This window comes from Chlorocebus sabaeus, chromosome 14 (genome assembly GCF_047675955.1).
Source record: "Chlorocebus sabaeus isolate Y175 chromosome 14, mChlSab1.0.hap1, whole genome shotgun sequence".
In the NCBI taxonomy this organism is placed as follows: Eukaryota; Metazoa; Chordata; class Mammalia; order Primates; family Cercopithecidae; genus Chlorocebus; species Chlorocebus sabaeus.
This window is the reverse complement of record NC_132917.1, coordinates 15841680-15913768: the sequence shown is the minus strand read 5'-3', so window position 1 is coordinate 15913768 and position 72089 is coordinate 15841680. Positions and strand designations below refer to the sequence as shown.

Below are 72089 nucleotides of genomic sequence, written 5' to 3'. Positions count from 1 at the left end.
GAAGAAGTTCAGACAGAGACACTTTCCTGCTTCTGCTGTTTTCTCAAATACCAAGGTGTTATATTTGGGGGTAGCATATCCTGAACCCATCACTTGTTAAAAGTGAAAAATCTGGAGGGTGGAGAAGACCCTCCCAGAGAATGGCTCTTCCTCCCACTCCTCGAGCTTGGCTGAGTGAATTCCTCCTCAGACCCTTTAACCACTGCTGTGCTTGAATAACTGTGGCATTGACAATGAAGATCTGTTTTCTCTCTACCTAATCAGGCATCAAAAATGAAACTGTACCATCAGCAGTACAGTCAGAGAACATCTGAGATAGAGGAAGGCTGACTTACAGATTATCTAGTTCACCGCCACATTTTAGAGATTTATGAATAGATAAATCAATAACTTGCCCAGGGGAGAAATGATTGTCCCAAAGGCCACCTTGATGTCAGCAGAGTGAAATTCGAACCCAGACATCCAGGCTTTTGGTGTGTTCTTCCAGTAGCTCAGAAGTTAGCACTTACTAAAGGAGTCACATCCCAAATGGAAGCTGAATTAAAGCAAGCAGAAACGCAACCGATGCACACAAGAAAGCCAAACTAAATAATTCTCGCCCACCAAAAAAAAAAAAAAAGAATAATAAGCGAAACAAAACGGCAAACCCATGACCTTGGGGCTTCATTCCAAATTTGTAAAGGCTTCCAATTAAAAGTTATTGAATAAAGACCTAGTTTTCATTAAGTTCAGCTTTGAAATGAAAAAGAGAATCTGCCATTATCATCCCTTGTTTTGCCATCCATTTATTCATTCATTCACCAAGTACATTCTGAGCACTCATCCTGCACCGGGTTCCCTGTCAGGCACAGAGGACTCAGAGAGGATGACACAAAGTCACTGCCTGGGGTGTCTCATGGCCCAAGAGGAACGTGACCCTTACCCGGAGAAATGGGAGACAAATCAGAGCATACCAAGTGCAGCAGAGCCTAGATATGTGCTCTGGGAATTCAGAGAAAGACAAACAAAAGATTGGCTGAGCAAGTGCCCATGCACTCAAGACCACTGCAGATTTAAGGATATAAAAGCCCCATCGGGCTTTGCAGCTGGGGCATGTCATTGAAGGTTGGTTCCAGTATTTGCACCTGATGCGGAGCTGTACCTACCTCCGCATCAGTGATGCAACAAAGGGGAAGTCGGATGCGGGAGAATCAAAGGCAGCCATAGGACCATATGTATTGAAATCTGCCCCCTGGCCAGTCAGTCTGACAGGGACCCCTTTCATAGGCTGAAATTAAAGACTCAGGGAAACATTGAGAGCTAGAGGCTAGAGCAGATGGCAGAAATGTGACCACTGGGACAAATTGAGGATTTACCAAAAAGATGCTCTGGTCAGTGTAGCTCCAAGACCTTGCGGCCGACGCCATGAGCATGTCAATCTTGTCTTCGTAAGCTGTACATATACAAGTAAGGGTGGCAGCATGAAACGTACAATTCTGCTGCACACAGTAACGAGCCTGACCTGAACACACAGAGCCCCCACGAGGTGGTGGCACCAATGGCAAGGCCAAGACCGACAGTGCCTCTGGCCAGCCTTCTGCTTCTAGTTTAGAGGAAATGCCCAACCTCCTGCTGAGGAAGAAGATCACATCCCAAGGACACATTGCAAGTATTTAACTGCTGCAGGTATCATCTCTACAAATAGGCATCAGCATCTTTGTCTCTTGAGTGAAGAGAGTTCGGTTCCTTTCCATGTACTCATTTGATTGAAAAGTTCAAGTTAAATGACCCATTCATGTATTATTTAAATCGAAGAAACAGAACTAAGATAAAAACCATCTGCTCCCAATCTTGGTGCCAGGAAAGGTCCCCCGCGATGGAGAGAACTGCCCTCTGTCACCTTGACACTTGTTACACGTCTCAGAGGTATAAAGAAGAGATAAGCTTTGGGGTTTTCTGTGCTAGAAAGTAGGAGTGATCCCAGAATTGAAGTATTTTAAATAGAAATTATAAGAGAAAATTAGAAAGTCTCACAAGAGGAGTGGTCTCTACAACATTTGTGGTCAGTGCCACATAATTTCATACTTAATTTTGCAGACAGTACAGTGAAGCAGCAAGAGAATCAACTTTGAAGTCAGACATTCCAGCTTGAATCCAGCTCCGTCACTCACTGCCCATGTGACCTGGGAAGAGGCAGCTTGCCATCGCGTTCATTTCCTCAGCTACAAAATGTGGTTTATACCGCACTCTAGGGCTGCTCACTGATCTAAGAGGCATCTAGAATACCTGTTACAGGAGGGAAAAAAGGATACCTTTCCTCACCCATCACAAGATTCATAGCTGAGGCACCTATAACAAAAGACTGATTGACAAGAGAAAAATGTACAAATTTATGTAAGTTTTACGTGACACAAAGCCTTCAGAAATGAAGACCCAAAGAAACCAGGAGAACTGTATTTTTATGGACAGTCATCCCGAAGTGTGATTGAAGGACAAAATGGTCTGATCTAATGTGAACAAGCCAGCCGGGCGTGGTGGCTCACGCCTGTAATCCCAGCACTTTGGGAGGCCAAGGTGGACAAATCACCTAAGGTCAGGAGCTTCAGACCAGCCTGCTCAAGAAGATGAAACCCTGTCTCTACAGAAAATATAAAAATCAGCCAGTGTAGTGGCACACGCCTGTAATCCCAGCACATTGGAAGGCCGAGGCAGGCGGATCACCTGAGGTCGGAAGTTTGAGACCAGCCTGGCCAACATGGTAAAACCCTGTCTCTACTGAGAATACAAAAATATTAGCCAGGTGTGGTGGTGCATGCCTGTAATCCCAACTTCTCGGTAGGCTGAGGCAAGAGAATTGCTTGAATCTGGGAGGTGTAGTGAGCTGAGATCACACCACTGCACTCCAGCCTGGGCAACAGGGGCAAAAACTCTGTCTCGAATAAAATAAAAATAAATAAAAAATAATGTGAATAAACTGCAATGGCAGGGATCTTAGTGAGACCCATTTACCCAGATTATTCTCTGTGTCTCTCCATTCCTTTCTTCTGGGTATGAGGAGGATCCCTCTGGACCCACTTTAGAGGAAGGTCAGAGAATTCTTTCTGGCCTGCTTCAGGGGAGAATGGCAGAAGGTCAGGAAGACTTCCCTTCTTCTGGTGTTTTCTAAAATGCCAAGGTGCCACATTTGGGGTAGCATATCCTGAACCCATAACTGTTAAAAGTGAAAAATATCTGGACACAAATCGCCAAAGTTTGAATCCTGGTTCCAATGCTGTCTAGCTAGGTGGTCTTTGGCAAGTTTCTTTGCTATCCCTCAGGTTCCTTCACAAACAATGTATTAACTATTAATGTATTAGCTCACTTAACATTCCCACTAATCTTAGGAGGTATCAACCGTCTAATATTAATATCACTTCATATTAAGTAACCTAATACATTAATATAATACCTGTGCTCAGTAGGTTCTCCGATGTTAACTGTTGAGATTATTGACTTCTTCAAACATTCAGTGTTTCCTCCAAGCTAGGTGCTGTCCTATGCACCAGAACTCTGAGGTGACTAGAACACAATCCCCACAGAGCTCCCAGTCCAGTAGACAAAATGGCACATGTGCAAATAATTGCACAGTGTGAGGGCTTCATAAGACAACTCGACCCAGACTAGAGAATTCCTGAAAAGGTGACACTTGAGGTGAGCTTTGAAGGCTAGCGAAAACTGTCCAAGAGGGTACGAAAGTGGAAATGCATTCCAAAGAGCGGGAGGTAGAATGTGCAAAGACACGGAGGTGAGAAAAGCAGGCTGCACGGGAGCTGCGAGTGCCTCAGAGTCTGGAGGCAGCTGTGCCTGGTCCAGCCTGGGAGGATTTCTTTTGGATTTTATCCCAAGTGACCACAAGTCCAGAGACTTTGGTTACAAACCCTCCCAAGAACCAAGTCTAACTCCAGAGAATTTGGATTAATTTCCCAATTTATAAAATGAGAGTTTTAAAAGAGATGACCTTTGCAGTCCCTCGAAGCGCTGAAGCAATTTAATTATCCCCAGATAGCTGGAAAGAGGCAGATTGCACGCTCCATTCCCCAATTCCCCTAGTACACCTCAGGGCAGCGAAAGGCTTGATGCCCAAGCAATACCTTTTCCTCTTTCTGAATTTTCTAAAGTCTTTGCTAGCTCAGAAACTTCTCATTTTAACAGTTTCCTCACAGTCAGGTTCCAGAAAGCATGCATTTATGAAATTTATCAACTCTGAATCTTTATTGTATGCGTTTTCTCATTAAAACAAATCAAAAATGCCTGTGCAGATGATGTCAAGGCTTTTAAAATTCCAAACCAAAATGTAGCTATCATCTGAATTGTCTCATGCGCAGGCTGCTGAGATCCGAGAGCCTCGTTTGACAGACAACCTGGGACTCTACAAAGTAGAGAACCTGGGAGACAGGAGAGAGCTGCTTCCAGCCTGGCTCCTGAGCCTGATAAAATTAGCCAAAAGATGATCTCCATGGCAACAGGAAATTTGTTTCTTAAAGAAGGTTAGAAATAATGCCTTTGGAAGAAACTCCACGGCAGATAGAATATTCTCAGATTACACATAAATGGTGTCTATGCCAACAAAATGACGGGCCAGGCGGCTCAATTATCTGGATAATTTAGGTCTGAACCAGTGATTTGTAAAAGAATAGGAGGCTTTTAAGACCTGAAGAATGGAATGTGGCAGGCCTGGGCCCAGACTCAGGGGAATGGGAAGCCCGGCCCCTCCCAGGAGCGTTCTCTGCTGGTGTCAGGACTCAGAACCGGACTCGCAGGCTCAGGGTGTGGGCCTCTGCCGGCTACTTTCCAAGAAGCAGTGAGACCTGCTTGGAATTCTTAGTGGGATTATCAGGAAGTTGCAGACAGAGGGGGTTGGGTGCTGGAGGAAGGAACAGGCAGAGAGATCGCGTGTCTCAGGTGCTACAAGGGAGGCGCCCCCGTTTCCCCTCCCTGTTCTGCATTTCTTTCTTCTCTCCCTCTGTCTTTAGCTCCTTCACTCTCTCCCTCCTTGGAAGATGAATAATCGCTTTGTAAACTGAATTCCATTTTGCTGGGGTCCGTTTTGCAGGGAGGCAGTATAGCATGGCACCGACGCTGCCGCCAGGCTGTGCAGAGTCAAATTCTTCACCACATGCTGGCTGTGTGGGCTTAAACTTCATGTCTCGGTTCCTTGACAGTAAAGGAGTGGAACTGAGGTGAGTATTAAATAAGTTAGTATGTGTGGACATACAGAACAGTGCCTTGCCCTGACAGCTATCTAAGCATTTGATCCAAAATACTCAAGCACCTACAAAGGCTAGGCTGAAATCCCAGATGCAGAGGGACCACGGTAGTTCCTGGATTGAGATCTCTCTCACTGTGAATCGTTCGAGAATTCTAGATGGTGGGAAATGCCACTTACCATCTAGCCTCCTTGTTATACGATAAGAAACTGATTCCCACCAACACACAGCACTAAAGATGTCCTACTTGTGACAAGCAGTGATTGGCAAATACGAAGTCCCTGGAGACAGGGAGGTGAGGCACCCTGTCCTAGAGCTCTGAGCTTCCTGCAGCTCCTGGCTCAGGCTGGGCTGGGTAAGTGCTCTGTAAGCATTAAGGATCTTACCTCCTTTTGGCTTCGTTTGTTTATTTATCTGTTTGTTATTTAATGAATGAAGGAATCCCTCAGACAAAGATAAGAATCCCAGTGGCCCATTTAACCCTTTCCAGCAGCTCAGCCTAAAAATTATGTCCCGTAAAGAGTTCCTTTCAGTAGTTCTGTCTAGTAATATATTCTGAGACCACGCGGAGTGGAGATTCCACAAACCACTCCTTGTGATGCCTCAACAGCTGCAGACCCAGGAGAACTGGTGTGAGCTTTAGAAGCAAAGTGGGAATCCGGCCACGTGCTTCTCAGATTTGTGAATCGGCCAAGCTACTTAACCTGTTACTCCATCGTGAAGCATACACAATATCCAACATGTATCGAGCACTTAGTATTTGCCAGTAACTGTGTAATGGGTTTACACTTATTATCTCATTTAATTCTCACCATTTTAGAGGAGAAGACAGGAGCACAAAGAACTTACTCACCCACTGAGCAAATAACTTGCCCAGAAGACAGATTTACTTATTGGTTAATAAGTAAATAGCAGAGCTTGGGCAATTATCCTCAGGGCCCTCCTGGTGGTTGTGAGAACTAAGTTTTCTAACATTTGGGCTCACAGCGGGAGGCGGCAAATGTTGCTTCTCCTTTCCTTCTCTTCCAAAAACTCCGGACTTTGTCCAGAGGAAAAGGGACCTTGTGTTCTTCCTTCCACCCTCTCTTCCTTCCACTCTTTCTTTCCTTCTTTTTTCTTGGTCTCCTGTTTTATTTATTCACCCAACATTTGTAGAAAACATTCTCAGAATTCTACACCAGCTTCCTACCTAATAACGAAGCCTACCAAAGTGAACCAGGCAGGGCTGTCCCTGCCCCTGGGCAGCTAGCAGTCGACTCTTTTGTTGTGCAAGGTTAGCTAATTCCATGGGAACAAAACGGAAAGAGGGCCAAGATCTCAAATTTCCATTTTGTTTTGTTGTCAATCGGAGGAGAAAGAAAATTTACTTGTCGAGCACCTCCCACTGGTGAGGGGTTCTATGTTCATCCCATTCGCTCATCATAGCCAACCTTTGAGAGCTGGTATCATGTTCATTCTTTATGTTAAAAAAAAAAAAAAAAAAAAAATCCTTGAGACCTGGGCTTCTCAGGAGCTAGTCCCGGATACACAGTGAGCAAGAAGCCACGATGGACTTCCGCTCACTCCTCTGCAGGCCACTCTAAGCCTCAGCTTCTCAATGTCCTTCTTTCTGGACTGACTTTACAAATGGAGACTCAAAGATGTCTAGAAATTTTCCTCTTTTTAAAAAATATTTTTTTGGATAGCTGGGTTCTGTGCCTCAAGTCTGTAATCCTAGCATTCAAGAGGCCAAAACGGGAAGACTGCTTGAGTCCAGGAGTTCGAGATAAGCCTGGGCAACAAAGTGAGATCCCTTCTCTTAAAAAAAAAAAAGGTGGAAAAGAAAAAGTTTGAAAAGTTTTATTTGCGAAGTCTAATTAGCCACTGATATTTTCCCTGGTAAACATCCTTCTTATAAATTCCCACACTCAGTGCCTCAGTGGAGCTAGGGGCTGGGTGTGGTGGGGATCCCTGGCCTGCAACCCCTTCTGCCCAGGGCATGCTTGGCATTTGCCAGGCCCGGCTGCAGCCTCGGAGCTCGCCCTAGATTTACGGCAGCGCACACAGCTGCTTCCAGCCAAGGTGAGGCCTTCCTCTTTAATGGTGCCGTTTACAAGTCAATAAAGCCCGGATAGAGCGCTGTTTCCGCCGCTGGTCCCACCTCTCCGGGCTCCGTTGTCTCACCGTGCAGTCTGGGTGCCAGGGGGCCGGCTCTGGGGACTCTTTTCTCCTGTAATGGTTCTGCTCCCACCTCGGCCCCAGAGCAGCCCCACCATAAAGGCTTCCCACCCCCGGGAGGGCAGAGTTCAAAGCCTGGCTCCCCGGGATCCTCAACTGCCAGCCCCTCCTTGCTTTATGGCTCCTGCAGCCACTAGAGTCTTATCTCCTGTGCTGAGATAAAGGCTCTCAGAAAGCCCCAGTCCCTCATGATGCCTTGGCCCCTGGGCTCAGGCTCCCCACTGTTCCCTGGGATCTGATCAATGAGCTGGAGGAAAGTGGCCTTTTCAACCCACTGAGACAATGCCCCTCTGCGTGTGGGGGTTTCCCTAAACATGACCTGCAGGGGCTCTGCCTAGGGGGAAGCTGGGACACCTCCGACCTCCCAGGACCTCCCAGCCGAGAACCCCCAAGCCCGGGCGATAACCAGGTGAGAGAAGATGGAAGCTTAATGGGCCCAGGCCTGTGGGAAAGGGGGAGCAATCCAAGGGACACAGCCCAGCAATGGCAGAGCAAAGTCAGGACTCATTCCCCTGACCACTAGTTCAGGGAGCAGGGCAGAGCGCCTACTGTGTGCCCAGGGCTGTGCTCCATGCTATGTGCTCAGCATGGGACAGAGGAAGCAGAACAGGAATCCGGCTGGGCAAAGAAAAGGCCAGGGACATTTACATAAGCCAGGCAGTGAGAAAGAGGTGGGTAAGGGCCCATCCCCAGAGTGGCTGCAGTGGGGGTGCACCATGGGTCCTTACAGGGCACAGAGCCGCTGGCTGCTCAATCCCTTCCTCCTAGTGTCTGCCTACACCAGAGACTGGTGGTCCCTGGAAGCCCTGTGGTGAGAGCCTGCTCACCAACCCATCACTGCAAAGTTCAGGTTGAGGCAGCCTGTATTGGGTGAACCCCAACCCAGGAACTGGGATGACCAGTAGAAGTACCGTGAGCGCAGGGAGACAGGAGTCTAAGCAGGGATTTGCACACACACACACCAGCCTACAAACATCTGCCAACATCTCACGGGTGCTGCAGCCCCAACACTCACTTTGTAAGTGAGAAAGCATCCTAAGAGCCTCACTTCTCAGGAGAAAAAAAATCAGACCCAGAGAAGTTCAATCGACAACAGCTAATATAAGGCCACCACTAGCCTATTTGGTCCCTTCGTGTGAACTAGAAAAAAGGTGCCCCTGTGGGGTGGGTGCAGCCCCAGGGGGCATGGCTTGTGGACAGACAGCACTTTTGTAGGAAGGAACAGGAGCCCTTTCCTCTGGTCAGATGCAGAAATGCACCCAGGCACTCAAGGTGCCAGGGAAAGTGAAGGGTGGACTTCAGCCTCCCTCGTTGGGCATCCCTGTGCAACTGTGACTACGCTGAGCTCATAAGAGACAGTGCCCACTCCACATAACAGCCGGGGCGGGCAGAGAGACCTGCGGGGCTTCTGAGTTGGGCCCAAGTACAAATTCAGTCCCAGCTCTGTGACACCACTGACCAGCACTGCAACTGTGGGTAACCCACCACTCCTGCGTCTACAGACTAAGGTGGAAAATACCTACCTCATGGGGCTTGGCAAAGATTGAAGAGTATATGGCTCTTCTTATCATTCCAATGCCGCAAGAGCAGAAGCTGAAGGATCCCCAGAGCCTTGGATGTTTTCCTTCCTTCCTCACTTAGAAAAATGTCTTCGTTATTTGTTTCCTGCCAGAGTATAATTACAGTGCAAGGACCTCATTCTCCAGACCTGTTTTAGTGAAGGAGGAAGGAAGTCCAGGCCTTTTTGCCTCAAACTCCCGGTTTGGAGATGCCATCTGGGAGTTTCACTAATCTGCGGTTGCAGCCAACAACTCCTCTGGGTTCCAGATCAAGGTGCTGTGCAGGCCACTCAGGATTGCCCTTGTCGTCATCAGCCAGCCACTGTTCTCAGCCCTGACCCGCAGGACACCCATCTTCTCCCATGGCCCTGTGAGTTCATGGCTGGAGGATGAAGGGAGGTCTATTCACACACTCTGAGAAGCACATCGGGGCCATTTCCGCCATGAGTGTGTCTGCGAAAGCAGCCATTGTGTGTCTCTCTCTGGAGGGCCAGTGCAGAGCCCTGCACCAGAAAAACACTTGCAAAAGCCTCGGAATGACTGCGAACCCATCAAAACAGGGGGCCCTGAACTTGTTCACCTGCTTCAGAGCCCAGCTTGGTGGCTCGCCGTATCCAAGGAGGACCACCGGCTTTGCTCCAGAGAAGTCCCGAGAGAGTTGATTTCATCAAGTTGAAGGAAGGAGACATAACTGTAAGACCAGCCCTGATCTATGACCTGGAGCAAGTTCCTCTGCACTCTGCAGCCCACTCATCTATAAAATAAAGAAATAAGAATATGTGACCTCCAAGGGCCCTTTCAGACCTGATAGTCCAGGATTCTGTGGTCCTGGGAATTACAAAGCATCCTTGCCTAATCTGCGGTGTGAATTGAAAGAGAATATTATTTGTGAAGACTCAGCTGTTAGGGAAGAAACTTTCTTTTCAGTGAGATGACCACTGGAGTCCTTCAGCTTTTACAGAAAGAGCCATAAAGTTATTTTGCAAACAAAGTTGACCTTTAATGAAGCATCTTCCGCACGTGCAAAGAAGGGAGCCCTGGTCAGTGCCACACGAGGTTGGATTCTTGTGTAAAGTGTGAACAGAGCAGGAAGATCCTGACAAACGTTGTATTTTGGCTAAGATTTGAGAGATTGATTCCCATACTCACAAGCGTCCACGTGCTCTCTGCCAGGCCTGTGCTGAAGACAGAGACACAGACACTCCTGCCCTCTGAAAGGGCCTACTCTAGGGAGAGCCATAATGAGGATTCTCCACACACCTGTTTACCCGGGATCTGGGAGAACATCACAGGCCCATGAGGTAGACTGAGCAAGAATGGTCACCTGTATCTCACCAAATAGTTAACTAAGGCTCAGAGATGCATCATTTGCCTAAGGCCACACAGCCAGGGAGTGGAAAGTTTGAGAATTCCAGTCTTCTGTGTCATAGGCCAACTCTCCTGCCCCCTCTCTCTCCACTGTGCCTTGGTGTCTATATGTAACAGAGGACTTAAGACTGAGGTTGGCCAAGCATGGTGGCTCACACCTGTAATCCCAGCACTTTGAGAGGCCAGGAGTTCCGGCAATAATCACTTGAGTCCAGGAGTTCAAGACCAGCCTGGTTAACATAGCGAGAACCCATCTCTGTTTAAAGGAAAAAAGAAAAGAGACTGAGAGGTTATCATCTCTCAGGGCCTCCTGCATAGAGTAGGTGCTCAATGAATACCTGTTGAGTAAAGCCACCAGGTTCTTGGCTCCATTAGTCTAGACAAAGACTTGATTGCATCTTTCCAAGCCTTTAATTTGCTTCTCTCTGGCTCTTTCATCTTGAGTTTTTGTTATGGGGTGTTTGTTACAGGATTGTGGCTTTTGCAAATGGAAAATTCTAAAAGGTATCGGTCCTGCAATTTCCTTAATCCTGCTGGTATTCTAAGCACAAACTACACAGCATAGTACTAATTTCCTCTAAAAATGACATGCACTTCTGTCCCTCCACAATGGCAGGAAGACAAAGCAGAGCCTTAGAATTAGGCAGGTCCGTGGTCTTGTCCCTATATCACTGGGGTCAAGTATTGGCCTTTCTGAGCCTCAGTGGTCTATTCTGTAGAATGGAGTGAATCTTTGAAAAGAAACTTTGAAAAGATATCAGAGGGACAAATGAAATTCCTAAAATCCGCAGTATACCATGGGTTGTGTTGGGTTTTTGGCAGTGTGAGCTCCCTTCTCTTTCCCACTCCCTAAGGATGACTTAGGCAAGTCCCATCTATGGCCTATTTTCTTCTCTGGAGGAGTTTTCCCACCATCAGGTCCTCTGCTTCATTGGTATTTCAAAGCCATGAGCCTCCAGAATTATTTGGTAATCATCCCTACCCAGTATGCTCCATGGGCTGAGCAGCAGCGGAGCAGTGTAAGTGACACACTTGAAAAGACAATTCGTTATGGGGAGTGATTGCTTTATGTGTCTTCCACTTTGCCACTTTGGAGACACAACTATAGAGACTTTGGGGCTCTTTTTTCAAGGAAATACCAGCACCACTATAATCAGAATCATCTTATCTGTTAGGCACTAGAGCTACAGGACTGAGTTATCAGCTCTTTAGAGTCCTGCAAAATTATTTGAGATCTGAAAACAAAAAATAATTGGCCCTGGGCTGGGCACGGTGGCTCACGCTTGTAATCCTAGCACTTTGGGAGGCCTAGGCAGGCAGATCACTTGAGGTCAGGAATTTGAGACCAGCCTGGCCAACATGGTGAAACCCCGTCTCTACTAAAGATATAAAAATTAGCTGGGTGTGGTGACAGGTGCCTGTAGTCCCAGCTACTCAGGAGGCTGAGGCAGGAGAATCACGTGAACCTGGGAGGTGGAGGTTGTAGTGAGCCAAGATGGTGCCATTGCACTCCAGCCTGGGTGACAAAGGAAGACTCTGCCAAAAAAAAAAAAAAAAAAGATTGACCCTACAATACAAAATGAAAACTGCAAGGTCAAAGCAGATGAATGGTAAGTCAAATGTCTGAGATATGTAAAGTTCTTTCATACGCCACTTCCCTAATTGATGAATTTGTCATTCATGAAAATTTCATTACATTCAAAAACAGTTTGTTGATTATATTTCATTACTTCACATGAGTACTCAAATAGACTGAGAAAAACTTCAAAACTTCCTGTGAAAGTAAAGTATCTATAGCCAAATAATTTCAAAGGTAAAATTACGAAATTTCTTTTCAACTTAAAAAAAAAAATAGAGATGATGTCTCTCTTGTCACCCAGGATGGAGCACAGTGGCACAATCACAGCTCACTGCAGCCTCCAACTCCTGGGCCCAAGTGACCCTCCCACTTTAGCCTCCTGAGTAACTGGGACTACAGGTATGTGCCAACACACCAGGCTTAAGCTTTTTCTTTTCTTTTCTTTTCTTTTTGAGACGGAGTCTCGCTGTGTCACCCAGGCTGGAGTGCAGTGGCCGCATCTCGGCTCACTGCAAGCTCCGCCTCCCGGCGGAGGAGTTCTCCAGCCTCAGCCTCCCGAGTAGCTGGGACTACAGGGGCCCGCCACCTCGCCCAGCTAGTTTTTTTGTATTTTTTAGTGGAGACGGGGTTTCACCCTGTTAGCCAGGATGGTCTCAGTCTCCTGACCTCGTGATCCACTCATCTCGGCCTCCCAAAGTGCTGGGATTACAGGCTTGAGCCACCGCGCCCAGCCTGGCTTAAGCTTTTTCTAAAGCAAAAATAAATAATTAACTTGATGTGCAATGTAAGTATATCATAACATATTTGTTGTGATGTTGGGCAGGGTCTCCAAAAATAAGAATGCTAGGCCGGGCATGGTGGCTCACGCCTGTAATCCCAGCACTTTGGGAGGCCAAGGCAGGTGGATCACCTGAGGTTGGGAGTTTGAGACCAGCCTGACCAACATGGAGAAACCCCGTCTCTACTAAACATACAAAATTATCCGGTGTGGTGGCGCATGCCTGTAATCCCAGCTACTTGGAAGGCTGAGGCAGGAGAATTGCTTGAACCCTGGAGGTGGAGGTTGCAGTGAGCCAAGATCACGTCATTGCACTCCAGCCCAGGCAACAAGAGCGAAACTCCATCTCAAAAAAAAACCAAAAACAAAAACAAAAAGAATGCTGAAGGCCTACAGAGGTTTTTAAAGAGTCCTGATATGGTTTGGCTGTTTCCCCACCCAAATCTCATCTTGAATTGTAGCTGTCATAATTGGGAGGGACCGGGTGGGCGATAACTGAATCATGGTGGCAGGTTCCCCCTGCTGTTCTCATGGTACTGATCACGATCAAGATCTGACGGTTTTCTAAGGGGCAACCCCTTTCACTTGGTTCTCTCAATCTCTCTTGCCGCTGTCATGTAAGACGTGCCTTTGCCTTCCATCATGATTGTGAGGCCTCCCCAACCACTTGGAACTATGAGTTCATTAAACCGCTTTTTCTTTATAAATTACCCAGTCTCAGATATGTCTCTATCAGCAGTGTGAAAATGGACTAATACAAGTCCCGGCCATCATCTGATCTATTCTGAGGGATCGGGGTTTCCTGAGGGACTGGGGGATTCCTGATGCTTTCACAGAGATAAGTTCCCACCTGGGCTGCCCAGCAAGCTGCAAAGCCTTTCAGACATTTGCTGACCCAAGCATCAGGTGCCATCTTCAAATGTGGGGCCAACCAATTCCTCTCTCCCCAGCCCCTGCTGTGGGGCATTCCACCAGCTCATAAAACACTGGCCATGGAGCCCTGGGTTAATATTTACTCAGTACAAACCATTCTAGAGTCAGAGGCAGAAGGCCAAGCTAAAGTTAAAACATTAAAAAGGAAATTTCACTCCCTGCATCTGTTTTACAATTTCCTAAGACTAGACTGTGGCTCCCAGGTGGATTTTGCGCACAAGTGGCATTACCTGGAGTAGAGGAGAGAATTCTGGGTTTGAAACAAGCTATTTAGATCTACCTCCAGCTCTATCAGTTGCTGACACTGAAGAAATCTTTGTTAATTCCCTTCTAGACTTGTTTCCATCACTGTAAAATGGGGTTGATGATCCCTACCAGGAAATTGTAAGCACTGAATGAAATGAGTTCTGCTAAGATTTTTGGAACCTGAGAAACACCACACAACGTAAGGTGCTTATACATCGTTTGGCCAAGAATTCTTTTTTGACTTCAGTGCAACAATAAAGGACTCAGGCCAGGCGCGGTGGTTCACGCCTGTAATCCCAGCACTTTGGGAGGCCAAGGCAGGCAGATCACAAAGTCAGGAGTTCAAGACCAGTGTGGCCAACATGGTGAAACCTTGTCTCTACTAAAAATACAAAAATTAGCCAGGCACAGTGGTGTGTACCCACAATCCCAGCTACTCAGGAGGCTAAGGCAGGAGAATCACTTGAAACCGGGAGGCAGAGGTTGCAGTGAGCTGAGATTGCACCATTACACTCTAGCCTGGGCAACAGAGCAAGACACCGTCTCAAAAAATAAATAAATAAATAAATAAATAAAGGACTCCTAATTGAAATAACATTGGCTTCAATTAACAGTGTAATAATAAACACTGAGATTTAATTGTGACAAGTCATCTTTTCCAAAGATGAGCACATCAATGTGTTTCATATCCCTTCTGGTAAACTCTCCTTATACTGGATTCATACACTCTCTCCTTGAACCTGGGTGGAGCTACCTAACTGCCTCCAGCAATGAAATCTGGCAAAAATGAGTCTGAGTGACTTCAGTTTCCACCTGGGTCTGTTTACTGGGACCTGGACATTTGGAGCCCTGAGCTGCCACGGGAGGAGTCTGGCTACCCTAAAGCCACGGTGCTGGAGAAACCATGTGGAGGGGCCACATGGAATCAAAGAAAGGTGCACAGGTGGCCCCAGCTACTAATGCACAATACCACTAGGTGGTGAGATAATCGTTTTGTCTATTTCAATGATTCTTGTTTTTCTTTTTGTTTTTTCTTTTTTTTGAGATGGAGTATTGGTCTGTTGCCCAGGCTGGAGTGCAGTGATGTGATCTCAGCTCACTGCAACCTCCACCTCCTGGGTTCAAGAGATTCTCCTGCCTCAGCCTCCCGAGTAGCTGGGATTACAGGTAGAAGCTACCATGCCCTGCTAATTTTTTGTATTTTTAGTAGAGACAGAGTTTCACCATGTTAGCCAGGTTGGTCTCAAATTCCTGGCCTCAACTGATCCTGCCTCAGCCTCCCAAAGTGCTGGGATACCAGGTGTGAGCCACCACACCCAGCCTAGTTATTTCATTCTTTGTGTATGCCCACATTTCTAAAATTTCCATAGCAAACACATATTACTTTTAAAAAATAGTTTTCTGAATTCCATTTTGTATTTCCATCTTCTCAAAGCATCACCAGGCTTTGGCTGAGATCTACATGGAATTCCAACAACCTGACTCTTTGCATAATTCAGCAAAATAACTGTTTGCCTCAGAACTCTGACAAGCTTATACTGGCAGGCAGATGCCAGGAGCCACTGCAAACCTCAGTTGAGTTCAAGGGATCCAACACTCAGATTTACCTGTAATTAAAGCCACCAGCCCAGCTGCCCCAGCCATGAAGAGAGCTTTCCTGAGCCCTAGGGTCTATTTTTCTGTCACTGGAGAATGAAATCTCTCATTTGTTCATTTCTTCCTTTGTTCATCCATCAAATATTCATTGAGCCTTACGTGTGCCAGGCACAACACTAGGTGCTAGGGACACATCTGAGGGCCCATGCGAGGTCTTTGTCTTCATGCGATGAAAAGTACAAATGAAGCCATGACCTGAGAGTGGCATAAGCACTGTGTTAGGGGTGTCCCAAGAGAAGTGAGCAGACAGAGTAGAGGCACGCAACCCAGCCCAGATGAGAGATTCAGGACATTTTGCAGATAACAAGATATGCTAGCTCATGCGTGAAGGGGCGAAGCCTCATGCATGGACAGAAGAGGAGCTTTCAGGAAGAAGGGACAGCATGGGTCCCAGTGTTTCTCCAGAACCCAGAGGCTCTCCACTCTTCAGCACTGTCAGTAGTAACTCCAGGACAGCTTCCAAGCACTGGATGAAGACATCCAACTCATTGTCCCTGTTTCATTCCCAGCCATTTGGTCCTCAGACCCCAGAATCAGCCCAGGATGCATTCAAGGTGCCCTACCTTAGGCGGCTATGCCCTCCTGGCATCAGGACTCAGGGAGATACTGGTGGGAAAGGGGACTCTGCCCACCAGCTCACGCTACACCAAGCTCTGAGACGCCTCCACATCTAGTCAATTCGAGAGAGCACTGAACTTGGAATCAGACTTTGGGTAAGTCCCTGCCCCTCCCTGGAACCTAGAGGGTTTCCTTGTCTGTAAAATGGGGATAACAAGGAATCCCAGAGTCACAGGGTATTGTGAAGTCAAATGAGATCATGCACACATGCACACTTAGCAGCATGCAAATGCAAGATGTGGAGCTGCCCGGCCCCAGCTCCGGCTCTGGCTCTGTGCGGCCTCCGACTGCTTATGTAAACCAGCCGCGATGCTGATGTAGCATGAGGCTTCTGTTTTCCACATTAGTGAGCACAGAAAACCTCGAACCATGACCCTGACCCAGGTCTTTGGTTGCCATAAGTCTCTTGTACTCCTGTACATTGTTCACTAAACAGGCAGGGCAGAGAGAGCTTTTCTTGCTCTGAGGCCAATGGCCAAGGTCCAAGATGCTGCTGGTGACACATTTCCCCTGCCAGCCGTCCCCACAACGCTGCCAGCCAGGTGGGGCTTGTGAGACAAGTGCCCTTAATTTGTTCTGACGTCCAGCCAGGGGGAGCACCACGCCTCCAGGGAGCACGAAGAGCTTGTCATGTTGCCCTATTATCCCACTGGAGCCAAGGGCCGGGGCTCTGCCGTGAGCCCCAAAGCTGCTGCCCTGGGTGGGTGCTTGTCACTGTGGATCACAGCCTCAGCCGGCGGCCGGCATGCATCCTTCCACACCACAGTCCATCATCGCCAAGAGGCTCTAACAGGAAAGTCCTGCCATGGCTCCCGGGGGTCCCTCGATGCCTTTCCTCAGGACCCTGGACAGGAAGCTCACACCGCCTCCTGCGGGGCTGGCTTCCTCCTGCTCCCCAGTCTCACCCTCTGCCCCACCATTTGTTCTACCCAGAGCCAATTCTGACCATTTGTTCCATCTAGGCCTCAAATGCAACCCCACACCTCCTCTTCCATATAGCTTGCGCCAATCCTTTAAATCTCTGTTAAAGTGTCAACTCCTCTCGGTAGCCTACCTACCTGGAAACACAGGGCTCTGTTTCTCCCAAGAGCTCAGAGATATCTGTATTTATCATGCTGCAATGCAATTGCCTGGTACCCGTGCGGTGGGACTACCCACCCCCACCCCAGAGCCCTTGGGTGCACTGGGAAGTCTTTGGTAAAATAGAAATGGTGGTTTGCTGGCATAGGTATTATGCAATGAGAGGGGATAAATATTAGAAATGAAAGATCCATTCATCTTGCGGGTGCTCAGTTTGGAAGGCTGTGCAAAGGCCCTGAGGTCTTGCTCTGTCTCTCCAGGGTGCAGGCGCCTCAGATCAGAGCCCAGCTGGCTTCTAGCATTCTGGCTGAGTGGAGTCCAGTCCCTGAGGGAGGCAGAGCATGGAAAAGGGCAAGGGAGTCTTAGGTGCACTGTAACTCTCCCAAAAAGATAGAACCTGTTTGGTATGTGTGTGTGGAAATTGGAACCAGAAAGGACGTGCCGCATTTCCCAGATAGTGTCCCGGGAAAACCAGTTTTGCCACATGAATTTAGAGATTTCTCCAAATTCTGGCTCTGTGATCAAAAGAGTTTGGAAAATGATTGTTTGAACAAAATTAAACAGGTCTTTTTTTTTCTGCAGACTTCTCAGAGTCCTCAGTAGACTACATTGCAAATCTTGGAGAGGGGACTACAGTGTCAGACTCGCCATGCATATCTGGCAACAGTGTCTGCTTTTGAGAAATACTTCTTAGTGTCTCACAGAATCAGTGTTTCAGAAAACACAATTTAGAAAATGTTTGGTCGGGCACGGTGGCTCACGTCTTTAATCTCAGCACTTTGGGAGGCTGAGGCCGGCGGATCACCTGAGGTCAGGAATTTGAGATCAGCCTAACATGGAGAAACCCCATCTCTACTAAAAATATGAAAAATTAGCCAGGCATGGTGGTGCATACCTGTAATTCCAGCTACTTGGGAGGCTGAGGCAAGAGAATCGCTTGAACTCGGGAGGTGGAGGTTGTGGTGAGCCAAGATCGCGCCATTGCACTCCAGCCAGGGCAACAAGAGCGAAACTCTGTCTCAAAAAAAAAGAAAAGAAAAAGAAAAAAAAAGAAAATGTTGTTCTAGGCCTATCATGGTGGCTTACACCGGTAATCTCTGAACTTTGGGAGGCCAAGGTGGGCAATTGCTTGAGGTCAGGAGTTCAAGACCAGCCTGGCCACCATGGTGAAACCTCGTCTCCATTAAAAATACAAAAAAATTGGCCAGGCATGGAGGCAGGCACCTGTAATCCCAGCTACTCAGGAGAATCATTTGAACCCAGGAGGTGGAGGTTGCAATGAGCCGAGATCGCACCACTGCACTCCAGCCTGGGCAACAGAGACAGAGCAAGACTCTGTCTCAAAAAAGAAACAGAAAAAGAAAAAAAAAACAAACAGAAAATGCCATTCTAGAGGTAGCTGGGAGTTCCCAAAGGGCAGTATCTTCTAATATTTAAATCTATAGAGGGATTTTATTGATAATACATATTTTTGATGCATCACACAGTGCTTTTACTGACACAGCTTGTTTCTTGCTGATGCTGTGAACCATGTGAGTGTTTCCCTCATTAATGTGGCTGCTAGGAAGCTCAGAACTGAGTCCTCGTCAACATCTAGTCATTCCCTGGGCCTTCAGAGGGGAAATGTTAACTTCTAACTTTTTACCTGTTATCTTAGTTCTTCTATCCTTATTTTCTCTTGACTATCATTCCTTTATTTAATCATTGTAAACCTGTTTTACTGGTATGTTAAAATCCTTTTGAAAAAGAGGTAAGAGGCACATAAAGAAATTTAGACAAGTATAATCATATTAATAGGGGCAATAACAACAAAATCACTTTCTTTCCAAAGAATAGGTGAATTTCCTGTAGGTTTGAGCATAAGCTCTTTTCTGACAAGGTAAAGAGGATCTCAGATGCATTTTTTTCCAGGGCTTAATTTTCCTGCTTAACCCTTTCATTCTACTCTTCAAAGTCAGAAGAAATGCCACCCTCTGTCCCCCTTACCCTTTGGAAGACTGAAACAAAACCACCCTCAAGATCAAATAGATTACGTTAATGACAAAGAGAAGAGAGGATGGTCTGTGTCCGCTCTCTGCACTCAGCCACACAAGAGGCTTTTGTGCTCAGGAGAGAGATGGGGGCCAGACACTTGATAAGCCGTATCCACTGGGCGTGGCCTGCCCCACTGCTGCTTCAGCTCTTGAAGGCCTGAAAGGCTGGGTGGAGAGAAGGCCCCCGAATCCTGGTCACAGCCCCCGTGGCTCACCTTGGTGGGGCCAGGACTGGCTGAGGACCCTGTCTGCTGATCAATACCTAGGTAGCCACTTCCGGGGCCCTCTAAAGACCCAAAGGAGAGGTTGAGAGTTCACCAGCCCTAGCCTGTTGGAGCCTCCTTTCTGTGACCCACACGTCATAAGAACTCTCCTACTTGCCTTTCTTCCCTGCACTGGAGTCCTATGTTGTCACCCACGAATGACTCTTGACCTGCTCTCTGGACAACTTTCATGTGCTTCCAGTAGTGGAAGGAGAGTGACTGCCATGTCCTATTCAATTTCTCCTTGGAGCCCTGGGTAGTCAGGGAACAGAGGATTAGTCTCTCTCTCTGTCTCTCTCTCTCTCTCTCTCTCTCTGGCTCTCTCTCCCTCTCTTTGTATACACACCCATTTCCCACCAAATGCCTGAAGGATATTTCTTGCAAGACAGACAATAGGTATGAATAAAACTGTAGACACAAAGCTAGGAAAGGAGTCACCTAGACCCAGAAGGACAGTGGGAACTGCCAGGTTAGTTGGTCCTCCTCCGAGCCCGTGGGCAGCCTGCGTACACCATCCTTCCATTCACTTGTGTGTTTGCCCCAGGAGATGTTCTCCTTGAGGACTGGAACCTCATGGAATTCAACACGATGCCCTCGTGTCTAGGGCCTTCCTCTGAGTATGACCTCAATGAATTAAGAAGCAAGAAAAAGGTAGGAAAGATAATTAAAAAGAGGAAAAGGGGGTGAAGGACGAGGTCATCAGTGTTTGGGGGTAAGAGACATTTTATTCATTATCTCTTTTAATCTTCACAATAACTTTAAGAGTTTAGATGTTAGCATTGGCCCCATCTCAGATATCAAAACCTTGAACCTCCAGGAAGTGGGGCAGCCTTCCTGGCTCACTGTTAGGATGTACCCGGTCAAGGTTGGGACCAAATTCCAGCCACCTCCACAGCCTGGCTCTTCTGCCTATGGCCACGCTATGCTGCTTTCACTCAGGCCCAGCCTAGGAGTTTCCATTTCATCCCAGAGGCAGCAGACCTTGAAATCTTTCTGAAAACATGTGAGTTGAGTTTGAAAAGTACTGTTAAAATTAAAATCAACTGCCGGGCATAGTGACTCATGCCTGTAATTCCAGCACTTCAGGAGGCCGAGGAGGGTAGATTACCTGAGGTCGGTAGTTCAAGACCAGCCTGACCAACATGGAGAAACTTTGTCTCTACTAAAAACACAAAATTAGCCAGGCGTGTTGGTGCATGCCTGTAATCCCAGCTACTCAGGAGCCTGAGGCAGGAGAATTGATTGAACCTGGGAGGCAGAGGTTGTGGTGAGCCAAGATCACGCCATTGCACTCCAGCCTGGGCAAGAAAAGTGAAACTCTCTCTCCGAAAAAGAAAAAAGAAAATTAAAATAGAAGCCGGCGCAGTGGCTAACACCTGTTATCCCAGCACTTTGGGAAGCTAAGGCGGGTGGATTGCTTTAGGCCAGGAGTTCAAGACCAGCCTGGGCAACATGGCAAAACCCCATCTGTACAAAAAATACAAAAAAAAAAAAAAAAAAAAAAAAAGCCAGACGTGGTAGTGCACGCCTACACTGGAGGCTGAGGTAAGAGGATCACCTGATCCTGCAAGGTGGAGGCTGCAGTGAGCCGAGATTGCACCACAGCACTCCAGCCTGGGTGACACGGCAAGACCTTGTCTTTTTTTTTTTTTTTTTTTGAGACAGAGTCTCACTCTGTCTTGTAGCCTCAAGATCTCAGCTCAGTGCAACCTCTGCCCCCTGGGTTCAAGCAATTCTCCTGCTTCAGCCTCCTGAGTAGCTGGGATTACAGGCGTGTGCCACCACACCCAGCTAATTTTTGTATTTTTAGTAGAGACAGGGTTTCGTCATGTTGGTCAGGCTGGGACCTTGTCTCTAAATAAAAACTAAAACTAAAACTAAAAATAAATCGAATAGGCTGGGCACGGTGACTCACGCCTGTAATCCCGCACTTTGGGAGGCCAAGGCGGGTGGATCATGAGGTCAGGAGATTGAGACCATCCTGGCTAATGCTGTGAAAACTCGTCTCTACTAAAAAAAATACAAAAAAATTAGCTGGGCGCCATTGCGGGCGCCTGTAGTCCCAGCTACTTGGGAGGCTGAGGCAGGAGAATGCGTAAATCCAGGAGGCAGAGCTTGCCGTGAGCTGAGATCGCGCCACTGCACTCCAGCCTGGGAGACAGAGTGAGACTCCGTCTCAAAATAAATAAATAAATAAATAAATAAATAAATAAATAAACCGAGTAGAGATTTTCTGCCAAGGAATTCCCAGTTTTCCACTGCAGTCCAAGCTGGTGTAAAGACCTCTTTCCTTAAAAAGATCATATATTGGCCACTTAAATTAGAAAAGTCACAGGTCTAGGAAACAAAGATCTTCCCCCATCATTCTCTGTGGACTACGTTTAGCTAAGCATCCTTCCAGCAAATCTAGATTCTCTGCAGACTATGTTTAGCTAAGCATCCTTCCAGCAAATCTAGATTCTCTGTGGACTACGTTTAGCTAAGCATCCTTCCAGCAAATCTAGACCCCACGCTTGAGGAATCTCACTTCTCCTGGAGAAAAAAAGAAAAGGGAACTTAGGCTTATCAGATCCAGCTTGATTCACTTCATTGTAACAAACAAGGCCTTATGTGGCAGCCACAGAGCAGGGGGGCCCTGCAGCCACAAACCCCTTCCCAGGCGCCCTGAATGCCAACATCCAGACAGGAAGTTGTGAGCAGAAATAAAGTGTTCATACGTTTCCCATGTGCAATGAAGAGCTTATGTGAGGTCTACGTAAGTGTGGCAAATCCTTGGCTTTAAAAATTGCAAGGAAACTTACTTGTGGCTGTCGGCTTGGTGGGTGTCTGCTCCAGAGAAAGAAGCAATCTTTGTAAGGATGCTCTTGGTTCCTGTGTGTGGCTTGGTTTGCTTATTTTTTATCTTTTTACATTTATTTTATTTTATTTTTACTAATTTCTGCTTTTATTATAGATTCTTAGGGTATATGTGCAGGTTTCTTACCTGGGAATATTGTGTGATGCTGAGGTTTGGCATACCTTTGATCCTTTCACCCAGGTACTAAGCATAGTCTCTAACACTTTTTCAGCCCTTGCCCCCTCCACCCCTCCTTTCCTCACTGCTGTAACAGTCCCCAGTGTCTACTGTTCCCATCTTTGTGTCCATGAGTGTCCAATGTTTAGCTCCCACTTGTAAGTGAGAACATGTGGTATTTGGTTTTCTGTTCAAAAAGATTTCATTTTAAGATTTAAGATATTTGATTGAACTAATTTGTGTTGTTAAAAATGAAACTTAGGCCAGATGCGGTGGCTCATGCCTATAATCCCACCACTCTGGGAGGCCGAGGCAGGCAGATCACTTGAGCTCAAGAGTTTGAGACCAGCCTGGGCAACATGGTGAAACCCTGTCTCTACTAACAGTACCAAAATTAGCCAGGCATGGTAGCGGGCACCTGAAACCCCAGCTATTCGGGGGCTGAGGCAGGAAAATCACCTGAACCTCAGAATCAGAGGTTGCAGTGAGCCGAGACAGCCACTACACTCCAGCCTGGGTGACAGAGTGAGACTCTGTCTTGAAAAAAAAAAAAGAAAGAAAGAAAGAAAGAAAGAAAGAAAGAAAGAAAGAAAGAAAGAAAGAGAAAAGACAATTTAAAAACTAAGATTTTATGGGTTGTGTTATGTTTTCAATGGACAAGTATCTCAGCCCCATACTTCTAATTGAAAAATGTCAAATATCTGATTGTTCCAGGCTTCAAAATATAAGTAATACCTAACATTTGCATGAGGTTCGTGATTTACAAAGTATTTTCTATCAGAGAACTTGCCTGCTGCTGTGTAAATCAAGGCTCATTTTGATGTATTATCTTTCCCATACTTTGTTCAAAAACAGATTTGAGATAGATAGTAAGTATATTACCAGAAGACACAGGTGTAGAACCTCTTAGAAACTGAGTTCTATTACAGATGAAACTGCTAAAAACTTGGAGCATTTCAATTTCTAAACATAGCACTTGTGTATTCATCCTGCAGTTATCTTTTATTTTTTATTTTATTTTATTTTTTGAGATGGAGTCTCGCTCTGTTGCCTAGGCTGGAGTGCAATGGCGCCATCTTGGCTCACGGCAACCTCCATCTCCTGGGTTCAAGTGTTTCTCCTGCCTCAGCCTCCTGAGTAGCTGGGATTACAGGCATCCACCACCACGCCTGGCTAATTTTTGTATTTTTAGTAGAGATGGGGTTTCACCATGTTGGCCAGGCTGGTCTTGAACTCCTGACCTCATGATCTGCCTGCTTTGGCCTCCCAAAGTGTTGGGATTACAGGTGTGAGCCACCACACCTGGCCCATCCTGCAGTTACCTTTAACAAGGCCTGGACATTCAGTATGTACCTACACCTCTCAGGCCATTGCTGGAGCATATAAGACTAAAATATGAGCTCATCTGAAGACTAATGTGTTGGGCACATTAGACTAATCTGAACGTGGGCAGGGCTGGGATGTCCTACCGTCCTCTTTTCATCACTTCCCCACCCTATGCATTTGGACGGATCTTTAGAGTCTCTGAGCTTGTTTCCTTGTGGAGAGACTAATGCCTGCCATGCCTAATTCTCAGCACTACTTTGTAGATGTAGTGTGATAAGGGGTGTGAAATTTACATGCATTGACACTGGTGGTGTTTTATTATTATTATAGATCCAGTGTTATAAGGCGCTGGTACCAACTGCAGCTCTATTTCTTGCTGTGTAATCATGGACAAGTTACCTCTCTGTCAGCCTCAAAGTCCACATCTGTCAAATGAAGAGGGCGATGCTATATGTTTTATTTCTTTTTTCTTTTTTTAATTTTTTTGAGACGGAGTCTTGCTCTGTCACCCAGGCTGGAGTGCAGTGGTGCCATCCTGGCTCACTGCAGCCTCCACTTTCCAGGTTCAAGCAATTCTCCTGCCTCAGCCTCCCGAGTACCTGGGATTATAGGCAAGCATCACCACGCCAGGCTAATCTTTGTATTTTTAGTAAAGGTGAGATTTCACCATGTTGGCCAAGCTGGTCTCGAACTCCTGACCTCAAGTGATCCACCTGCCTCAGCTTCTGAAAGTGCTGGGATTACAGACGTGAGCCATGGCGCTGGCCTAGATGTTTTATTTCACTGCAACTCCAAGTGTAACTACCAGTATGTCGTGAAATAAGGAGCCTGCATTAGAATATTAAACAATGCCCTGCTTCCTTCATCGAGACAGTCTTATTACCAAAACAAAACAAAAAACTGCTGAGTTAAACAGTATGCTTAGTGACTAGTAGTAGTACACTGACTGTATTAGCCCTTCCATGACTACATCATAGGATTTCAATGACATTCTTATCCTACTTGCAAGATAAACAGGGATCCAGGGAATTGATTAAATTCAGGATTCACCCAGATGGGGCCACTGTCTCTTCTAATTACTCAACAGGTCTTTACAGGGGACCTACTATAGCCCAGCCCAGTGGTCCCTTCCCAGGACCCTCCAAATCAAATGGGGAGACAAGACATAAGCAAAGAACACCACAAGAAAGTTAGGCACTAGGCAGTCCTACACAGAACAAAACTGCAGAGAAGCCCATGGAGTCAAATGTCTCTGAGACAGGAAAAATGGGGAAGGCTTCCTAGAGAAGGTGGCATTTTCACCAGGGTTGATGAAGTTAATCTGCATTAAGTAAAATTTGGATAGGTCTAGGAACACAGTGCCGTATACACGTATTCTTGTGCTTATTTCTTAGTAATCTAGAAATGGGTTCTGGGGCCCATGGGTGAGATACTGGCCAGTTCTCTCAGGCAGATAATTCAGACTTCTTGCTTATAGCTAGATTCCTGTGAACACTTTGATGCATTTGTATTAGAAAGAAAACATCCAAGTCACAAATAGCATCTATGCAGGGAGAACTCTTACACCTTTTCCTTCCTCTGCAGAGACCAGTGACCTGTTGAAGTGGTACCTCTGGCTCAGTCAGCCTCAGTCTTCCGCTGGGACTCAGACCTGCTCTGGAAATAAAAAATGTTCCTGATATGTCATCAACTCTATCCTCTTTGTGCTCAATTTGCATTTGACAACTGAAAAGTTAAGCAGATGCATCATCGGGCCTCTTTGTTCATTTTTTGCACTTCGCTGTAAAAAACAAGAAATGATTATTAAAAAATACATGTAACTGCCGGAAAACTCCTTTCTCCCCTCTAGTTCAGAATCTTGCAATTGGGAATGTTTGTCATATTTTAAATCAGCAGATGATAGTTGGCTGCATCTGCCCGTGTGATACATTTTTTTTCGTCTGGGTTCACACATAAACTTTCTTTCTTTCCTTCCCTCTAAATTTCTGTCTTTCTTTTTACCTCTCTGTCTTTTGGTAGACTGTCTTTCTTTTTTTCTTCCCATCTTTATGGTTTTTCCACACAATCCTTTAGCCATGTTATTGTTCAAATTTAACTTCCAATTCTCAAGTTACTGTGTGTGTGGTTTTTCTTGTCTACAAAGAAATTATTCCCATGGGAAAAGATAAGTGTGAAACAAGGGCAGCCAGGGTCCTATCTTTGGGGTGTCCAGACTTATACAAAGAACTTCTGAATGAATTGTTTTTTTCTCTCAAAAAAGGAAGACATGTGTAGCCTCTGCCCCAGAGGGGGAGAATTCTTGGCTGAGGAGGATAGACGGAGAGTGTTTCCAAACTCTCCACCTTCAAATCCGAAGTCTTTGAAAGCTATCCTAAGATAAAGCAACATTCTCTTGTGAATTTTGTAATAAGAATTCTTGACTTGTTGGGTATGAGGCACATCTGAGCATGAATTGCCTTGGGTTTCCACAGGCCATCCTAGAATCCCTGGGAAGGGCTCCCTTTATTCCTGGACCGCCTTTGATGACACACAACCTTTGACCCTGATCAATGCATCCTCCTCCCAGGCAGTGCAGACAGGAGCAACTCTCTCAGCACCCAGAGGAAGCGCGGGCATTCGGCCCTGACCTCTCACCCTGCCCCTAACCTCACTGATAATTGAGTTTTCCATTCGTACTCACCAGCAGGCTCTCTACACAAAGAAACAAGCCCCCACCCGCTTACTCTGTCTTTACCGAGATGAAACCACCAGCGGGGTCTGTTCAGCCAACACTAGCATCCGGTACCGGAACACACAGGAGGGTCGGATCTGGGTCCCAGCTCCCCCATTCCATCCTGGGCCTCCCAACACTTCCCATGCCCCTAGGACAGAGTACCTGACTCAGACAGCATTTGTTCCTCCTAGTGTGTCACTTGAGAGAACTGTGTCTCTTTGAAAGATGTTCATGTTGCAGAGCAATTTAAAACACATACCTCCTTCCAAGTGTCCTTCCATAAAAGCCTGCTTTCCGGAAGCTCCTGGAATCCTAAAAACTGAATCAAAGACAATTTAAAATGAACTTTCTCCACCTCCCTTTGAATCTTTGTAAAATCTCTTACTGTAGAATAAAGTAAGCTATCAACAAGCCCTTTCAAAACATTTCCAGCCTAAGTTTGCCCTATGTGTGGAACGGATGGATGGCTAGAATCACCCCCTTGACCTCCTGCTGAAGAGGACAAGGTACTGATTTGGGACGCAAGTCCCCAGCCAGTGAGTTGGTGCTCACGGAACTGCTGTCCATGAGGAGGGGAAGATGGAGCCCTGAAATGCCCACCCTGCCCTCGGTAAATGCTTGCGGGTTTCTAACTTAGGAATGGTAATGACCTAATTGGCATCATGTACTTCCCCCTGCAAGTAACACTATCTCCTTCGGCTCTCACACCCCCACTGAGGTAGTTAGATCTTGTGCCAAAAAAACCAAAGGGCAGAGGATGGGTCCAAGGTCACCAGAAGAAGTGGAGCCAAGACTTAGAGCCAAGTTTTTGGACTCCGCAGCCACGAAACGTGGTGAGTGCCCCGCTGCTTCCCGAGGAGCACCCCTGGAAGGCAGAAGAACGAGAGGAAGCTTCGAGGGTAGGACAAAGACACAAGAACATGTGAAAGCAGAGACAGAACTGTTCTTGCCAGAGAGAGGTGGAGACTTCAGAAGACAGAACTGTTGCCATGGCAGTGGCATTCCGGGGGGTGGAGGAGCTTCCTGGAGAGGAAGGGCCTCAGCTGAGCCTTAAGGATGGAGCAGCATTGAGAGTGGTAGAGGGGAGATGGCGAGGGGCTCTAGCAGGGGGACCTGCCTGGGAAGAGGCTTGAAGCCAGAAGCCCTGATGGGGACAGTGACGAGGCTCCTGGGCTGACAGCCTGTTGGAGACAGAGGGAGGGCCACACGTGTAAGGCCTTGAAAGTTGGGCCAGGAGTTGGGGCTTTCTGTGTAAGCAGTCTCTTAGAATACCTGCTGTAGGGGCATAGTGTGCAGTCTTTAACAACCAGGACGTTTTCCCATTTGGAAATTGAAAAGTGGGAAAACTCAGCCAGAATGGCGCCAGTATCTGGGCCAGCCAAAGCAAGACCCATTAGCCTAAAAGCCTCCTCTTCATTCCCCACTGCTTGCCCTCTTGCCCAGACAGTGTGAAGCTCCCTAGGCCCGTGCTCAATCTCCAGCCTTCTGGGCTGCTTTACGGCAGATTCAGAGGCAAAAGGTCTGGGAGTGACTCAAGAATCTCTGTTTTTACTGAGTTCCCACAGGTGGTTGTTAACCAGGAACCAGTTTTGAAAGAAAAAACACCACCGTGAAGATCACCTGGAGCACTAGGAACTAACAGGGCCTCTCCTCTGCAAAGCCTGAGTCAGCAGGTCCATGGGGAGAACCAGGAATCCGGGTCTTTAACAAAAGCAGGGCCAGGTTTAGGTTGAGATGAGCAAGGTGAGCCATCCAAGTGCAGGATCAACTCCCGTCCTCATTTCAAAGTTTCTTTGCTCCATTGTTCATCATGGACATTTTTGCACTGATTTTTATAGCATTTATCTTGATAACTGAGTTGGTTTTTTTTTTTTTTTGGCTTCTCCTTAAAATTTACACCTAAAATGAGTGTCTCGCTCACCTCACCCTTGTCTTAGTCCACAACAAAAGCCCCAGGTGATCCCCAGGATGATGACTGAGTCCAGGACACTCAGCACAGCCTTCCAGCTCTTTCCTTTGCCTGCATTTCCAGCCACATTCACCTCCTCCCTGAGCACAGGCTCCGCACACCCACTCCAGCCCAGTGACCAGCTCTCCAAACAGCCTCTGCACATACTCTTCCCTCTTCTGGGAATGTCCTTGCTGCCTCTGGGGTCCCCACTCCACCTGGGCAGCCCCTCCTCCAATGCCACCAATGGCCCCCTGTATCATACAGGGCTGGGAGCTCTGCCACAGTCTCCTGCTGAAACTACCAGCCTCCCCCAACAACCCCAGGAAAGAACAGTGTCTTCACTTCTACGCTCATTTTGCCCGCACCCCCAAGTCAGGACTGTCTCACCATCTCATTATTGTTCAGTGTGCCTGTGAGCCTCTTGAGGAAAAAGGAAATGTCTTATTCCAGACCCTCTTACTCCTAGAACATACCCTGGCACTGAAGAGAGGATGGATGGATGGATGGCGGGGTGGGTGGGGGTGGGTAGGTGGATGGATGGATGGATTGATGAATGAATAAAAGTTGAGGCACAATGGGATGATCACAGGTCTTGGCCTCACAACCCAAACCTGGGCTTGTATCCGCCTTCACTACCCACCTCTGAATGCTCCAAACAAGTGACTTAACAACACCGGCCTCCATCTCCTCATCTATAAAATGGAACTAAGGTGGCTGCTTTGCAAGGTTGTTGTGAAAATTAAAAGCAGTTTACTGAGTGCCTGGGACCCAGTAATAGGTGATGCATAAATTGGAAAAATAACAGGGATCAGATGGCAGACTGCCTTTCCCCTCGGAACCATTGTATGGTGCTGTGTGCTCTGAGGGCCATGCAGGAAAGCACTACGTGGCTTGCTGCTGTGATTCTTCTAGGGTGGCTAAGCTTAGTCTGACGAGCGGTTCATAACGACCAAGGCTTAAGTGAGGCTTGGTCCCCAAATCCTTTGGAGGGATTTCACATTCTAAAGTCAGATGGAGGAAAGAAATGATGTGGGTCTTCATGGAGTTTAAAGCCCACTGATTCAACTCAGATTTGAGGAACATCAGCTGGCACTTCCCACGTCTGTGTAGGGTAGCAGGCTAGGAGTCACTCCTAGATGCTGTCGCAGAGAGTCTCCTGAAGCCCCTTTCAAGTCTTAAATATCATGAGAAAGATTTTACCTTGGAATAGACTTATCCTGACCTTTCGTGCATTAATCAGGATTCTCCAGAGAAACACAACCTACACATATCCAGAAAGAAACAGAAAAAGATTTACTTTAAGGAATTGCTCATGACTCTGGATACTGGCAAATCTGAATTTTGCCGGAGAGGCGGACAGGCTGGAGACCCTGGGAAGTGTTGATGCTGCAGTCTTGAGTCCAAAGACAGCTAGAATTGAATCCGCCTTTGGATTCATCTTCATGAGGATTTCTTCATCTTCGAGGGACCTCAGTCTTTTCTCTTAAGACCTGGAGGATAATATGTTTATTCAGAATCTACTGACTTCAATGTTACTCTCATCTTAAAAAAAAACCTTTACAGTGACATTTAGGTGTCATTTGATCAAACAAATGGGCACCATAGCCTAGCCACATTGACGTACAAAATTAGCTATCATGCTCCCCAAGTTTGCAATATGAGAAAGAATCAGCCCACCCAACAGTCAGTTACTACATAAGAAGCAATAATGGGAAAGTACTTTGCAGGGAAAAGACACCCCACAAAACAGCGCCGCCAGGGTGGGGGTTGGTATCAGTCTGCTGTTTGGGGGCAACCAAGACAAACCAAGTGCTCTACTACACTGTTTGACAGACAAAAAGGAAGCTGGCAGAGCCCTTTCCAGGAAAACTCATTCATTCACCCAATACTATTGGCTCTACTGAGCACCAGGCTTACCAGATCCCATCCAGTGGACAAATGTTACAACAAGGGGGCATGCCAAGGGGGAGAGCCAGGGGTGTGCAGCCTCCACACAGGAAACTCAGGAGGATGCTTGTAATGAGCAGGAGTTGGGGGGAACTAGCAGCAAACTCAGTGGCCATCACCAGAGGAATGAGTAAGGAAAACTTAGTGATGCACGATGTGAAATTTTTTGCAGCATTTGGAAACAATTAACTAAATGTACACACAGCTTAGATTTTAAAAACACAATGCTGAATGGGGAAAGAGTAAGAAACAGAACAGTTGATAGCACAATATCGTTTATATAAATTGAGAATACATCACACAAGGCAGCATGCTTTAGAGAGATGCACGTAATTTCAAGGATACAAAGCAGATGCGTTGGAGCAGTTGCCTATGAGAAGAGGGGGATGGGATGGGAATTTAAGTAGATAAATGAGAAGAGGAGCCTGGCATGAATCAATGAGGTAATGTTTCATGAACTACAGAGTAACACAACCCTCTGCACTGTGGTCCAGAAAGTGGAAGAAAAATCATTGCTGAGAGCTGCCACCAGATTATCAAGATTTGTTCAAGGTCTATCTTTTCTTCTAGATCAGAAGTTATAGCCCAGGAGCCAAATCCAACCCACCACCAGGTTCTGTAAATAAAGTTTTATTGGCACACAGCCACACTCATTCATTTACATATTGCCTGTGGCTGTTTTTACAGGACAATGGGAGAGTTGAGGAGTTGCATCAGAGACTATGTGGCCTGCGAAGCTTAAGAGAATTATGAACTGGTCCTTTACGAAAAAGGTTTGCCAACCCCTACTCCACACTAAAAGCTCCATGATGGCAAGGACCATAGGTAAAGAGAAAAGAGAAAGCTCCGTGAATAGTGATGTATCAACACTGGCCGAATACAAAACAAGCACACAGGCTTCCCACAGCTCCAGGGTATGACTCAGACTGCAAGTGGTGGCCACTCAGTTCTTCAACTGCACCAAGGGCCCTCTGACCCTAGGCCTTTGTGTGTGCTGACCTTCTCTGTGGAACGTTCTCTCTCTACTTCATCCTCTGACCAACTCTACCATATGTCTTCCAGGAGTCTTCTCTGGTGCCCTGCCCCTAGCCTGGGAAGCCATTTAAAGCCTTTCATAGCACTCAGCACTTTCTGATAAAACACAGCACCCTGGTATTGTGTGCTCAATAGGGTGAACACATAGGTTGCCTTCCTTTCTAGACCAAAACCTACACAAAGGCATGGACAAAGTCCTGCTTGATTCTGAGTTCCCAGCTTCTCTAGCACAGCACATATTAGGTGCTCAATAAAATTTTTTAAGAAATAAATCAATGAATTCAAGAATGAGTAAATGAAAAGGTGTGATGGAGGGATGGTAAGCAGGACAGTGTGGCAGGAGCAGAGGACATGCAGAGAAAGGGGAAAGAGTAAGAATAGGAAAGACTGGGGAAAATGATAAAAGGCCTGAAATGCCAATAAGTAGATGCTTTCTTCCAAAGGGCATGTGCTGAGGCCTGACTTCCCAACATAGACTGTCTACTGCATGAATAATTGACTTGGAGCTGGAAGGAGTCAGAATCCGGGTCATCCCCCCACCCCACCATGGAGATGGTGCAGCCCCGTTTTCATCCTGGTTCCTCAGCTGACCTGCTTCCAGCCTCTACTCATCCTCTGGTAAATGCAGGCATGACCTATTCCACACACGGTGAGGGCTCAGAATGGAGCCCCATACTGGGGCCTGCCCTGGCTTTGCCAAGACAGAGCATGTTCAGCTTCTCCCTGGTCCTGGAAGACAGGAGTGCCAGGTGGAGTCTTTAGGCTCTATTCTCTGCAGTCCTCTGAGCCCATGGCCTTCTGGCTTGTAAGCATATAATAAACCAAGCACCTTTCCCCTTTGCTGTGGGCTATAAGAGTACAAGGCATCGCAGAGTCCTGAAGACCCCCAGAGAGCACTGACTCCACATTGCAGCTCCTCTCACTGCCTCCAGTCCCCTTGGTCCCTGTAACCACCTGGGAAGGCTTTCCATGGGACTTTCTCACATACTCACCTATTCTGTGTGTACTAGAAGCTCACTCCCAAGGCAAGGCAGAAGGTGGTGCGTGGCCCAGATGTGCTAAGCTTCCAACGCACGGGAGCCCTGTGTCATCTTAAATCTGAGATGGTAGGTCTGGGCCTTGAAGTACCAGGGCAGCGTGCCCCTTACTATCTAAGACCTGGAATTGCTGGGAGGCGACATAATAGGGTGGCATGTTGGCTTTCCAGGGCTGCCATCACAAAGACCCACAGACAGAATGACTGAAATAGCAAAAATTTACTTCCTTGCAGTTCTACCAGCAAGAAGTCCAAGATCCAGGTATCTGCAGAATCAGTTTCTTTCGAGGCCTCTCTTCTTGGCCCATAGATGGCCGTCTTCTCCCGCCTTCACCTGCTCTTTCCTCTGTGCGTGTCTGCGTCCTAATCTCTTCTTCTTATAAGGATATTAGTCTATTGGATTAGGGTCCACTCTAATAACCTCACTTTAACTTAATTACCTCTTTTAAAACCCTATCGCCAAATACAGTTACATTCTGAGGCACCAGGGGGGTTAGGACTGCAACACATGAGCTGGGGACAGGAGACACAAATCAACCCTGGGAAGGGCTTGGCATGGAGGCCAGATGGAAAGGAGTTCAAATCCTAGCCCCTCACCCCATTGAGCCTCAGTTTCCTCATCAACAAAATGAGGGGATTATTTCTCCCTCGAGGGCACCTCTGAGGATGGAGTGAGATAAGACACATGCCTGCACCAGCACAGTCCTGGATGCCCGGTAAATGGCATTTATTATTAACAGTGTTCCTGGGCCGGGCGTGGTGGCTCAAACCTGTAATCCCAGTACTTAGGGAGGCCCAGGCGGGCGGATCACGAGGTCAGGAGATCGAGACCATCCTGGCTAACACGGTGAAACCCCGTCTCTACTAAAAATACAAAAAATTAGCCAGGCATGGTGGTGGGAGCCTGTAGTTCCAACTACTTGGGAGGCTGAGGCAGGAGAATCGCTTGAACCCAGGAGACGGAGATTACAGTGAGCGGAGATCGCGCCACTGCACTCCAGCCTAGGTGACAGAGCAAGACTCTGTCTCAAAAAAAAAAAAAAAAAAAAAAAAAAAACAGTGTTCCTGGACTCTGGCCTTCACATATGCCAGGTCCTGGTCATTCTCCATTAACTCCATCTGTACGAACCACAGCTACATGTCAACGGGTCATATCATGTGTCATATTTGTTCTTTCCCAACTCACCAAAACATTTCACTTTAGCCTCTCAGCTTACATTGTTTTGGACATTTTTCTTGCTAAAATCATCTACATTTATTGTTCATGAATATAGTCCGATGACCCCATCCATGGAGGGACTGTCTGGTGGGATGGTTAAGAGTTTATCAAATTCTCTAGTCCACAGCAAGTGTAAAAGGAATAGGGGGAAAAAATGAACAAGCGAGAAGAAAGAGTTTATCAAAGTCTTGGTTTGATCCTGGCTCTGCTACTTACATGCTGCGCGAACCTAGGCAAATCACTGAAACACTCAGTGTCCTCCTCTGTAACATGAGAATCATGAAAGTAGCTCTCTCATGGGGCTGCAGTGACATTTACCTGAGCTTAGATATGAGAAGCTCTTCCAACAGGGCAAAGCATAAAGTAAGCACTATATGTCTGTTAGCCATGATTACGATGTTTCACCATTCTGGAATGTCCTCCTGCTCTGTCTGTATTGACAGAGCCTGCAGACCCCCTCCCGTGAGCAGCATCCCTACTACAGGGGTGCCTGATGAACTCTGGCCCCCTCAGTTCTCATTTGGCCTAAATGCCCAACTGTGTCACACACTTGGCACCAAGCACACCCGGCTTCATTTCAGGAGTGAGAGTCACACCGTGTGTCTCTGAAGGGTGAGAGCATGCGTCCACCCCCTGGTGTTCCACAGCCCGAACACAATGCTGAGTACAGAGTAGGTTCTTGGGCTGCAAACAATGGTTGACTGATTGATTGACTGATTGATTGATAAAACTACATGACGCCAACTCAGCAACAACCCCCCTACCTGGAGGACTGCACCATATTCTGAAATCTGCGAAGATGTTGAGGGAAAAGTGCCATTATTATCAAACGCACATTTTTTTTTTTTTTTTTTTTGAGATGGGGTTTCCCTCTTGTCATCCAGGCTGGAGTGCAGTGGTGCGATCTCGGCTCACTGCAACCTCTGCCTCCCGGGTTCAAGCAATTACCCTGCCTCAGCCTCCCGAGTAGCTGGGACAACAGGCGCCCGCTACTACACCTGGCTAATTTTTGTATTTTTAGTAGAGATGGGGTTTCACTATGTTGGCCACACTGGTCTCAAACTCCTGACCTCAGGTGATCCGCCTGCCTCTGCCTCCCAAAGTGCTGGGATTACAGTCATAAGCCACTGCATCTGGCCCTGAAATTGAATTTTTAACCTAAATAAAGTGTTTTAAAAAGTAAATTAGGCCTGGCAAGGTGGTTTACGCCTGTAATCCCAGTACATTGGGAGGCCAAGGCGGGTGGATGACGAGGTCAGGAGATTGAGACCATCCTGGCTAACATGGTGAAACCCTGTCTCTACCAAAAACACAAAAAATTTAGCCAGGCATGGTGGTGGGCACCTGTAGTCTCAGCTACTCGGGAGGCTGAAGCAGGAGAATGGCGTGAACCTGGGAGGCGGAGCTTGCAGTGAACCAAGATCGCGCCACTGCACTCCAGCCTGGGCAACACAGGGAGACTCTGTCTCAAAAAAATAAAATAAATAAATAAATAAATAAATAAATAAATAAATAAATAATAAATAAATTAGAGCTTGGGATTTTGTGTGTGTGTTGTTTTGTCTTTGTTTTGTTTTGCCTTAAGTTCCTGAGTGACTTTACTCTGATGATGGGCAAATCCTACTAACCACTCATTTATAAAGTTTCTGCAAATAGACCACAGCATATCCCATTCCTGTGTCCCACAAGGAATGTCGTTGGTAGAATGGGGCAGGACTGCCCTTCAAAGTCAGTATTATGTTTTATATGAAAAAATATTCAACATCATCAATCATCAGAGAAATGAAAATCAGAACCATCTCACACCAGTCAAAATGGCTATTATTAAAAAATCAAAAAATAGCAGATGCTGGAGAGGCTGTGGAGAAAAGGGAACGCATTCTTGGTGGGAATGTAAATCAGCGCAGCCACTGTGGAAAGCAGTCTGGAGATTTCTCAAATAACTTAAAACAGAGCTACCATTCAACCCGCAATCCCGTTACTGGGTATATACACAAAGGAATATAGATCATCCTACCAAAAAGACCTATGCGTTCGTATGTTCATCACAGCACAATTCCCAGTAGCAAAGACACGGAATCAACCTAGGTACCCACCAACAATGGATTGGATGCAGAAAATGTGGTCTATATACACCATGGAATACTACACAGCCACACACAAAAAAAGATAAAATCATGTCCTTTGTAGCAACATGGATGCAACTGAAGGTCATAATCCTGAGAGAACTAACACAGGAACAAAAAACCAAATTCCACATATTCTCACTTATAAGTGGGAGCTAAATATTGGGTATTCATGGACATAAAGATGGCAACAATCAACACTGAGCACTACTAGAGAAGGGAGGGGGCAAAGGCTGAAAAACTACCTACTGGGCACCGTGCTCACTACCTGGGTGCTGGGACTGTTTGTACCTCCAACCTCAGCATCACACAATATACCCATGTAACAAACCTGCATATGTAACTCCTGGATCTAAAATAAAAGTTAATTTTTTAAGAAGTCAATATTATGTTTTAAAGACTGGTAACATAAGAAAACTGGAATCAAGGTAAGGGTCCCAAATTTTGGAGCACAGCGCACTTCCCTGCCTGCGTGGTTTTATGTAAGTAACTGTATTTGTTTAATCCTCACAATAGCCCCCATGGCGGATGAGGAGTCTAGGGTATGAGGACTCAGTCACTGGCCCCAGATTGGACAACAATCGGCAGCAGAGCCAGTCTCACTCCTGGCAACCCAGTGACAGGGTAAAGCCCCGACCATCCCTTGCCCCTGCCTTTCACCTGAAGTTAGTGTTGCACTTCTCATGGTGACGGGCAGGTTCTCACAGACTCCTCACAGCACGCCACGCGAGTGGCAGACAAGGAGAGGACTCTTCTGCCCACCTGCCCATCTGCCCATCTTGCAGGCAGGAAGTCCGAGCCATGGGAAGTCCGAGTCACGGGCTGTTCTGAGCAGCATCCTGGGCTTCTCTCCTGTCTCTACCTCCACACCCCAAAGGTAGGCGCTCTTAGCAAAAGGCAAGTCAATCCATTTGTCAATCCTAAATCCATTGATTTAGGAAATGCCTACTGTGCTCCAGGGCAGGCCAGCTCCTCAGCTGGACACCCAGAGGACCACAGAAGGGACAAGACCAGGCCAGCCCTGCGGAAGGTACCAGGCCTGTGTGTGGTGGGGGCAGAGACACCCATGCCTATCCTCAGAGGGGCAAGTGCAGGGTGAATCCCAGGAGGCCGAGACCATCACCCTCTGGGGTTATCAGAGAGACTTCCTGAAGGGTAATGCCCCTGCCGACTTCCTGAACCAAGTCTGACGGTCCCACGTGCGTCCCTCACCCAGTGGCCAACAGAAGAATGGTTTGGGCTTCCTCAGCTATCAAAGGAGGCCGTTCACCAGGCTCCCTGGCTTGGGCTTGACCTTGGCTCCAGTTCATTCCCAGTTCATTCCCAGTTCATCCCAGAGTGTACACAGAGTGTCCACCCAGCAGCTCCATCCCTTCTCTAGCCCTGTGATCTGCCTTGGACCTTTCTGAACTAGGCTCACTCAATTTGACCTTCAGGATGATGTAGGGCCCCCTGGAATTCAGCATCCTCCCTCCCAGCCTCTTCGGGTGCCCATCCTACCCAGCTTTCCTCACTGGCCCCAGCAATAGACAGATTTGAAAAGTCAGAACTGAAAAGAAGGACATTCAGGGCATGCCCCAAGAGAGTCCTGGCCTTCCTTCTCCTCCGGGAAGTGGACGACCTACTCACCCATCTTCAAAATCCTCATCGTCTCATCCTTGAGGCTATTTTCCAAAATGAACCTTGGAAATCACGTTTGTCATGAGTTGATGGTTTCTAGGGTGATTTCTCCCTTGAGAAAATCTTGACTTCCTTACACAGGAGCTGGCTGTGTCTGGTGCAAAGGGAAGAGAGAGATGCATTGCTAAAGAGTAGAATGGATATCTTTGACACAGAAAATGAACTCCTGGCCTGTGCAGGAAAATGAGAAAAGACAGGGAAATGGAAACCTTCCTCCCAAATATCCCAGGACCCCCAAGAATCTGGAGCAGCCAGGCAGCCATGCGGCCTGTGTCTCCACTGAGCTCCAGGAGAGACCCTCAGGGCTGTTCTAAGGGCGAGAATTCCAGCCAAGCTGCCAATAATAGCATTAGTGTCAGCCCTCCCAGCTTTCTCCTAAAGGAATCACCCATAGTCTCTACTACCCCTCACTGAACCCTTTTCTTCCTTATCATGCCACCCTAGGGGCTTAAAACCTCTGCCATAAGAGTCAGAACCCCCTTCTGGGTGTCCCGGAGCCCCTCCCCATTGCCTATTCCAGCCTGCTGTCCTTTGGCTCAAACCTTTGTGCCCGCTGACCTCTGCTGTGCTCGCCATCTTCCAGCACCTGCCCTACATTTGCTCTGTCTCTGTTGCTTTTCTGTACCCATTTAACTGATTGACAGGCTTCTGCCCTTCCTCCAGGACAGGATGACTTAGCTTTGCGAAGCCTCTGCGGGGAAGGAGCCCACGTGAGCCAGATGCACACCTACTGCCTGGGCAATGCATCCTGCCTCTGATGGGCCAGGCCTTCACTCTGCCAGGACCCTGATCTTAGCTGTGACCAGCCACCCCACAACCCACACTGTTACAGATGCACAGTGGCCAGCGTGGACTGCAGCAGCTTCTTTGCAGCTGTCGGGGCCCATTAGACTCCTCCCTCCATCTGAGGCTCTCCAGGCTTGTGTCCAGGGCCTGACAGTCCAACCACAGTCACCTGTTCTGTATGTAGCAGAACAAGCACCTTCTAGAAATGTAGAAATATCTTTACCATCCATTTATTGGACTATTTTCTTGTCTCCAACTACAACAAGGAAAGGAGCCAAAGAGAACCACTCGAGTGACATCCCTGGTATATACACCGGAAACGTGATAATAAGCAGAATGTGGACCACTCTGGATCTCACTGTCAATAGCCCTCTCCCAACCCTCCACTCACACAGAACTTGGGTAAACTCCTATCAAACACCCATCAGACGTTAATGTCACATTAGTTTTGCACATGATGGTCTCTCCTCCTAGAATTTCAGTTTTTTAAGGGTAGGGAATGTATCTTCACCCATTCTTATATTCCTTTGAGTATTCAGCCATGTATTCATGTTATCAGTCAACATCATGTACTAAGTACCTGCTTTATGCCCAGGCCCTGCCCTAGAGTCCGGAATGCAAAAATAAATAAGATACAGGCCAGGCTCATGCCTGTAATTCCAGCACTTTGAGAGGTTGAGGAAAGTGGATCACAAGGTCAAGAGATCGAGACCATCCTGGAAAATATGGTGAAACCCGGTCTATAAAAATACAAAAATTAGCTGTGCATGGTGGCGTGCACCTGTAGTCCCAGCTACTCGGGAGACGGACGCAGGAGAATCACTTGAACCCAGGAGGTGGAGGTTGCAGTGACCCAAAATCGTGCCACTGCACTCCAGCCTGGTGACAGAAAATAAAATACAGTCCCTGTCCTCGAGGCTCCCAGTTCAGTGATTGGTAAATAGATGTTTATACCTCAGCACGACAAATTCAATAATAGAAAAATGCAGAGGACGATGTGAGTTAAAAGGAAGAAGCATTTTCCCCATCTCAGGAGGTCAAAAAACACATCACAGACAAGGAGGTTTCTAAACTGGGCTTTGAAGAATCACTGGGAGTTCTTTGGGCCAAAAAGGCATTGCAGAAGTGAACATGTACCAACATCACTGATAAAACCTCAGCAATTGCTGTGATTCCTGCACATAGAAAATGCTCAAGTTGCTGGGTTGCACTAAGTGAGAATATTGTGACTGATGGAAACCCAGTCCAAACACTGTGAAAAGAGGGCCCCATCCTAGCTCCTCTGCCTCAAACCTGGAGACACATTGGAGTCACTTGGCAAGTTTGAGAAAACACTGATATTCCAGAGTCACTCCCTGCCACCCCCACCCTAGAGATCCTCATATAATTGGCCCAAGAGGCTGCCTGGTCTTTGAGACTCTTAAAAACTCCCCAGGCGATTCCAATAGGCAGCCTTGTTTGAGAACCACTGATTTTTTTTTTTTTTTAGATGGAATTTCGCTCTTGTTGCCCAGACTGGAGTACAATGGTGTGATGTCAGTTCACTGCAACCTCCACCTCTCGGGTTCAAGCAATTCTCCTGCCTCCGCCTCCCGAGTAGCTGGGATTACAGGCATGCACCACCACGTCCAGCTAATTTTTTTTGTATTTTTAGTAGAGACGGGGTTTCTCCATGTTGAGGCTGGTCTCGAACTTCTGACCTCAGATGATCCACCCGCCTCGGCCTCCCAAAGTCCTGGGATTATGGGCGTGAGCCACCGGACCCGGCTAAGAGCCACTAATTTAGACCAGTGCTTCTCAAACTTAATGTGCAAATAGATGCAGGCAATCTTGTTAAAATGCAGATTCTGATGCAGCAAGATGGGCCTGGGAATCTTCACTTCTAATTAGCACCGCTGCTCCTGGTCCTGGGACCACCATTTGAGTAGTGAGGCTCTCTGAGGCTTAATGCCCAAAGGCAATTCAGCTGGCCTCAGGAACATGCCTGAATGCAGGGGTCATGTTCCAAATCCAAAGGGAAGGGTACATGTGGGGGCACCAACTGCTCAGAATGGATGTAGTGGCCACAGCTCTGAAGCCTCTGCTGCCCCTGGTGTGAGTTAACTCCTAGTTGTGGGTGGGTAAGATGCTAGGGGGAGGGCTGGGCAGTCAAGGCCACAGGGGGTGCCTGGGAGAGGTGGGGACGGAAGCCTGATTACCCACCTCCATGTTGTAAGAGCTGGCATCGAATACCGGTGTCTGCCAGCTGGCTGTCCCCCCACCCACGGCCTGCACCCAAGGCCGAGGAACAGCCAAGAGGCCTGGCGAGCAGCATCCTACGGAGAGGACAGCGAGGAGGCCGCCTTGGCAGGAGCTGCCTGCTGGATAAACATTGTTCTGTTTTTTTCTTTTTTCTCTTCAAACAAGCCCTTCTCAGCACTGGCCACATCATCCTAAACAAGGCCTCTCAGTGCTGTTGACACAAAGGCAGGGATGGTGTCATTCCAGCCCAGAGAGAAAACTCGGATCCTCCCATAATGGTGGGTACTTCCTCTCGGGAAGAACACCAGTGAATCAGGAAATTCAGCAAGCCGGGTCTAAGCCCTGCCCTCGGGCGAGGCTCAGGTTTTTTGTTGGTTTGGGTGGATTTCTTTCTCCCCAAAGCTCTGCTTGTTTCATGTGCCTGGTCAGCAGATATGTCAGCCCCAGACAATGGCCTCTTTCTGCAGACAATGGTCAGCGTGAGGAATGTCGCAGGAGGGCAGGGCTTGGGGAGGGACAATTCCGCTTTCAGAAGCCAGTGGCTGAGTGGGTGCTTCAGGGAGGGTCCTGCTGTCACCAGGGCAGCCTCCTCAAAGGCACCATTTATAGGACCTGCAGCCCCAGAAAAGTGGAAGCTTTGGGCAGCAGCAGAATCAGAGAGAGCAGCTCCTTTGCCCGCTGCTCCCGGCAGACTCACCCTGCCTGCTTTATCGGCCTCCCGAGGCTCCTGCGACCACAATTCCTACCATGCAGACTTTGTTTAATGAAAAAACAAATAGTTACCCCCAAATTAGACCGAGGCCTGCTGTTCGCTCAGCCGCCCCTCCTGCAGTACCCAGCCTGTGCCTCATTGGCCAGCTCTCCAGAAAAGAAAGGGCTTATTCATCCCCAAAGGTGGAAACTTGCCTTCTCCCGGGGAAATTGTGTAACCGTTTTGTAGTGGAACCGACTACAGGCCTCAAGGTCTTTTGCAAAAAGAAAAACAGATAAGGAGGTGGTGGCGGGAGCCAATGCTGGCTGGCTTAGATTTGCTCATTGCAGAATGGTTTTCTGACAGAGATCTTAGGCCCACAAGTCACATCAGCTGGTCCCTGGATTTTAAGGATCCTCACTGTGATTGGAAAATTAAGTGATAGCCATGCATGCATGCATTTATTCATTCATTCCTCCAGCACAATGCCTGGCACATAATAGATGCTTAGTAAACATTTGTTGAATGAATGAAATGTTTTGTAATATCTGATTCTATCTCTCCATGCTCAGAAAACCTTCAACAGCTCCCTATTGCCCATATTATCAATTTAATATCTTTTAGCATAGCTTACCAGTTGTAACTGGCCCCTCAAATACCTCTCCAACCCTACAACCTCCACATGCTCTCAATTCCACCCCTCCAACATGCACATATGCTGCCTACTGTTTCTTGAACCAAACCATTGTTGTGTGAGCCTCTAGGCCTTTGTCCCAGCTGTCTCTTAACCTCAAGGCCCTTTCCAGGCTTCTTGTAGGGATCTGGTGAGTTCCTCTCCCATGAGACTCAAGCCAGTGTTTGCTCCTCCTCTTAAAAGCCATCACCAAATACAAAAAAATTAGCCAGGCATGGTGGGGGGGGGGGCACCTGTAGTCCCAGCTACTCAGGAGGCTGAGGCAGGAGAATGGTGTGAACCCGGGAGGCGGAGCTTGCAGTGAACTGAGATCGCGCCACTGTACTCCAGGCTGGGTGACAGAGCGAGACTCCGTCTCAAAAAAAAAAAAAAAAAAAAAAAAGGCCATCGCTAAAGTGTCAGGCTCCACAGCCTTGCTCTTGTTCATGGCCCTATCATGACATTTGCCACTCTGCCTTCTATCTACCTGTTGTAACCATGCTGTGCACTTCTTGAGAGCAGGAACTGAGTCTGACTTACCTCTATATGCCCAGTGGGGGTCCAGGGACCGGTCCATCATAGATCCTCAGTAATTACAGAGACCAACTAGTCCTGGTTTGCCCAGGACATTCCTCGTCTTAGCACTGAAAGTCCCATATCCCGGGACACCCCTTAGTCCTAGACAAACCGGAACTGTTGGTCCTCATATCGGTAAGTGAGTAGTGAATGAATAAATGCCTAGGTCTCTATTCATTTGTTCATTCACTTCACACACATGTAGTAAAAATCTGTGAGCCAGGTCCCATGTTCATCCAATTAGAAGGTGTTTCTAAACATCTTCATGGCCCAGCATGAAGGACAGCTCTTTGGGGTTGAGTTAGTCTTAAGTCCATGGGGCACCTTTCCTAGATCCCTGTTTATCTCCTCCGCTATCTCTTCCGGCATCCACACCAGATTGTTTACAATGCATCTGTTGACATCTGCCTTATCTCCCTGGATTTGCTCTGGGCCTCCCTGGGTCTACTGCCCTCAGAAAGAACAAGCCCTCTAGCCTGACAGAGGAATTCCTAGCTAGGGCTTTACAAGTCAAAAGACCCACACTGGAGCTAGGGCCCCAGAGCAGCCCCAAGCCCTGGGCCCTCAGAATGAGAGCGATTGCAGCCAGGACACATGTGTCTGCCCAGCCGTCCTCAGACCCTGGGGCTGCTTGGACCCATCTGTTTCCTAGTTCTAGGTCAAATCAAGCTGAGAAAGGATCAGGCTTCATTTGACCTGAGATGGCTGGAGCATCTGGCTGCTCCCTCTACCTCCCCCACCCTGGCGAGATGAGCCTAAGTCCCGCACCCCCTCGGTGGGCTCTCGGAGACGCCATCTTTTCCATGGTGATTTCAGGGCTTCTGGGAAATGTGACCCAATAGAAACCACAAAGCAGACACATGTGGCTTGAATCCCAGCTCAACCACTTAGCTGAGTGGCTCTAGGTAAGTTACTTAACCTCTCCATGCTGCCTCATTTAAGCAGTGATATTGATAATGCTCACTTCGCAACATTGTTATAAAGACTATAGAAGATTTACCAGGTGTCCAGCTCCCTGTCCAGTGCACAGCGGGTGCTCCAGCAAGCAAAAAGAATCAACAACCATTTGCAGTTAATTCATTCAGCACTTTAGAACTAGGCCTGTACCTTTCCGCATCTTGCTCTGCTGACTAGAGAAGGGCTAGTATCACTCACCAAGTCCTTCCTTATTTAAGGTATGCTCCCCTCTAAGAGGAAGGCCCAAGGTGCAGAAGCTGCTTCTAACCAAGATGATGAATAAAAGTTGTTCCTTTAAATTGGAAAGTTCCTAAGAATCTTTGGTTAACAAAGGACAAGAAAAACAAATATTAACAGATGGATTTCTTTTTAATCCTTGCCCTAAAACTGCACAATAGAAATGTTGAAAGTTGCCAAATGTTGATTTGAAAGCCCGGCATGAAGGTAAATACGAGGCATCTTGATCTGTGACCATTTGGAGGTCACGCTTTGAAGAAGCTATAGTCGAAAAGCCCTCTCCTTCTGCATATTGAAATGATTTTCTTTCATCGAAAAAGCAACTACCTGGCTCTCCAGGAAGCAGAGCCTGTGAGTCGTGCACACAACGAACAGTCACCCTTTTAAAACACACATGAATTTAACCAACCTGCTCCATTCACATTGCCTCCACTGCCTTGGCCTGTCATCTGGACAATCCCTAGCTCACCTTTCAATTTCCACCTTTTCATATAATCTTAAAGTCCCTATTTATTTCTTGCTTGTTTCTATGAACACTTTTTTTATTACATCAAAATTAATAGATTTGCACCGCAAGGTCAGGACTACTGAATGGCAAAACTATGATATTTTTGGAAAGCCCCTCTAAGTTTTGCTTTGTTCCTCAGCAGTAGCCCTGAATTAATTATTTAGGGAAAATCTTTTGATCACAAATTTGCATATATGTGTCTGGACTCACATACATTTAAGAATGTGCTGTGCACGAGTGCACCGAGGCACATAAAAAGGGTGAATATCCTAATGGTCAAGTCATTGTACAGCAGATGTGACACAGGCAACTCTGCACATCATTAGCAGGTTGCTTTCTATTATATTCTATCTTTTTAAAAGTCAAGTTGGAGAAACACGGGAAATTAATTGGGATAGCCGTAAAGACAACATTTGAAACATTACTGCACATGCTATACTCATTTTTCCCAATTAGTCTTTTGAAATACGTGCTTTTATTCCTCACTAATTTCTGAGTAATTGTCCACTTTGGAACTCCTACAAAGTGGGTGGGTATTTAAGAACCATGATGACCTATGACCTTTGACCCAAGGTGATCTTTACTGGGGGGACCCGTGAAAGATTGATTTGAGCAGAGCTGAGTTAGACAAACAAGCCATTCACATTACCTCAAATCTGGAGGCAAATCAGGTAAAAATGTGAGCAACCTTTGTGGCCTGGAATTTCCTGTCCCCATAGTCAGGAATTAGGACAATACTTCTAGCTTCAGCAAGTATTGATGAAGAAGTTTCTACATCTTCTTTAAATAGCCCCTTAGAATGATCCGATAGGTCATCTAGGTCCCGTCGATGGCTGAGCTGGTTTCTTGCCAAATACCTTTGAAAAGGAACCCAAAAGGGTGCCTTTCACATAATTTAGAGCAACAACTCTTAATATTTCAATCACAATCACTCATTTAAAAAAAAAAAACAACAACAATCTTTTCTCCAAAGAGCCCAAGTTTTGGGCTCTATTAAACAAACTACACTAACTTATTTTCCAAATTTTCTGTCATCAAAACACAGGAAATTGCATAAAAGGTTCTGATGGAGTTGAGGCCACTGGAGCTGCCACATGGCAAGGACATGACTACAACCAGAGGAAAACTAGTCAGTGCTTCGGGCTCCGGAGAGGCTGAGTAAAGGCATTTTTTGTTGTTGTTGTTTGTTTTTTAGACAGAGTCTCTCCCTGTTGCCCAGGCTAGAGTGCAGTGGCACAATCTTGGCTCACTGCCACTTTTGCCTCCTGGGTTCAAGCAATTCTCCCGCCTCAGCCTCCTGAGTAGCTGGGACTACAGGTGCACACCACCACACCCAGCTTATTTTTTGTGTTTTAGTAAAGACAGGTTTTCAACATGTTGCCCAGGCTGGTCTCAAACTCCTGAGCTCAGGCAATCTGCCTGTCTCAGCCTCCCAAAGTGCTAGGATTACAGGTGTGAGCCACTGCACCCGGCCTAAGGCATGATTTTAGCTACCTTGGAGCAAAATGTTTAACTGTCAGTGATCATTCCAGAAGCCTTGGCATGGAGGAGCCCAGGCTGGGAACCCCTAACCCTGAAGCTTCATTCCCTCCATTTCTAAGCCCACTGCCCATGTCATGAGAACAAGGTGGCAGAGGAGGAGGGTGTAAGAGCCAGATGGAGGCTTTGTTTGTTTTCCCTAAAGTGTTATTTATTGTTAAACAAAGGAAAAAATTTGACATTAATGAAAATTTTAAAACAGAGAAGCATCAGTAGTAATCCTGTGACCAACATTTTAATTTTCTTCTCCAATGTCTCCAGGCTTTATCCACACGTACACTCTCACTGTTTGTGGATTCCGTATTTGTGAATTCACCTACTTGCTAAAATGTATTTGTAACTCCAAAATCAATACTTGTCGCACTGTCTTGGTCGTCCACAGACATGCACAAAGTGGTGGAAATTTTGAGTAGTTCCACATACATGTTCCTAGTAGAGTTTGAACAGGACAAGTTCTGCCTTCTTGTTTCAGCTCTCATACTGTAAATGAGCATCGCTTTCACAGACTATTTAGTGCCCACGTTTTTTGCATTTTTGTGCTTTCTATTGGAAATCTGTCTGTTTTAAATGGCTCCTAAGCATAGTGCTGAAGTGTTGTCTAGTGTTTCTGCATGTAAGGAGGTTGGGATGTGCCTTACAGAGAGAGTATGTATTAGATGAGCTTCCTTTCAACACGACTTCAAGGGCTATTGGCCATGAGTTTCATTTTAGTGAATCAACAAGATTCTGTCCTTGGATAGAAGCCTGCATAAAATAAAATTATGAATTAATCAACTAACAAAACATTATAATCAGAGGCTCTCAGGACTCTGTGTTCCTCCTAGAGGCAATGGTTCAGCATTCACTAATTCAGTATTCATGGCAATAGTATTTGGCTGTGTCCCCACCAAATCTCATCTTGAATTGTAGGTTCCATAATCCCCATGTGTTGTGGGAGGGACCAGGTGGAGATAATTGAATCATGGGTGCAGTTTATCCCATCCTGTTCTCGTGATAGTGTGTTAGTTCTCATGAGATCTGAAGGTTTAATAAGGGGCTTCCTCCTTCACTGGGCACTCATTCTTCTCCTTCCTGCTGCCATGTGAAGAAGAACATGTTTGCTTCCCCTTCTGCCATAATTGTACATTTCTTGAGGCCTCCTCAGCCCTGCAGAACTGTGAGTCAATTAAACCTCTTTTCTTTATAAATAACCCAGTCTAGGATATGTCTGCAGCATGAAAACAGACTAATACAGTAAATTGGTACTCAGAATGGGGTGTAAAGATATCCAAAAATGTGGAAGCAACTTTGGAACTAGATAACAGGCTGAAGTTTGAACCATTTGGAGAGCTCAGAAGAAGACAGGAAAATGTGGCAAAGTTTGGAACTTCCTAGAGACTTGAAGGGCTCAGAAGACAGGAAGATGTGGGGAAGTTTAGAACTTCCTAGAGACTTGAATGGCTTAGACCAAAATGCTGATAGTGATATGAACAATGATGTCCAGGCTGAGGTGGTCTCAGATGGAGATGAGGAACTTGTTGGGAACTGGAGTAAAGGTCACTTTTGCTATGCAAAGGGACTGGCTACATTTTTCCCCTGCCCTAGAGATCTGTGGAACTTTGAACTTGAATTTAGAGTATCTGCATTAACTCAAAAGTCCAAGCCCAAAGTCTCATCTAGCACAAGGCAAGTCCCTTCTTCCTCTGAGCCTGTAAAATCAAAAGCAAGTTAGTTATTTACTAAATACAATGGTAGTACAGGCATTGGGTAAATACACCCATTTCAAGTGGAATTTAGAAATTTAGAAATTTCTAAGTGGAAAAGTGTTCAAGAAGCAGAACATGAAAGTTTGGAAAGTTTGGAAAATCTGCAGCCTGATGATGTGACAGAAAAGAAAAACTCATTTTCTGGGGAGAAATTCAAGCTGGCTGCATAAATTTGCATAAGTAATGAGAAGCCAAATGTTAATCACTAAGACAATGTGGCAAATGTCTCCAGAGCATGTCAGAGATCTTCACTGCAGCCCCTCCCATCACAAGCCTAGAGGCTTAGGAGGAAACAATGGTTTTCTGGGCTAGGCCCAGGACCCCACTGCTCTATGCAACCTAGGGACATGGTGCCCTAAGTCCCAGCTGCTTCAGCTGTAACCATGGCTAAAAGGGGCCAACATACAGCACATACCATTGACTCAGAGGGTGCAGGGCCCAAGCATTGTGGCTTACATGTGGTGTTGAACCTGTGGGTACACAGAAGTCAAGAATTGAGGTTTCAGAACCTCCACCTAGATTTCAGAAGATGCATGGAACTGCCTTCATGTCCGGGCAGAAGTTTGTTGCAGGGATGGAGCCCTCACATAGAACCTCTGCTAGTAGGGCAGTGCAGAAGGAAAATGTGGGGTCAGAGCCCCCAGACAGAGTCCCCACTAGAACAACTGCCCAGTGGAGCTGTGAGAAGAGAGCTACAATCCTCCAGACCCCAGAATGGTAGATCCACCAACAGCTTGCCCTATGCTCCTGAAAAAGCCACAGGCACTCAACACCAGTCCATGAAAGCAGCTGGGAGTGGGGTTGTACCCTGCAAAGCCACAGGGGCAGAGCTGCCCAAGGCCATGGGAGCTCACCCCTTGCATAAGCATGACCTGGATGTTAGAAGTGGAGTCGAAGGAGATCATTTTGGAACTTTAAGGTTTAATGACTGCACTATTGGATTTCATACTTGGAAGGGGCCTGTAACTCCTTTGTTTGGGCCAATTTCTCCCACTTGAAATGGGTGTATTTCCCAATGCCTGTACTACCATTGTATTTAGTAAGTAGCTAACTTGCTTTTGATTTTACAGGCTCAGAGGAAGAAGGGACTTGCCTTGTGCTAGATGAGACTTTGGGCTTGGACTTTTGAGTTAATGCTGGAATGAGTTAAGCTTTGGGGGATGGTTGGAAGGGGATAATTGTGTTTTGAATCATGAGGACAAGAGATTTGGGAGGGGCCAGGGGCAAAATGATATGGTTTGGCTGTTTCCCCACCCAATCTCACCTTGAATTATAGTTTCCATAATCCCCACATGTCCTGGGAGGGACCAGGTGGAGATAATTAAATCATAGGGGCAGTTTCCCCCATCTTGTTCTTGTGATAGTGAGTTAGTTCTCACAAGAGCTGATGTTTTTATAAGGGGTTTCCCCCTTTGCTGGGCACTCATTCTTCTCGTTCCTGCTGCCATGTGAAGAAGGATGTGTTTGCTACCCCTTCTGCCATGATTGTAAGTTTCCTGAGGCATTCCCAGTCCTGCAGAACTGTGAGTCAATTACACCTCTTTCCTTTATAAGTTTCCTAGTCTCAGGCATGTCTTTGTTAGTAATGTAAGAACAGACTAATAAACTTATAAAACATAACTATTATGAATAACAAAGCTTAATTGTATTTAGAATTTCTTTTCCTGCTTATTTCAGTTCATATGTGATAAGCAATTGTCAGTATTGCCATACATGAATACTTCTTTGGCTGGACAAGCCATCATCTACTTTACTATTCCCTTATTGTTGGGCCTCCAGGTTATTTCCAACATTTACAGACAAGGCTACAAAAAGAATCTTCATGGATATAATGTGTGAACTCCACAAAGACACCTATTATGTACGAGTCTGCAGCCCCAGAGCATAATTCAGTGCTTGACATATAGTTTATCTCAATAAATGTTTATTGAGTGAGTGAATGACATAAGTTTGGACAATGATGATCAGGGACAGTCAGTCCAACAGGTGAGACTCTCGGTAGGTGTTCAGTAAATGTCTGTTCCTTGATGCCTGAACATCTACTGATCACCTGCTATGTCTCTGTAGCTAGCACTATGCCTGCATCTTTACTTTCATTATATTGTTTAAAACCCACTACCTTTATTAGCCTCATTTTACCAGTAAGGAAATTAAGATTTATATAAGTCATCTGTGAACAGTCATGCAGCTGACTAGAGCCCCTGCCATGACTCTAGCTCAGGTATTGGTGATTTCAAATACCCTGCTTTTTCTACTGCACCAGGCTGGAGCCATCTGTGGTCCTGAGCCTTGCTGGCACAGCTCCTGTGGTCACCAGATCAGAGGGAGCAAGATCGGCCAGGCTCCTACAAAGGCCACATAATCCCTAAGGCTCTGCTTTCTCCTCCTCTCCCCATAATTCTCCCACCTGAATTCCTCCTTTCTCCTGTAATCACACATGCCTGACATAATGGTTGTTTCTATTCTCTGGTCCTACGCTCTGCCTCTATGGAGGTAATTGGCAGGCACTCAGCCTTTAATACCTTCTCCCTTCTCCCAGGTTAACTGAAACCCTCACCTGACTTGACTATGATGTGGGGATGGATGCAATTATGCAATGAGGGCAGAGGCTATTGGATTCCAGAAGCTTTTCAAGGTGGGGGATTTGATCTCCTCTTTTGATTTGAATGGATCTGAGTTGGCGGTGGGGATGTGAGCAATGTTGGGCCTTTCTTGACATTTATAAAACATGAGGTAAAGATGGAAATGAGGTTTATTTCTTCTACATTTCAGAAACACAGGGATCATCTTGACTGGTATCCCCTCAGGGAGGGGATGTCTGATATTAGGCATAAACCCTCAGCTTTGAGATCACTAACAGCAGACCTCAGACATGCTGGTGGCTCCCAAAACAGGGGCCAGCAGCTTCTTGCAAAGTCAGAGGCACACTGGTTAGCTTGTCGATAACCCTTCTCATTTGCTATTTTGCAAAGCACTTAAACTGCCATCATGGTCTCAGTCTCACAGTGCCATCAGGGAGGAAGAGAGAAGATGGTGTTTCCTCCTCTGGGAATGTCCTTCCCCTCTTTCCTGCCTGGGACACTCCTACCTCTCTTTTGGAACCCAGGACTAGTGGTTTTCTTTCTCGGAAGACTTCTCGGTCAGAATTCCCCAGAAGTAGTCACAGAACCCCCTTTGCCCACACTGCCCCTGATAGGTTCCTTGTATCCAATACCATGTCCTAAAAACATGGGCTTGTATATCTGTTTCTCTTGAAGGCAAAAGTTGCACCTCATCTAGCTCTGGTTCCAAGTGCCTATAGAGTGTCTGTCACATAGAAGGTATTCTGAAAGCATTGAATGGCCAGATGGGAGAAGATAAAGATCAACTTCTTTAAAAGGAGATGCAATGCCTTCTTACCATATATATATATATATATATATATATATATATATATATATATATATATGTATTAGAGCTAGGGTCTCACTCTGTAGCCTAGGCTGGAGTGCAGTGATACAATCATAGCTCACAGTAATCTGAAATTCCCAGGCTCAAGTGATCCTCACACCTCAGCCTCCTGAGTAGCTAGGACTACAGGCACCTAACACCATGCCCAGCTAATTTTTTTTTTAAATTTTTTGTAGAGATGAGGGTCTTGCTATGTTGCCCAAGCTGTTCTCAAACTCCTGGCCCCGAGCATTGGGATTTTAGGTGTGAGCCACTGTGCCCAGCCCCTTACCCACCTGTTTAAATACCTGAAAAATTCAGTGTTGTTTTTGAAACATAGAGTCTTTGAAGGGGAAATTAGCTTTACGTTCTGCTTTCATGCAAGAGTCCTCTTGTTAGCATGAAAAAATAATTGTTCAGTATCTCCCTGGACATCCCCATTGATGGTGAGCCGGGGGGATTTTTCGTCAATCCTAACTTTCTGTAGGAATCTGCTTTCATCATCACTCAGAGTCCTGAGACTCTGGAAGATGGAACAACAATTATAATAATAACACTCATGGTTTGCCCATAATAATGTTTATCATAGCAGCTAACATTTATTGAGAACTTATGTGCCAGGCACTGTTCTTGGTGGTTTACTTATTTGATCCTCATATTGACCCTCTGAGGTGATACGATTTTATCCTCATTTTATAGACAAGACATTTGAGGACCAGAGAGGTAAAATAACTCACCTAAGGTCACAAAGCTAGTAAAGTGCAGAGCTGGGATCAGAACTCAGATGGTAGAGCTCCAGAACCCACATCCTAACTACCATGTCTGCTACCCTATGGAAATGAATGAATAGTGTGTCTTAATGCACCAGGTCCAATCATAGCCCTTTTCCATACAGTAGCTCACCTACCACTGGCGAGAGTCCCGGAACATAGACAAGCGAATACCCCCATTTTACAGAAGACCAACGTGGGAGATAAGTTACACACCACATCCCTCACATGGTACAGGCTCCATGTACCATAACTGGACCAGGACCGCACCGAGGACACTGCCTCCTACATAAGGATGTTGTGACTCAGAAAATGCTTATTTCTCTCTATGCCGAAATTCAATTTCTACAAATTCATTTTGGACCTATCGGTACACACCTAGAATGCCCAAAAGGTCTCTTGACTTTTTCCCCACTCTGGGCCTCAGTTTCCTCAACTATAAAACACAAAGATCCTCTCTTACCCTGGCATAGCATCCTATTTTTAGCTGAGGTCTAGGGAAGAGGAGGAGGGAAGAGCGGGAGTGAGAGGAGGAAGAGGATGGAGGGAAGAGCGGGAGCGAGAGGAGGAAAAGGATGGAGGTCATCGTGTCCTAGGGGAGTCACTCAGCAGCAGGATCCTGTATTTTAGGAATGGGCCAAATGAGGAGAACCTAGAAAGAGTAGTAAAAACTACTTTTTCTGTAGGAATCTGCCTTCATCATCACTCAGCATCATCACTCAGAGAAAGCTACCAGTCTCCTAGTGATGCCCTCAAGGGACTCTGTTTTCTGTTTCTACTTTAACAGGTAAAACACATGCTGTAGAACATCCCCCTTCTTAGATATTCTAATAGTAACCTGGCCTAGCTTCATTTTCAGGCAGTGGAAGGAGCTGGTGCAGACATACATATCTTAAAATCCCTCAAATGGGCTGAGCGTCATGGCTCATGCCTGTAATCCCAGCACTTTGGAAGGCCAAGGCAGGCAGATTGCCTGAGGCCAGAAGTTTGAAACCAGCCTGACCAACATGGTGAAACCCCGTTTCTACTAAAAATACAAAAATTAGCTAGGCATCTTGGCATCCACCTGTCATCTCAGCTACAAGGAGACTGAAGCAGGAGAATCACTTGAACCCAGGAGGCGGAGGTTGCAGTGAGCCAAGATCACACCACTGCACTCCAGCCTGGGTGACAAGAGCAAAACTCCATCTCAAACAAAACACAATAAAACAAAAAAAGTCTCAAATGAGCAATTCTAACACTCTCCTCCCACCCTCACCCCACCCCACCCTGTGCTCCCGCTCTCCAAGGCTCCTTCCACCAGCTGCCCTAAGATTAATTGTCCAAAAGAACACCAGGTGGGGACCCAGTGGGCGTGTCCCATTGACAAGCCACTTTGCAAGAGTCGAAGCTTGAAAGTCCACCTGGAGAGCAGGTGGGACCAGCTGCTCTCAAGACAAACTGCTGTACCGGCTGGGTGGGCTCCGCAGTGCCACAGCCCTGGACAGCAGTGAAGAATCAGCCCTTTGTGAGTTGACTTGTGGTTTAGGCTTCTTCCACCACAGCTCAAGTCAGCACCACGGGCCATGCAGTCTACACTGCTGGGGCACCCCGTGTGCACAGGGCACATGGCATGAGGCCCCTCAGCTTCGGGTAAACTAAAGGCAAAATAAGAGGAGGCTGCCCCCTACTTGGTGACCACTGGGGGAACCTGTGTATTCTCTCCCAAAAGTGAACAATGAGGAGGTGAGACACTGGGGCCCCCTGCCACTCACCACTAATGCTAAGGAAGGAGCAGGCTTACCTGACTGTGAGGTAGGCTGAGTGGCTCGGCCCTCCGGGGGCCTGCCTGGCCAGCTGGGGTGTTCCATCTACCCATGCACCTGTAGGATGAGCACTGAAAGGTCAGGGCCTGGCCCACCTGCTGCACACAGAATGGGAGCTTCATCTCTCATGCTTCCAACAAATGGGCTAGACAGGGTGAGGCAGAAACCATGGAAAAACAGCACAGCTCGGTGGCCTCCAGCTCCTCCTCGGGCAGGTTGTCTCAAAGTATAAACTTGGAAGGTGGGGGGTGAGGAAGCCAGACTCTCGCCATGGAGCTCTGAATGCCACCCTCCTCAGCAGCACGGCTGAGACTGAACCTCCATCTGCTGGCTTCTGTGTCTGCTGTTCAGTTGGCCTCAACTCAGAGGGAATCGTAGAGTATAAGCAGAACCATGGCTTCTGTGATAACTTTAGGAAGAACAGCCTGGCCCAAATGTGCCTGCCCATCCCAGACTCAGCACTCTCTGCAGAGGGAGCCCAGGCTTAGGACACACACCCTCTTCCTATACCATCGAACGAAGGGATCTGGTACAAAGGACAGGTCACCCACCCTGATAGGAAAGGGTCCTAGTGCAGTCTGACCACTTCTCCTCTCAGGGCCTTAACTTGTTTATCTGTAAAACAAGGATGAGACAACAGCAAAGACACGGAATCAACCCAAGTGCCCATCAATGGTGAATTGGATAAAGAAAATGTGATACATATACCCCATGGAATACTATGCAACTGTAAAAAGGAATGAAATCATGTCCCTTGCAGCAATATGGATACAGCTGGAGGCCATTATCCTAAGAGGATTAATACAGGAACAGAAAACCAAGTACCACATATTCTCACTTATAAGTGGGAACTAAACATTGGGTACACATGGACATAAAAATAGGAACAATAGACACTGGAGGATACAAGGGGTGACAGGGAGGGAGGAGGGCAAAGGCTGAAAAAAACTACCAGAGTGACGGATTCATTCGTACTCTAAACTTCAGCCTCACACAATATACCTTTGCAACAAATCTGCACATGTACCACCTGATTCTGAAAGTGGAAAAAAAAGTGGGGAGGAGGTGAGAATACCTGGTTAGATGAGACAATATGCAAACCCTAATGTGAAGAATATTGACCACCGTCAGAGGGAAGAATCAGGTCTGGGAGTTCTGGTCCTTCCTTGGACCCTCTGTCCTGGGAACCCTGCAAGGCTTGCAAGTGTATATCATTGTCCTTTCTAGATCTGTGGCCCCAGGCACTGCTGGACCCATAGTGGGTGTTCACTCTGAGCTGCTGAGGGGAGGACTCAGTTCCATTTATGAAACTGACAGATCTCAGTGTGGCCTCTCTCTTCTCCCACCTGCCAGTTGCTATGCAGGCAAGGCTTGTTAAGACCTTCAGAACTCTGCAAGGGCCAAAGTACAGACACTACGTTGCATACGTGAGGCTGGAGACCTTCGTTTCCCATTTAGAAAAGCCGATGTTGAGCACTCCCATTGGGAGGAAAGAGGAGCCAGCTAGAGCTTTCTCCCAACTAAAGCCGCTGCCAACCAGAGAAGAGAGTTCCCTGAGGACCAAGAGAGTTCATGGGGCTCAGGTGAGCTCCTGGGCATTGCTGCTTGGCCAGGCCAGGAAATAGAACAAGGCGGGTGGGGGGGTTCCAGCTCTCAGAATCTGCAATTGTCTCTTGCCTCCCTCGCAGATGCGGCAGGCAGAGATAAATGAACAGCAATCAACAATGAAACTTCCACTTTCTAATGAACTTGGTGAAGTGCACCTTCTATTTTTAACTGGCCCAATTTCTCAGTCACATCACGTGACTCCTATTGTCTTGTCTGAGAATTATGAACAAGAAAGAGAGAGAGAAATTGGGCCATATTTTCTAGTGCAGTAAGGGGATGAACTATCTAGTCGCATGTATATTTCCTCTTTCATTTGTAATTTGCTAAGTAACCTTAGAGAAAAAATGCGCCTTTTTACAACTTTGGTGCTCTATTTAAGGAAACTAAGAGCCATAAAATGACCTTATTGAGGTCACATGTAAAGTTCTGAGCTAAATAAGAAATTGCTTTGGAAAATATGTCAATGTTCTGGGTTCATTTAACTTCAGGAGTTGCAGAAACGATTTTGGTGTGGAGGTTGGGTGGGTTAATCCTAATTGTTTCCAGTTCATGTAAAATTTCGTCTTATATTGGGCAGCACTCTAGGAAGGTTCTTTTTTTTCAATATATCCTAGAAATGTGAAATCTGAATAACCTTGTTAGGAAGTTTGGTATGTGTTAGGAAACCATCACTTTGGCACATTAAACAGTCCCTCATTCTGGATCTACTATGTCTAAACCCACTTCCCAAACTGTGTGATGAGGTACGCTGAGGCCCACGGCAAACTCACAAGAGCACTGAAGAGTTGTTTTTTTTTTCATTTTGTTTTTTTTTGAGACAGAGTTTTGCCCTTGTTGCCCAGGCTGGAGTGCTGTGGTGCGATCTCAGCCCACTGCAACCCCCACCTCCCAGGCTCAAGCGATTCTCCTGCCTCAGCCTCCCAAGTAGCTGGGATTACAGGCATGGACCACCATGCCCAACTAATCTTGTATTTTTAGTAGAGATGGGGTTCACCATGTTGGTCAGGCTGGTCTTGAACTCCTGACCTCAGGTGATCCACTCACCTCAGACTCCCAAAGTGCTGGGATTACAGGCGTGAGCCACCACACCCAACCTGAAGAGTATTTTAAATGTAGAAGCCATACCCAACACCCACAGGCCAACATACAGCTGTGAGCTCCAGGCTGCTCACCATTTCAGCATCAGATTGGGCTGCATCCCTTTCAAGGACATCATATCCTCGCAAAAGTTGAGTTTGAGGTGGTTGCTGGGATAACAGGCATGTGCAGTGTGAAAACCAATGCGGAACAGGAGGTGAAGGTGGTAGTGGCCCATCAGATTCCAAGATCTCAGAAGGCACATAGCGCCCAGCTGGCTCACACATCCTGTGAGTTGTAGTTATTTGCGAAAGAAATAAAAACAGTACTTTTTCTTTCCGTGTATGGGTATTATTATTTCAAATAGCTACTAGTTAATTAGGAGATACTTGTCTTTTTGATATAACCACTTAAACAGAACTGTTATGTATCTTTTTGGCCTAGGAGCACCATGATCCAAAAAGTCTGGGAAACCTGTGGCTTAAGCCTACAACCCTAGGAGGTAGCCTTTCAGCCTCTTACATACTAGAACACAAGGTTAAGGATTTTGAATATTGTTTTAGGTTATATTTTCCCAAAAAGGTCTCAGCAATACTTCTGGTTCCATGTGGTTTTCTAGAACCTTGCCACTCCTCTCATCAAAGATTGAGTTTAGAACTATTTAAACTCTATTGCCCTTGTAATCTGGACTCTGCCTCTGCCATTTCACTGGCATCAGGGATGCTCAGTCAACCATGACTGCTCGCCTCTATAGGCCCATCACCTTTCCCAAGCCTTACTCTCTTTGAGACATCTACGGCACCTGGCACTGTAGCCACCCTCTCTGAATCTCTTCCCCTCTGCTCTGGGCCTGCATGCTCTTGCTTCTGTCTTCCCAAACCTGGCTGTTCTTTGCCTATCGCTTTGAGTGGCTTCTCTGCTTAGCTCCTAAACATAGTGATTTCTGACAGTTCAGTCCAAATACATCCTGCTCATCTCTCTCCCCAAAACTGAGCTTCCATCCCTGATTTGCCTCGAGCTGATAATGGATGGTTCTCCCAAAGACTCACACTTGAAATCTCCAGGCACCTTTTGCTCCTCTTTCTCCTTTGCCCCAATCACAATCCAATCACTAACCCTAATGAACCTTCCTTGAAAGTGTCTCTTGAATTCATCCATTCCTCTTTAATTTTTTTCTGTTCCTCTAAAGCAGTCCCCTCTTATTTTCAGACTTGACTATATAAGCCAACATTGAAGGTATTCATATATTTGTTAAATAATGATGCTAACCCCTTGGTAGTCTCCTGGACCTCAGTTTCTCTCCCTCTAATTACTGCTGCCACCAAAGTGATCTTTCTAAACTACCACTTTAACCATGTCATACGACTACTTAGAACAGTGTGATGGTTAATATTGAGTGTCAACTTGATTGGATTGAAGGATGAAAAGTATTGATCCTGGGTGTGTCTGTGAGGGTGTTGCCAAAGGAGATGAACATTTGAATCACTGGACTGGGAGAGGCAGTCACACCCTCGATCTGGGTGGGTACCATCTAATCAGCTGTCAGTGCAGCTAGAATAAAGCAGGCAGAAAAAGATGGAAAGAGCAGACTCGCTGAGTCTTCCGGCCTTCATCTTTCTCCTGTGCTGGATGCTTCCTGCCCTCGAATGTCAGACTCCAAGTTCTTCAGCTTTTGGACTCTTGAATTTTACACCAGTGGTTTTCCAGGGGCTCTCGGGCCTTTGCCACAGACTGAAGGTTGCACTGTTGGCTTCCATACTTTTGAGGTTTTGGGACTCAGACTGGCTTCCTTGCTCCTCAGCTTCCAGATGGCCTATTGTGGGACTTCACCTTGTGATCATGTGAGTCAACACTCTTTAATAAACTCCCTTTCATATATGCTCTAGAGAACCCTAATACAGATGTCCCTAATATAATGACCCTCTAGAGAACCCTAATACAAATAGTAATATTCAGAAAGCAATAGTAATATACAGAAAGCAACAAGAAAACAACACATATTGATGATTCTTTGGTTTGGGAATTTAGCATAAGGGTGTCATATGCTCTACATAATAATGTTTGGAGTTTTTGCCTTACTCATGCATTACTTTTATAATCAGAGAAAATTTTTTTAAAAGGTATTATCTTAAAAAAAAAAAAAAAAAGATTGAGTTTAATTTCCCTCCCCTTGGAACATAAGGCAAGTTTAGTGACTTGCTTCTAATGAATGCTATCTAATACCAGTGTGCAGAAGTGACACTGTGTGACTTTCAAGAATAGACTGAAAAAGTGCTCCTACTTTATCTTCTTTCTTGGGACGCTCACCCTTGGAACCCAGTCACCATGCTGTGAGGAAGCCCAAGCAACCCACACGGAGAGTCCACAGGCTGAAGTCCACGTAGAGAGGAACTGAGACCCCCAGCCAACAGCCAGCATTCACCACCAGGCATGTGACGCAGCAAGCCTTCAGTGATCTCAGCCCTCAACCTTTTAGTCTCATAGCTAAGGCCTCAGACACCATGGAGCAAAACTAAGGCATCCTCCATGTGCCCTGAACAAGAGGTGGGGGCAGTGCGGACAGTGCAAGAAGTATGGATATAGAAAGATCTGGGTTCAAATCCTGTATCTGCTTCATATTAGTTTTGCTACATGAGTCACTTACTTCTAAACCTCAGTTTCCTCATCTCTTATGAACTGAGATGTTGCAGAGCTCAGAGCAAGGTCCCCAGCATAAGGTCTGAGACATAGTAGATGCTTAATAACGTATAAGTGAGCTTATCTGACAGCCCATCCAATCTTCAGACAGCTTTAATTGTTAGAAACGCTTTCTTCTGTGTGGATGAACTGAATTCTGCCTGCCTGGAATGCCCACCACAGACTCAGTCTTTCCCTAGCAAGGAGGGACAGGGGTAGGACCACGTCTCCTCCCTCAGCAGCCTTCGGACACCACTCCTTCCTGCCTCCACCCTCTGCCTGGTCCCTTTCCTACTCCCCACCAGGAGCCTTCTGAAGATGCAGAGGGCCTGTGTGTTGCTGGTGAGCCAGGACACATTGAAAGCCTTGTTTGCATGATAACTCCTCTTTGAGTCAGTTCAGCTGCTTCCATCAATACAGCCCTCAGATAAGATGCTGTAACTCAGAATGTCTGGCTCAAAAGCAAACTGCTACAACTGAATCATACGTCCTGCGTTAAAGTCCACCCCCTTCTCTCCCATGCCTGGCCTCGCCACTGCACAAACAGAAGCCGAAGGGAAAGGTCCAATTATTCCATGGAGATTTAGCTACTGTATTGACAAAACTCAGCGTTAATTCCCAGAAAGCATTCAAGCCCCGAGGTGGGGGTGGGGGTGGAGGGAGGCAGGGAGAGAGGAAGAGCTGGCTGTGTAACTGGGTGAGAGTCATAGCCGCTTTTCAGCTGAGTCTGACCTAGTTTAATGAAATCAGGTCATCTGTGAGCTCTTCATTACCCTCAGACTAAACAGGACCCAACAGAGCAGCCAATGTCCCTGGCCTTTCAGAATCCTGCTCATTCGTATTATGACATTTTGATGTTGGGTCTTAATGCATGTTGACTTAGTGGCCTGGCCCCTCCAAAGGTAGTAAACAGCCTGGGTAAAGGCTGGGATGTAAACAAGAGGGCTGATTTAAAAACCACACACACAAAGGCAGTGTAAATACCCCAGGTCCCTAGCCTGCATCCTCCGGGAAAGCAGCAGACAAAAGGCCTGGAGTGTCCGCGACCATTACGGCTGATGGATGGATGGAACTCACCTATTATCCTCCTGCTTTCTCACATGGAACTCGCAGCCTCAGCAGATCTTCAGGGCAGGGGGCGGGATTGGAAGGAAATGAAATTGTCAATTTAGGGACAGTATGGAGGATTCAAGGGCAAATTGCTCCCCAGCAACCATTGTAGAGGACAGGGACAGTTAACCCCCTTGAGACTGTCCTATGGGCTGCTGACGGCTTTATTTGATCTGCTGCCCAATCTGCATTGTCCTGAAACCAAAGCCTGTGGTCAGGGAGGCTGAAAATGATCCTTCTTCTCTGGGTGGATGCTCATTAACTGAACGAATTTTACAGAAGTAGATGATATCTGTGGGTTCCCTGCTCCTATCAGACAGCCAGACTATCAGGCTCAGAAAGGGCAGGGAACTGTATCAGCGCTAAACACCACGTAGGTGCTTCAGTACATAGGTGTTTCAGGGACTGTGTATTTGGCATGTGCTGGTGGTAGCAGTGGTATTTTTAACTCAACATTAATTTACCAATGGGCCCAGGCTGGTGAGGGCTGAGAATCAGGGGAGGCAAGAGGGAATTTTCCTATATATGCTGACTGCTCTTTGCAGTCCCTAGACAGGTGTGGGGTCTAGAGCCTCATAATCTGATGAACTTGGTCTGGGTTTGACTAATGGTATGTTGGCTTCTGCCTCTCAAGCAATGGTACGAGGTCAAAAAATCCCCTCACCTTCCCTCCTCAAAAAAACCTTGTTCCTTGCCAGTTACCTAATTTAAGTACCCTGTTCAGAGATATGTGAGGACTGCACAAATGTGGACTGGGAGGAATAAAACATTAATCGTGGGTGACTGCAGGCAAGAGGTGTCCCTTCTATAGGTTTTAGTTTTTCCATGTGTAAGATAAGGAGGTTTAATCACATAATCTCTAAGGGCTTTCTAGGAAGGGCATTCTAATTTTAAGACATCTTGAAGCGAATCTCTGCCTCCCCCACCCCAGGTAACTAGGCTCTTTTCAGAGCAGATGTGCCCTGAACGAGCCATTTCTCTGGGCCTCCGAGGGATCCACTGCTGACCTTGACTTCCTTAATCCCAGGCTCCGACACTCATCTGCTCACTCTCAACCCCCTCATCTGATATCAGCATTTGGCCTACATCTATTGTTTCCTTTAATGATTAGTAAACATGGTTGAACAGAGCAGAAAACCAGTTTCCTTCCCAAGGGCAAGGGACTACAAGCTGGTCTATTCTGTCCCTCTCCAGAACCAAGGGAATGAAAGGTATTGAGCCTGTGTCTGCGTCTGGCCTGACATCCAGACTTTGACTCTCCGTGGAGGGAAGCAGGACCCCGACAGCAGAATGACAGCTAAGACTCTGCTTTAGCCTGTCTTTCTTGTCTAATCAGGAAAATGGCAGGATCCAGCCTGTCTCTACTATCTAATCAGGAAAATGGCAGGATCTAGTTTCCCACCAAACTAGATCCTTTGATAATCCCACCAAATTATCAATTTGGCATTGATAATATGTATTGAGTGACAGTGTCTGCAGTAAGACAATTGATTTGAAAGACAGTTTAAGAATTGACTAGTATTCATAATCCCAGCACTTTGGGAGGCTGAGGTGGGCAGATCTCTTGAGCTCAGCAGTTCAAGACTAGCCTGGGCAACATGGCAAAACCCCCATCTCTATGAAAAATACAAAAATTAGCCAGGCATGGTGGCATGTACCTGTAGTCCCAACTACTCAGGAGGCTGAGGTAGGAGGATCGCTTGAGCCCAGGAGGCAGAGGTTGCAGTGAGCAGAGATCATGCCACTACACTCCAGCCTAGGTTACAGAGCCAGACCCTATCTCAGAAAAGTAAATAAATAAAATAAAGTAAAATAATTTTAAAAAGAATTGACCAGGATTCAAGTGCTTAGAATTACAGAATGGTAATTATCTCCACATGCATCCTAATTTATAGGAATGCCAGAGAGCTTGATGGCTTAAGTTTCAGCTGGTCAAAGTTGAGAGCCTAAAAGAACATCTCTAATCAGAGTACCGGAAAAGCACAATGCCAAAAGAAAACCTACAGAAGTTTGGTCAAGTGGTTCCCAAACATTTAGTCACAAAACCTTTTTTAGCAACAAAAGTCTACATGAAAACCAAATACATAAAACGGGACCAAGTGGAACTGTTCAGGTGAAACCAAGCAAGGACCCAGAGCCCTACCTCCCTTTCCCGCATTCCACCCCCTCCCCAAGCCCCTGAGGCCCTCGGCACCCCATGGAACTTCAAGAGTTTGAAGAGCAGTGACCTATTCCCACCTCCTCAATTTGTAGATGAAGAAACCAACTTCTAGAAAGATGAAACAACTTGACAGATTCCGTGTGAGTCAGAGCCAGAGAGGCACTGGATTTTCATCTTAGCCCCAAGTGATGCTAGCTCACCATCACATAAGTGCCTGCTTTTCTTTTGTCTTTTTTTTTTTTTTTTTTTGAGATAGAGTCTTGCTCTGTCGCGAGGCTGGAGTGCAGTGGTGTGATCTTGGCTCACTGCAACCTCTGCCTCCCCGGTTCAAGCAATTCCCCTGCCTCAGCCTCCCAAGTAGCTGGGACTACAGGCACGTATCACCATGCCCAGCTAATTTTTTGTACTTTAGTAGAGACAGGGTTTCACCATGTTGGCCAGGATGGTCTCGATCTCCTGACCTCGTGATCCACTCACCTCGGCCTCCCAAAGTGCTGGGATTACAGGTGTAAGCCACTGTGCCTGGCCAAGTGCCTGCTTTTCAGTGATGCCCTAACCAATCTGCATTGCTTCCTTCCATTCAGAAGCTAATTTAAAAAGTGTCCTTTATTAGAATTGAAATGAAGTTTCAGCTATGATAAGACGGAAAGGCACAACACTGGGGGTGGAAAAAAGCTGACCTGGAATGAGGAGGACGTGCTATTACTTTAATTCATTTTCTTTTCTGGAAACTGTCATCCTCATCTGTCAGCTCCAGGGTGGTATCGTGAAGTGGAAGACACCAACATCAGTAATTTCAAAATTTATGTAAATTTTAAATCTAAACGTCATAAATTAAATCCCCAAAGTCATCTCCTCTGTATTCTCTCGTAAATTCCTATGAATTACACAACACAGCTAAAATAGAAAACTCAATAGAAAGACCAGAAAACAAGGAATCTTCAAACATCCTTTTTTTAAATAACAAAGAGTTGGAACATGGGAAAGAAAAGATGAAACATCAGGATCAATCCAGAATATCTAATGTCTGACTAATGCTAATTACAGAAAGATAAAACAGAGGGGAGAAATTATCAAAGACATAATCATTTTTTAAAAAAAAATTTTCTAGAAGGAAAGAACATCAGTTCCAGGATTGAAAGTATACAGAGAAAAAATGAGAAAACAGCCACAGTAAGTTGTATCAGTGTAAAATTTCAATACATTGGGATAAGGAAAAAAAATTAAAGCCTCTATGGAAAAAAAATTAAAATTCTCTTCCAAGGATTGGACCAAAATGGCATCAGACTTCTTAACAGCAACACAGAATATTAGAAAACAAAGAAGCCACACCTTCAAAATTCTACAAGTAATTTTAACATAGACTACTATACCCAACCAAACTAGCTAAATAATGTGAAGATAGAAGAAAGGAAATTTTACTTAGGCAAGAACTCACAAGTTTTATGTTCTGTGCACCATTTCTTAGGAAGCTGGAATAGGTTATACTCTACCAAAACAATAGATTAAACAATAAATAAGCAAGCAAGCAAGCAAGCTAGGAACAGATAGGCTGTCCTAGTATGTTCGGGCCGCAATAACAAAATGCCTTAGACTGGGGAAGTTATACACAATAGAAATTTGTTGCTCACAGTTCTGGAGGCTGAGAAGTCCAAGATCAAGGCATCAACAGACTCAATGTGTTGTGAAGGCCCATTCCTCATAAATGGTGCCTTCTATGTATACTCACATGGTGAAAGGGACAAACTAGCTCCCTTGGACCTTTTATAAGGGCACTAATGCCATTCGTCAGAGTTCTGCCCTCATGACCTAATCACCTGCTAAGGGCCCCACTTCTTAACCCCATTGCATTGGGAATTAGATTTCGACATATGAGTTATAGAGGGACACAAACATTCAGAACATAGCAACTGCCGGTGCAGAAAGGCTACAATCATCAGTTGTGTGGCCTAAACAAGATAGGCTATGTCAGGCTGTAGCATACAACTACAGAGGCTGTCTTCTTGTTACATGTCAACTGTGGGTTGGCTATAGCTCTGCTCCTTGTCCTCTTTACCCCAGATCTGACTTGATGTAGCATTCTCTATCTGAAACACTGACAACTATCATGGCACAGAATTAAAGAGACCATGATAAAACATTCCCTGGTTCTAAAGTTCCTTCTCCAGAGTGATACACACTACTCACACTTCTACTTACTTTTCATTGGCCAAAGCAAATTACGTGACAAAGTCAGATATCAATGGGACACAGAAATATAATCCCCGTGCAAGAAGGCGCAGTGAATACGTTTAACAAGCAGTCTACCACATCCCAGGATGACAGCTGCATATTAGGCTCAAAAAACAGTCATTCAGAACCGGAGCAGAAGATGGAGCGAGATGGGAGGGAGTTTTACAGTTAGGAAAATGCAGATTGTCTGCTTTGTATAAGCACTGGCAAAAGAAAACGATTAGCAAGCCTTAATTTAAAAATATATATATGTACATAGTACTATTCAAGTCAAAAGAGAAAAAAAATGAAGAAATTATTAGCTCCAAAAGAAACAAAAACATTCTATTTTAAAAGGGAGGTACTCCCTACAGTACTTGGTTCTTCAGTAAACAATATTTTCATAGTAAAAATGTAAATACTATCAATTTAACTTCAAATTGTAAAGCAAGCATTATGGCGAGGATAGAAAGAGAGGAAGTGAGGGGAGTAGCTATGAGAGATTGAACTCCTCAAGTCTATTCAAGTCATGTGATGGTTAAGTATTCTTTCCTGGATTCTGGTTCTGTAATATCTCACTCTGTATTCTGGTGCTCCATCAGGAATCTGTAATATAGCCAGGCACAGTGGTGCATGCCTATAATTCCAACACTTTAGGAGGCCAAGGTGGGAGGATTGCTTGAGACTAGGAGTTTGACATCAGCCTGGACAAGATAGCAAAACCCCGTCTCTTCAAAAAATTTACAAAATAAAAAAATTAGCCCTTCATGGTGGCATGCACCTGTGGTCACAGCTACTCCGGAGGCTGAGGCAGGAGGATCACTTGTGTCCAAGAGGTCAAGGCTGCAGTGAGCCATGATTGTACCATCACACTCCAGCCTGGGTGACAGAGCAAGACTCTGTCTCAAAAAACAAAAAGAATCAGTAACACGTGTTAATCCACCAGAAGTGCACCTGCAGTCAATATGCACAATGCCTGGCATTAAAAAACCTAAAAATATCAATAGAAGTATGTAGAAAATGGAAAAACCAACTTAAAGTGCCAAAATGTGTTGCCTTTAAGGAGGTGGGAAGGGATAGAGCAGGGGAGTAGAGTATGGATCGTAAATAAATAATAAAATGTTTTTTCTTAAATGATTAATTCTCAAGGCATCCAGACATCATAAACAGAACCTGACATTATAACCACCCTGGCAGCAACGCAATTTTTCTCTGATGATTCGGAGGTGCTTTCAGGCCTGGCCATGACTGAGGTCGTCTTTCTGAATACCATTCCTTATTCTTTCCCAATTTGTTAGTCCTGTAGGAATTGATTTTATGTTAGCCCTTCTAAAACCCAAAGAACCTATGTCCTTTTTGGTCAATGCCCAACCCTTTTGGAGATTCCGCTACTGTTGCTGGCTAAGTCAGTGGCTTTCCCCTTGCTCCTTATCTGACCGAGAAAGCACTAAGTGCTTCCAGCCCAGACAGCAAGCCAAGCCGTGGTTGTGGAAATAAAGCTGTGGGAAGACATTGGCTGAAAGTATCGAAATAATGGAAGCGACTCCCTGGAATTCAGAAGCTACAGGTCATCGTCTCAAATATCACTATGTGGAAGGTGAGCCAAGCTTTCAGAGCTGGAAAATTTTCCTGGGGTTGTTTTCCCCAGAAGGCTGGGCAGATGTGCATGCCTTTAAACACATTTTACCTAAGGATAAAAGACAGCCAATCCTTCCAATCGTTTATTATATAATATATCCATATGATAATATCTTTTTTTTTTTTTTTTTTTTTTGAGACAGAGTCTCTCTCTGTCTCCCAGGCTGGAGTGCAGTGGCACGATCTCGGCTCACTGCAACCTCCGCCCCCACGTTCAAGCAATTCTCCTGCCTCAGCCTCTCGAGCAGCTGGGACTACAGGTGCTTGCCACCACGCTGGGCTAGTTTTTGTATTTTTAGTAGAGACAAGGTTTCACCATGTTGGCCAGGCTGGTCTCCTAACCTCAAGTGATCCACCCACCTCAGCCTCCCAAAGTGCTAGGGTTACAGACGTGAGCCACTGCCCCCAGCAATACCTGATATAAATATTAAAAATCACAGTCAAAGAAAAATGTGTAACAATATGAGAAACTATGATATAATGTTAAGTCAAGAAAAGCAAAAATAAATGGATATATAACATAAATTGTGTGTGTGTTTGTATGTGTCTGAATGTTAATAGGACATACCTCTGAATGATGAGATTGGCCAATGTTTAGTGGATTTAATAAGAATCAAACCTTAAATAATAGATTTTCTTGAAGACTCTATAAAATGACTATAGATAAAATGACTATAGATCAGAATTTAGTCCCAGTTCACACACCAATTAACTGAATGATATTGAGCAAATGTATTCACCTCTTTGGCCTCAGTTACCCCATCTGTGAAATGAAGTTACTAAATGAGAAAAATGACTTACACTTTTTCATGAAGCCCTACACCAGTATGGGGGCAGATGGGACTATTGAAGCCAGTGGGGCTCCTTGTTCTCCATACCAACCCTTTTGCCTAAATATACAATTATACAATCTCTAAAATCATTTCTGATTGTATTTACGTAATTTCAATATAGACAGTTATACAACCAGCTCATTTTCCTTCTTGCCTTGGGATCAAGAAGCTCAACACAGGTAGTTCTCACCTGCAATTCTACCTTATCCCAACTACCTGTGATTCTTTCTGTTCTCTCTCCCCACACAGGATATTCCCATGTCTCTTTTCTCTAGTCTTGAATGGTCCTGTTTCATTGACATGACAATTCAAACTCCTCCGATTTTTTTTTAGAAGAGCAGAATTTTAATGACAAGGTTTAAGCGCCATTTGGGTCAAAGTCAAGACTGGCTCTTCAACCATCCCACCATGGACACTCATAGGAAACTATTAAATGAGTAAAAATCTGGAAATAATCTGTGGAAAATACACATACCCTTTATCTGTCTGGTTCCTAAATGACTTATTACATAAACAAGCAGAAATATGTATAACATACCCCCCATGTCTATTTGGGGCCCGTCTATGCCATTTATTTCTCTCAACCAAAGAATAAATGCAAGGTCCTCATCTAACCCAAGGTTTAGAGATCATACATACAAGGAGATTTGCCGGTGGATTTACTCAAGAAAAGAAGAAATGAAACTGTTTAGCTCAGTCTTCCCATCAGGAAGGAGATTTTGTTACAGAGTTTTAAAATAATAATAATAAAAGTTTAAAACTCTGTGGACTGTGGGCCTTACATTTGAATTCTGGTTCTGCAATATCTCATTCTGGTGGATCTCTACCTAGAAAGAGCAGCAAACATTGTGCACTGGATGCTTATAAATGTGTACACCAGTCAAGTGGGGAGAAAAAATATTCACCAGGATATAGAATTGTCAGGAAGAAGAAATGGACACTATTTCCTCATCAGTCAAACTGGCTTGGCCTCAGCTTGGGCTGGAATCCATCCCCTGGCCTTCTAGGTCAGCTCTTCCATGGGTCCCTAGGAGCTAGGATTGCAAATTGGTATCCTCTGTTCATCCCAAGGCCAGAGAGAGTGTCTATATGACATGAAAGTGGGCTACCCAAAGGTGCACCGCTCTACTGAATTCTGGCATTCACCCAGGCTGATGCAGCTCTTGGACAAAGGTATTTCTCAAATCTTCCCTTTCTTCACATTTCCCTGCCACTGTCCTGCTGGTTCAAGCCAATGTCTTCTCTCACCTGGAGAAGGACGAGCGCCTCCTCCCTGATCTCCCCACCCCCAGACCCTTTCCTCCCAGCTGTCCTGGCATCTTCTGTCAACAGAGCATGTAATGGAAGTCCGGCCGTATTCATTTGGGCTGCGTTGATTCATCCTTCAAGATCAAATTCAATTATCACTTCCTCTGGGAGCCCCCCCTTGATTCCTAATCTAAATTAATTCCCCCTCCTCCATTTTCCCAAAGTCCTTTGCATAAGTTTGTCCCATCATAGCATTCCACATTTCTGTAATTATTTGTTTACTTGTGGCCTCCCAGCAAAACTCTCAGCTCCTCTGACACAGAATCTGGTCTTCTGTCTTTTTATTTATTTATTTATTTATTTATTTATTTATTTATTTAGAGACAGAGTCTCACTCTGTGGCCAAGGCTGGAGTGCAATGGCACAGTCTCAGCTCACTGCAACCTCCACCTCCCAAGTTCAAGCGATACTCCTGCCTCAGCCTCCCAAGTAACTGGGATTACAGGCAACCACCACCACCACGCCTGGATAATGTTTGTATTTTTAGTAGAGATGGGGTTTCTCCATGTTGGCCAGGCTGGTCTCAAACTCCTGACGTCAGATGATCTGCCCACCTCGGCCTCCCAAAGTGCTGGGATTACGGGCATGAGCCACCGCGCCCAGCCTCTTCTGTCTTTTTAATCCTTAGCATCTTATACAGTACCTGGCACGGGGTTGTGCTGAACGCATCAATACAAGAGGTGCAGGGAGTGGAGGAGTCGGGGGATCTGGGCTGCTCTACCAGCCCCACCATGAACCTGCTGCATGACCCGGGACATGCCAGTTTAATTCTTTGAGTTTCAGTTTACTCATTTGCAAAATGAGCTGTTTCATTTACTGAAGACAAATTTGGTTTGAACACCCTTTTGTGTCAAGCACAATGCTCCACCCAGGGCCTGTCATAAACGTAAACTGGTCCTTCCCTGTTCTGAGAGCTTCTGGTCGAATCACATTTTCGTGGCTCCGTTCTGCAGCAGGGACAGATGGCTCACTTCTAATGCATTTGCCATATCTCCTCTATTATTTATGTGCCCCCTGCCCACCTCTCCTGGGTCTCCCGAGCTCTGAGAAAAGTGCATTTCTAATCTCAACAAGGTCTCTCTATCACACAGTATTGCAGGGGTAGAAAGGTGGAGAAAGACACACTTCACCGACACACAGGTTTTCCAGGGATACCCTGCCTTATGGAATACATCGCACTGCCTTGAGTTCTGCGTGCACCAATCAGCCTTTTCGCAGGTAATTTTAGCTCCTAACTCCACATTTTCCACATTCACTGAGAAATAGTTTTATCCTCACTTGGCTGCGAGCGTCTGGGCTCCATTCTATCGCTTGAGCCGCTTCGCTCTTCCCTGCCCAAAGTTGTGACATGAGGCCATTGTCAGGAGGACCTCAGTGTTTACATCAATGGAAATTTACTATAATGAGCACATTTTTAATTTAAAAAAAATCATGTTCCCAAACCCAGAGTCCAGAGTTGAACGGAGTGAAAGCCCTTGCTTTCCTTACTTTAGAGTCAGCAAGAAAGGCAGGTGATTTGAGCACTACTAGGGGCCTCCTCCTCCCACTTTCATCTCCAGCTTTCTGGACACTTTCCTGAGTCATTTAGTCGTAGTAGGTGAACTGGGAATTCTATCAGCAGGAAAGCACTACAAGCAACAGAAAGGTGATTGGTGTCCACTAGTTAAACAGACCTGGGCAGAGAAGGAGACAATCAGTAACCCCAATACCGACCTTCATGACGAAGCCGGGTCTGAGAAGTTTCAAGGATCAGGCACTGGCACTGGTGCCAGTAGTATTGAGACAGGGACAGATATAAAAGAAGCTAAATGTTCATCTTTCATGGTGCAAAGTATACAGATTGTTCCTAAAGCTGTCACATCAAGAAACAATATGTTGCTGAAAGGGGAGGAGGAAGATAGCAAGATTCAACCAGGAGAGTTAAAAGTCACTGCCTCTGGGGAAAAGGAAACAAGGAGAAAGAGGCTGGGGGAAACTGCTATTTTTCACAAGAAGCCTTGGGGAAGTTTTAAATAGTATGCATGTATAACTTTAATAAAAGTTAAAAATGGAAGGAGGGAAGGGAGGGGAGGGGAAGGGAGGGGAGGGGAAGTGAGGGGAGGGGAGGGAAGGGGAGGGGAGGGGAGGGAAGGGGAGGGGAGGGGAGGGGAGGGAAGGGAAGGGAAGGAAAAAGAAAAGAAGAAAAGAAGGAAGGAAGGGAGGGAAGGAAAAGAGAGAGAGAAAGAGAAGAAAAAAAGAGACAGAAAGAAGACAGAAAGAAGGGAAGGAAGGAAGGAAGGAAGGAAGGAAGGAAGGAAGGAAGGAAGGAAGGAAGGAAGGAGAAAGAATGAAAGAGAAAGAAAGAGAGAAGAGAGAGAAAGAAAAGAAAAAAGAAAAGGAGGGAGGGAGGAAGGGAGGAGGGAGGGAGACAGAGAGGAGGGAGGGAGGGAAGGAAGGAAGGGAGGGAGGGAGGAAGGAAGGAAGGAAGGAAGGAAGGAAGGAAGGAAGGAAGGAAGGAAGAGCGGGCAGAGGAAAGGAAGGGAGGGAGGGAGGAAGGGAGGGAGGGAGGAAGGGAGGGAGGGAGGGAGGACGGGAGGGAGGGAGGGAGGAAGGACGGGAGGGAGGGAGGGAGGGAGGACGGGAGGGAGGGAGGGAGGAAGGACGGGAGGGAGGAAGGGAGGGAGGGAGGAAGGGAGGGAGGGAGGGAGGGAGGGAGGAAGGAAGGAAGGAAGGAAGGAAGGAAGGAAGGAAGGAAGGAAGGAAGGGAGGGAGGGAGGGAGGGAGGAAGGAAGGAAGGAAGGAAGGAAGGAAGGAAGGAAGGAAGGAAGGGCGGGCAGAGGAAAGGAAGGGAGGGAGGGAGGGAGGGAGGAAGGACGGGAGGGAGGAAGGACGGGAGGGAGGAAGGACGGGAGGGAGGAAGAAAGCCTCACGAGACTTTATTAATTGTCAGTGTGGCAATGTCAACACCCTGAGCCACCGGCCGTGGCAGCAGCTCGTGGAAATCCCTTCCAGTCCCACCCTCCAGTCCTATAAGAATGATCCCTGCCCTCTCATTCTGCTCTTGTCCGCTCCCAGATGCAGCACCTAGATTGGGATTCACCTTGATAAACCCAGGTGACTCTGAACTTCGGCAACACTGTATACTGCAGATGGTATCAAGCTTGGTCCAGTTCAGCCCCAGCCAGAATACAGAGCAAAGCCCCATGTTCTTGCAGGAGTCCTTGGTGACTTTCTCATGGGTACAACCCACTCCTCATCGACTTACAGGAATCTAAACAAGAAAGTGCCTCCCCTGTTGGAGGCAGCAAATCTTCCTTTATGGGTGAAATCAGCCATACCCAACAGCAGAGAACAATTTCTCTCATTACACCAATTCCTGGAGCTCTTGCCGGTGGCAGCTGTTGCCCCATTAGGAAGGCATTTTCCACGGTGTAACACACCCTGCCACCCGCCAGGCTGCCGACAGCTTCGGAGCTGCCGCCAGAAACAGCTGGAACGGGTCACTGAAACCCGTGGGCTGTGGCACTCAGGGAAACTTTAGTCCTCCAGATAGGGTGTCTCCTGCCTCCCATGGGTATAGCAGGAAGAGCAAAGCAGCCTGGGCATGGCAGTGGCCGAGCTGCACCGATCGGAATCCCTCGGCAGTCAGTGTACTCACCCACCCTTCTGCTCTCTCACACACGCGTCCTCACATAAATACACCCGGCACCCGTGAAGAAGAGCTGGAGTGCTCAGTGGCACTGGGGCAGACCCCAGCCTCTGGTCTTGATATGTCCAACAAGACACATTGCCCTTTGCCACAATATCCACGGACCCAAGGGAAACACCACTGAGCAGACCTTAGATTCCTCCAGCACTTTTACTTGCAAATGGAACAAGGAATTTTTTAAAATCTCATGTCTAGGGAAAGGACGGAAGTGTGCTTCTTTT

The 72089-nt window shown here is 46.3% G+C and overlaps 1 long non-coding RNA gene across 1 annotated transcript; it reads right to left on the bottom strand.

Annotated features, from left to right (window-relative positions):
• Positions 1–25191: 25191 nt before the first annotated feature.
• Positions 25192–60247, bottom strand: LOC119627189 (uncharacterized). Its single transcript, XR_005243247.2, has 4 exons — positions 59997–60247; positions 37551–37689; positions 29856–30048; positions 25192–25674 (listed from the first exon to the last, which is right to left on the bottom strand). It is a non-coding gene; the product is annotated as an uncharacterized lncRNA (long non-coding RNA).
• Between the last annotated feature and the right edge of the window lie 11842 nt (positions 60248–72089).